Source organism: Camellia sinensis, chromosome 9 (assembly GCF_055761805.1).
Source record: "Camellia sinensis isolate YWXY chromosome 9, ASM5576180v1, whole genome shotgun sequence".
Classification (NCBI taxonomy): domain Eukaryota; kingdom Viridiplantae; phylum Streptophyta; class Magnoliopsida; order Ericales; family Theaceae; genus Camellia; species Camellia sinensis.
The window spans coordinates 127,394,633-127,466,721 of record NC_138969.1 but is presented as its reverse complement, the minus strand read 5'-3'; the positions used below and the strand labels follow the sequence as shown (position 1 = coordinate 127,466,721).

Here is a 72,089-nt window from a genome sequence, read left to right as displayed (position 1 = left end):
TATATAAGTGTGGGACTCATACCATATATATGAATTTCATGTGAGTCTTACACTTATGTCAAACATTTAGTAGAATTTTGGGATCTTTAACATTTTTTATAAAGAATATGTAATTTTTTCTTCCAAATAATATTAAATAAGATTTCAATTTCCAAAAAATATATATACATACACATGTCATTAAATGATCACTATTTCGTCTTATTTATTTATTTATTTATTTATTTATTTTATAATTTCTCTTGACTATTGTCTTTTAGGCCAAGTTTGGCATATCCAAAATAATTCATTTTTTTATCTTTTTATCTTTTTTTCATCACATCGTCTCTCTACTTTTCTATACATATTTTCGTAAAAAGACAAAAAGTACACTTATTTAGGTTATTCCAAACAACCCCTTAGTATATTTATTAATAAGCCCCTCCTATTGAGCTAAAAATAATAATAAATCTACACTATCTATACTATATATATAATTACATAATAGTGTGAGGTAATTGAAGTTAAAAGTTCCAATCCATTTTTCTCAAAGTTTAGGTTTGTTAAATTGTAAAATTACACGTAAAACATCAAAGTTCTTGGTTCCTGTTTTCAAAAAACACTTTTTAGAAAATTCTACTTTCTTATTTTCCGTATTTTTTTGTTTTTACTGAATTTTTTTAATATTTTAAGTAATTTTTTTTACTTTTTAGGCATACCTAACATAAATATACCTAAAAAGTAAAAAATTTGTGAAAAAAATATTTTAAAAATTCACTAAATACCAAAAATATAAAAAAAAAATACGAGAATTCAGTACATTTTTATATTTTTATGTATTTATTAATTTTTTAAAATATTTTTTCACAAATTTTTTACTTTTTAGATACATCTAAGTAAGGTGAATCTAAAAAAGTAAAAAAAAAATTAAAAATTTTAAAAATATTCACTAAAAACAAAAAAACACGAAAACCCAAAAACTCAATTTTCAAAAAACTTAATCCAAAAAACTCAAACCAAACACACTGATTAGTTCTTCCTTTTTTTTTCCTTTTATTTTAGTATTGACTAATATGAAAATATTTTTCAAATTTCTAAAAGAAAATATTTTTTAGGTTTCTCATTATAGTCCTACCAAATATCAAATATGATAAGCTTTTTAAAATCACATTTTTAAATTTAAAACAATTGCTATTTTTTTTTTATTTGGGGCAAAGCACCAATAAATCCCAAATTTTAACTTGTTGAACCATTTGGTCCTACTTTTTATTTTGTAGATTGATAAGTCATGTTTGAACGTTAATTATGTATATACCCATTTATTTAACACGTGATTTTTTTTGGGTGGAGAGCAAACGTAAGTTTTTACTGATGTTGTAATGACAAAAATGCCCAAAAGCTTACTATAGGTTTTTTTATTTATTTAAGATTTCCCTCCTTTCCGAACAAAACGGTAGAGATATTATGAAAGATTCTGGGTTTGTATCCCTACGTTAATGATTGGGATCCTATTTTGTGTGACTGAAAAATCACATTTGGCAATGTTAACCCTCCAATATTGATGATGTCACTGATGTCGCTGATGTTAGTGATGTGGATGATGTTGATGATGTATTTGATGTTGATGATGTTGCTGATGTAGTTGATGTTGTTGATGTTGATGATGTCACTGATGTTGATGTTTAATGATATCGTTGATGTCGCTGATGTTGCTGATATCGCTGATGTTGATGATGTTGCTAATATTGATGATGTCACTGATGTTGATGACGTCTCTGATGTTGTTGATGTTGATGATGTCGCTGATGTTGATGATGTAGGAGATTTAGTTGATGTTGCTGATGTAGTTGATGTTACTGATGTTGATGTTGATGTTGATGTTGATGTTGATGTTGAAGTTGATCAGCGACATCAGTAAAAACTTACATTTGATCTCCACTTGCTTTGCTAGATTTGATTTCCTCTCAAAAGATTGAAAGGTTGTAGGATCATAAGGTGGAGCCATGGTATAAGGGCTCGTATCTGCTAGACCGCTCACCATGGAACTCATCTTAAACGTCTTTTCTACCTTTGGTCCAGAACATGCCATTGTCTCTAAGCACACTTCAACTGATTCTTCTGGTACAGTTGGTTTGTATTTCAAAAGTTTTCTATATCTATATAGCAAATGAAACATAAACTCCATACATAATATATCAAAAACATATATCATATCAAAAATAAAAAAGACTAAAGGGTTTAAAAAAAAAAAAAAAAACTCAGGACTAACTAGAGCAACATTTACCAAAGTAGGATTTATGAGTAATTTTTCCTTTTATTTGTGGTTTTCTTTAACTGGTTATGCTTAATTCATGTACATGTTTCTTATTCCTTTATAGAAACATGTTCATAATTTTATGAGTACTTAATCTTTAGTCTTCATAAATAGTATCATATACATTTTATTCAATTTCATTGTAACATTAATCCAAATATGTTGTAGAAACTAAAAAATAGTTATAGATAACAAGCAATGGGCTGCACAAGCTTGACAAATGAAGAGGTTTATTATTGCACAAAAGACAAATAGATCTACAAGATTGACAAATTTCTTGACGTCTTTACAACATGAAACACATATGCTATATTGTACACAATCTTTAGGTAAACAACTATTCCATTATAATTCAATTATAATACTACCTAACATTCATTAAGAAAACTATTGAAGTTTGGATATAGAACGTAAACAGCAGGCTGCTCGAGCTCGACAAATCAGGAGGCTATTGTTGCACAAAAAAGAAATAGATCTACAAAATCATCAAATTTGTTGACATCCTTACAATATCAAACACATACAAACTATTCTACACAATCTTTAGGTAACAACTATTATATATGATTCGATTACAACCCAACTTAATGTTAACAAATTATTAAAAATACAAAAATGACTAATATGCTTTCTAATCGAATTGAAAATTGGAAAGGGAATGCAAGTACACCAAATTCAACCAATCCTATAGCAAATCAAATGTTATATGGAATCAAGATGGCTACCAATGATTCAAGAGGTGAGTTTATATTTGAATTTAGTTTACATAAACTAGAAATCCAAAATTTTATTGAATTCCAATAAAATATATATTTTTTTTATGTAGTTATATTGGAAGTGTCACGCCCAACTTTTCATTACCAGAATAACTTTACCATATCTATTAACATAAATCCATTTCTATTAAGAATATGCAGAAGTATCCATACATTACATCCATAATAAATTAAAGTTCTCTCAATTGTACATACATGGAATGTAATAGGAATTACATTTACACAAAATGGCCATAGGCTTACATCAATACAGTAAAGTAAGGGATTTAACCCTTTTACAACAATGGCGTTCTACCAACAAATATAGGCCTCGTTGCCAACAATTTAAGGAAGATCACCAATCTTGAATCATCTCTCATTTTGCACCTAAAAAAAAAAATAGCAACGTGGGATGGACATAAAGTTTAGTAGAGATCCCAACATGATCCTAAACAATAACAATATACAGATATTTAGGATTATGAATGCACCATAACGTACAATATAAATAATGTGACGGTTTAATATTCAAAACATACTTACATTTTCTCCAAAAACATCCATTTGAACACTACAAGGTGTAAAACCATTTGTTTTCTTTCCAATTGTCCAGTTTAGTTCCAAAATCATTTCTTCATAATACAATTTTGGTTATTTAAACTCCCACGTTAATATAAAAGAATTTCGTCTCCACATTTGTTTACAAGCACATTCACATATACAAGTCATAACCCAATCTCATATCTCAACCCACTGCGTACACTTAAATAACAACGCATCTACTATCTTCTCTAGCCATGGGCCTAAGGGTAAGAAACACCCATAACAGGTTACCAAGAAAATATATATTTCTAAATATAAATAACTGAACGTGATACAAACTTCCATTTGCACTGGCCTCTAGCACGGATGGCAAATAATACAACTCACACAACACATAACACTTTATCGGCCTTACCTGGAGGGAAACAACCCCAATGTCACACTTTGCCGGGTGCAAACAGGAAAGGAGAGGAACCTATCACAAGGTGTCACGCCTTACTGGCTCAATACGGAGAGAAACATACACAATTTCTCATTTCATTTCATAAAAGAGTTACACATGCCATTTTATTTCCAAGATCGAATCCTTATTTCAAAACCATCAACTACATCCACCATTAGCCAAAACTTCATCTTTTTCCTAAAACCAATCCAATTCATAGAATGCAACTACAATACAAAGTTAGTAAAAAATTACTACTAAACACACTTAAGTTTCATTTCATAAAACTAAACCACTATTCCAATTCTTTAACACATAACTCAGTTATTACACATCTTCACCTCTTTAGGATTAATTAAGTCCATAATAATAAATTAGGGATTTCCCTCACTCTTAACACGAACATGCCTTGCTACCTCTCAATTAACCAAAACACCCGCAACTCATCCAATTCCAACTCCCAAGATCCAAACCCAAACCCCTATCATGCTCTTTGTAAAATTTCTTATCAAACTTGTTTTTAACTACTACAAAAACTACCACATGTCACTGCAAGAAATTGCGTTTTTAGCGACAACTTTCGGCGATAAAGTATATTTTTTGTAGCCAAAATTGCACTTTCTGTGACACAAGAATCATTTTCGTTGGTAAAGGTAGACTTTTAGCAATGTAATTCTCAATCAGTCACTGTAGATTGAAAATATTAATGAGGCGCCAAGGGACAATGTCCCCTCCAAAAATGAAAAAGTTTTAGTGATGACCATGTTTTTTTGGCGACGAAATTTGTGTCGTTGTTAGTCACTTTGTTTTGGCAACAAAATCTTTTAGTTGGCCAAGATTTTTGTTTTTAGCGACAAACATATTTTCATCGTTGAAAGTTTGCAACTTGTTTCATTATACGATTTTTATAAGAAAACATCTAACATTTGTTTTTAATAAAAAAAAAAATGAACCAAAATCTCTCACACTTGTATCCTCTCATCTCTCTCTCTCTCTCGCTCTCTGTGTAAGCAAACAACCTATCTTCTCCACTGCTGGATTGCTCTGCTCTTTCCCTTTGACAATAAACTCAAATATGGGTGTAAAACTATAGTTACCTCTCTCTCTCTCTCTCTCTCTCTCTCTCACACACACACACACACACACACACACACACACATACACACACATACAAAATCGCAAACCCACCCAATTGCCTCTTCATCTCTCTTTCTTCCTCTCACCCAATCGCACAAGTGCACCATTGCAGATCGTGATTTCTATTGCGGACTAATTGCCATTGTCGCCTTCTGCCGATTGCCTTGTTCCGTTGTAAGTTCTCGATCTCATTCTTGCTCTGTTTTTGGTCTTTCTCTCTCTTAATTTCTAAACCCTATTATTGTTTTTTCGTAATTAGTTTAGGAGGTATCGTGAAGTATCTAAAAGCAAGGACCTTGTTCAGACGACAATGACGCTTACCTAGGTCAAATCAGATGTATGAACTGTTCAGTGAACTCGGTATTCATCTCTGAGTCAACTTGATGGGGTGAGTGACTCACTGTAGAATACACAATCTCCCCTTTGAAGTTTTGGTAAAAAGCTTGACTCTTTGTACATTGGATCAAAATTGGGATTTATCTCCGATTTAATTTGATCAGTTCGGATTTTAGATTTATAATATTTTTAAAAATAATAAATTTAGTCAAAGATAATTTAGAGTGTGGTGTATGAAATTAAGTTCTAGACCCTATAAGCCCTTCGCTATTTTAATATGTTGGCTGGCGGTTACTAGAAATAAATTTTGAACTTGGTTTTTATTTTGAGAAGAAACACAATCTTATTTTTATTTTATTTTTTAAAATTAGGTTTCTTTTGGTTGTGTGTTTATATATATATATATATATATATATTAAAATCTATGATACACAACCCTAAAATAGGAAAAATCCTAAGAAATTGATAAATATTTGTGAGATTTAGGTTGTTGTCTACGAATAAGTTTAAGGAGCATGGTGCCAATGATTGGTTTTTGGATTCATGGCAACTCCCTCCTTTTGTGTGAAGACTTCATGTTCCTTGATTTGTTTGTCATTTCTCTCAGATTTCTAATGCTTCCTACTATTTTTAACTTTCCTCTTGCAGGTCTCCTGGATTATCTTTGGAGCAACACCATATTTCCTCTCTATTTTACTTTGCAAGTTGAACTGGTACGAACTTAGGAATGTTGTCGGTTGGGTGTTATGAGCTAAAACAGTTAGGGTAGTGTGAGAGTGTCTTTGAGAGTGAAGTGTGGTGAGCATTGAGGGTTGAGTGCATGGTGAGCTTATATATGAGGGTTAAATGATGTGAGCTCATAAATCTTTTACATATCTTTGTGCTAATTTTTGTGCAGGTTGTCAAGTTGGTTTAATAGTATGAAGGAGGGTTGAGCTTGGTGGGGATCTATACATAGGTTCTCTTCTTTTGAGGGATGCGTGTTGTAAGCCAGATTTTTCTAACTATTTTTTATGCAGATTGTCAAGCTAGCACTTATGTGAGGGAAATCTTTGTTGAGGGTTAAGTGAATTTAGTCCATATACTGCTTGTAGGGTTGAGAGTTGTTTGAAAGTTGAGATTTTTTTGAATTGTTTGTCTATTGTTCTTTGTTTGTCTGCCTTATATTTGCTGTTGCTTTGTTCCTGTTGCTGTCTCTGTTTGACTGAGAAGTTTGTTCATGCTACACCTGTTTTGTTCAACCCCTCCATAGTCTTGGTATGTGGTGTTTGAACAGACCTTTGTTATGCAATGTGTTCATATTTATGGGTGAGAAGTGACTGGTTCATTTAGTCTGCTGGCTGTGTCGTTTGCTGTCCTGTTTGTTGTGTTGTTTACTATCCCCCCTATATTTCTGTCATGTTTGCTGTGATGCCTCTGTTCTGCTGTAATGGTCTTGCCTGCTGCTATATTAGTGCTGCTATGCTGGCCTGCTACAGAGCTGCTAGGTGCTAATTGTCACTGTGTTTGGCATGCTATGCTGTTGAAATCTCTTTTGTCATATTGGTAGCTCAGGATGTTGTTGGTTCATGATTTTGGTTTTTTTTTTATGTTTTCTTGTTTTTGTTGTTCTGTAGTGTAGTGTGTTGGCCGAGATGGTCATTTAGTTCTAGTTTTGTTGACATATGGCTGTTGTTGTTGTTTTTAGTTTGTTAGGTCTTCCTGAGGAATGCCTCTTGTATATCTATACATTCTTTCATCTTAATTTGTAACTTACTTACCCAAAAAAATAAAGTTTTCTATTATATCAATTTGAGTAGTTAGATTGAACATTGAGCTTTTTACTAGAGTTTATCTTTTGTGAACTAATCATTTCTTTTTTGGTAATGAGGTTATCTAGGGTATCCCCATGTCCTAACGCTCGTAACACAATACACTAGACCTTGGCAACACGTGATCTACAGACTGACCAGAGCAGTATATAGAAGCAACAATTATTAGCAATTCCAGATGACACTATCTTCCTCCTTACTAATAGATCGCAAGTAGTGATTATATTTATTTTTTTTCGCATTGTGAACCAACAAAAAAACTTGGAACTCATAACCAAATGATATAATCTACTCATGGAGGCTACAGAAAATAAATCATCATTTGCATAACTCCATGACATTCTATCATGAGTTTGATTGTTGCCCTTAATGCTGTGTTTGGTTGGAGTTTTTGAGGTGGGATTTGGAAAAAGAATGAGAAATGTAATCCTATTTATGTTTGGTTATAATAAAAAATATATGGGAAAAGAAAAGGGGTGAGAAATAAATAAAGAAATAGGATACCTTTTAGGACATCAATTCTATTTTATAACCAACACAACCAAACATAGTTGGGATTTGGAATTCTATTAATTCTTTCTCCTTTTCCTTTCATTTCCATTTCCCTTTCCATTTCCCTTCCCAAATCCCCCAACCAAACACAGCGTAAAGGCATCCGATAATCTTATAATTTCTCCTCTTCTTTTTCCCAGAGATAAAGTTCTCTATTATTACTTAACTTCTATCCAATGCTCTCTCTCTCTCCTTTAATGGCCACAATATTAGATATAACCTTTTTTTTTCTTTTTTCTTTTTTCTTTTTTGTAATGACTAGGCTAAGCTGCTCATAAAGACAAATTGCCTACCCATTTCAGAATGTGTCCCAGCACCAACTATTAATTTAAACCTCTGTTTTATCATATTACTAAGTATTGTCTCACCCCTTACCAATGATATAATATCATACCAATCCTTGATACCTTCTTTGAATTAAATGTCTTAGGCAGCCATGAATTTTGCTCCATATTGTATTTTTCACACACAACTTTTGTTTAGAGCACAGGCATAATTTATAATTTTTAAGTGATCCAATACCCATCTCACCAAAATCTCTTGATCTAGTCACATTGTCCCATTTAATCAACCTAAGATTTCTTTAATCCTCCTTGTCTCTCATATGTAAGAAGCTACACTGAAATTTCTCCAATTCATTAGCCACACATAAGGAATCTTACATACAGACATAAAGTAAACTGGTAAATTACCAAGTGTAGAAAGGATTAATATAATCCTAGTTAAACTCATAATGTAAGTTTAAATTTTCGTTACTGCTAATATTAATAATAAGAACTTGCTTTCCTTTTGCCTTCTTAAATGTAGGATGTTGAAGATGGATATTATGATTTTGCTCAAGTGCTGAGTGGATATGAGTAGAAGGCTTATTCACTTGCATATTCAATTGCATTAATCTTAGAATTGGTTATGCAACAATCGCAGCAGCATCTCTAGGATATTGTTCAAATTGGGATTGACTTAATTTTGTTTATTTTTAGTTTCACTTTTAATTATTGTTTTGTATAAACTTAAATTTTGAATTGTAAGAACATGTGTAGGTATAAATAGAAATATATATATTTGGATGTTAAAGAATTGATGTGTGTGAACTGTCGAATTGATGTGTATGAATATTATTTATTGCTTAAGCAATAATAATTTATTATTGAAAAGTAATTTGTTATCTATGATGGTAGTTTTTGCCATCCCAAATACCAAATTATTATTATTTTTTAAACAATTAGATGTTTTACCAACACAATTATTTGTCACTAAAAGTCTACTTTCGCCAATGGATATTGCATCGCCAAAGTCTCATGCAATTTGGGTTGGCAAACATAATCATCTTATTTGAGCCATTTTTGCCAACGTAGTCTAAAATGGCGACGATTGATGAAGACTTTTGTCGACTAAGATGCTTGTCGCTAAAGACATCACTGTTTTCGACGTAATCATATTTCGTTGGCAAAAGTTTTTCCCGACACACCTTTGTCGACGAGTTGACGAAGCAACTTTACGGGTCGGCAAAACTCTTTGCCGATGATATTTGCCTTTTTCCTAACACAATTTGTTGTGTGGGCAAAACTGCTTTTTGTTGTAGTGTGTATCTCTATAACGAGGTATTAAAAAGCAACAAAGAAATCCATATCTCAAGTAAGAAGAAAAGAAAGCCCGAAAATCCATCTTCGATGCTCAGGTTAAATGGAAGCCCTTACCAAGCTCTACGTTTTGGTATATAGAACTAGGGGTCAAAGATGTATAAAAATAGATTAAATCAAGGTTAAAGAGCTTGAAAACTCAAAAAAGGCGGAAAGAGAGAGAAGAGAGAGTGAAAATTGAAGAGATTTGACTAAAAAAGTTACTTTTAAAGTTATGATTCTGGACAGACTGCTTAAGAGGTCAAAAGGGTGATCAAGCAGTGAATCGAGGCTTCCAATATCTCAAAAAAAATTGAAAAATAGAGTTGGAAGGGTCTACAAACCGCTAGAGCAGTGAAAGTTGCACTTGAGCGAACTGTGTGCACAACATAAATTTGCAAACTTCAAACATGCATAACTCTATCGTCCGGACTCCGTTTAAGGTCATTTTTGTGTCCAAATTGAAGCCCCGAAAGTAAGATTTCCAATGATTCTAGCCTCTCATCAAGATTCAAAGTGTGAAGAAAGAAAATGATAAAAGAGTGAAGACTACTCAATAACAACTATTCGAATTTGAAGTTTTTTATCCAATCTCGCCCAACCACTATGGTAACACCTCAACTAAGGCCCAAATATCAACTAAGAAGGTTCTCAATCATGATAATCAAAGAGTCAAATATAATTCCATTATACCAAGAAATACAAAGTGCTACAACCTCTCCACCTTAGGAAATTTTGTCCCCAAAATTAAAAATACACCGAAACACAAGACAACCTAATTACAAAAGGAGACACAACCACCAACCCAAGCCTAGATCCATACTTTTCAAAAATAGTAGTGCATCTTACCCTACTTACACGCAAAGGACAACCATTTGAGTGGAATCATAAAAGAGAATCTGCCTTCTAAGAACTGAAAACGAGATTGACTACTGCACCAGTGTTGACATTACCCACAAGTACAGAAAACTTTGTGATTTAGGCCTCGTTTGGGAATAGACTAATTTAGTAACTTTTTGGCTATTTGGCTAAAAATGTAGGTAAAAAAAACTTGTATGTTTGGGATGACTTTTTGGCTAATTACGAAAAGATGTGCAAAAAGTAGAGAGAAAAGAGAATCTTTGACTTTTTGGTATGGGTTGTTAGCTTTTTGGCTAATTTAGTAACTCTTTGGCTAATTGACTAAAATAGCCTCTTGCCAAACAAGGCCTTATAGTAATGCATCTTATAAGGGTCTGGTCTGGGTTGTATATTAATGCAGGAATGAAGGGTAATTGTTTATGCCTCTCGATAATTGAGACCACATGAAAAGAACTACCCAACACACGACCTAGAATTGGCCGCTGTTGTGTTTGCTTTAAAAATTTGGCGGCATTACTTGTATGGGGCGAAATGTGAAGTTGATACAGATCACAAATGCTTAAAGTACTTCTTTACTCAAAAGGATTTGAACATGAGGCAGAGAAGATGGCATGAATTAATAAAAGATTATGATCTTTAGATTCAATATCACCCAGGAAAAGCCAATATAGTTGCTGATGCCTTGAGCAGAAAATCAATGGGGAACTTGACTTGCATACTCACTGAACAGAAGAAAATCTTGCAAGACTTTGAGAAGTCTAAGATTGAAGTGATATTACATAAACAAAATGAGTTGATAGCCGCCATTGCAGCCCAACTGGCAATTATTGATGAAATCCAGCAGAGGCAAAGAGAAGACGAATTCTTCAAGAAGATGATTGACGAATTTGAAGTGAATCCAAAACCGGGGTATAGTGTTGAAAATGAAGTGTTGAAATTTCAAGATAGAATACGTGTGTCGAACATTCCTGAGTTAAAGAAGAGAATTCTAGATGAAGCTCACAAGTCAATGTTTGCGATGCACCCCGGGCAACAACAAGATGTACTGAGATTTGAAACAAAGCTATTGGTGGCCTAATATGAAGCACAAAATTGCGGAGTATGTGTCTAAGTGCCTTCAATGTCAGCAAGTTAAGCCTAAGTATCAGAAACCGACAGGTCTACTTCAACCTCTCCCTATTCCAGAATGGAAATTGGAGCATATAACCATGGATTTTATTGTCGAACTACCTTGAGCCCCGAGAGGTTTGAATTCTATTTGGGTTATAGTTGATAGACTGACTAAATCTGCACACTTTCTTCCTGTAAAGACTACTTATGATGCTTATAGACTTGCCTCTTTATATGTTAATGAAATTGTCCATTTACATGGAGTGCCGATATCTATTGTGTCGAATAGAGATTCGAAATTTGTATCTAGATTCTGGAAAAACCTTCAAGCAGCAATGGGGACAGAACTCAGATTTAGTATTGTATTCCATCCACAAACTGATGGACAATCAAGGTGGACTATATAGACCCTAGAAGATATGGTACGAATATGCGTCTTAAATTTTCAAGGAAGTTGGGAAGATTATCTACCATTGGCAGAGTTTGCATATAATAATAGCTTCCACTCTAACATCGGCATGGCACTATATGAAGCCTTATATGGCAGGAAATGTAGGTCACCAGTGTGTTGGACAGAAGTCGGGAATAGAGTTTGCTTGGGCCCGAGATCGTACAAATTACCACAAAAAAAGATTAAAATTATCCAACAAAGACTCAAGACAGCACAAAGTCGACAAAAGAGTTATGCGGATGTTAGAAGAAAGCCTCTTGAATATGAGGTTGGTGATCATATGTTCGTCCATATAAATCCAACGAAAGGCCAGTTGAGGTTCGGTAAAAAGGGTAAATTGTCACCCCATTACATTGTGCCGTTTCAAATTCCGGAAAGACTTGGTCCAATGGCTTATAGAGTTGCTCTACCACCGGGAATATGGAACAAATACACAGCGTATTCCACGTATCAATGTTGATGGGCTATCTGTGAGATCCGTTCCACGTAATTGATTATTACCGAATAGCCCTTGACGAAAATATGGAGTACAAGGAATGACCAAAATGAATTATTGACTGACAAGTAAAGCAACTGAGAAACAAATCCATTCCAATGGTGAAAGTGGAATGGAAAGAACATTATGGAAGGGATGCCACATGGGAGAAAGAAGAAGAGATGCGACAGCAGTATCCTCATTTATTTTCGAAGGAAGGTAACATAAGTTTAGAGGACTAAACTTCCTAAAAAGGGAGAGAATCTGATAACCCTGTTCTGCGATATACTGTTAATCGTTAATTATACTTGTGATTATGTGCTTGATGTGAATTTAGATGTAAATATGTGATTATGTGTAGTTTTGAATTCACTTTTGTCCACCGTAGGAAAATATGTTCAGTATTCTAGTATAAACTAAAATTGAGGGTTGTAAGGGCATCAGAAACCAAAATTGGTTATGCCATTGTGATTAGCATAATTTTTAGAGCCTATCATGAAATTTAATTAAAAATTGATTCTGATCAAAATAATTAGAATAAATAATTAGAATCATTCAAAATTGAGTGGGATTAATTATTCATAAGTAAGCTTGATTAACTTAAGCTAATTACACCTATATATATTTGATACATGAGCTTTATTGAGCTCAAAGTTGTAATGAGCTGAGATTTTGAGAGAGAAGGAGAGTTAACGCAACACTTAGAGAGAGAGAGAGAGAGAGAAGAGAATTGTGAAGGAATTGAAAGAGATTTGAAGAATTGAACTAGCGTACACTTGAATTCAAGCCCTTCCGTAGGATCTTCAACCTTAATCCTTGTAAATAAAACATGTAGAAGTTAAATTCATCTAGTCCTTGAGTTCATTTGCATGTAATTGTACAATGAAGACATGTATTACCTTGAATTTGGAAGATAAGAGTTAATCATATACATGCATGCATAATTTGAGATGGAATTTTTGAAATTCTTTCATGCATGGTACTTTTACATCTCAACATGAAGAGTTCTTCATGCTTTCATACTTCTCATGTCATTTGATCATGTTTTGAAAGAAGAGAATTTAAGTTAAGACATACATGGCTCATAACTTAAGATTCGAGTTCAAATTTGAGAAAATGGACCATGATTGTGGGCAATTGGTTTCAATTGGAAGTGTTTTCATGTTATATAATGTTTTTCCATGTTTTTGGTATCAACTTGCAAGCTTTAAGCCTATGGAAACATGTTCTGAACTTGAAACACAGTTCTAGAAATTCCAGAATTCGATCAGTTCGCTTGAGCGTAGGAAGTGGTGCTTGAGCATAAAAGTTAAGCTCCTAAAACTTTTATAGACAATTGCACGGTGGCTTGAGCGGCAAAAGTTGCGCTTGAGCTAACCTTGTTTTGAATTGCTCTTGGTTTGAGCTACCAGTTCTTGTGCTCGAGCCTAAAATTCAAAAAACCAGTACTTTTGCAGAGCTTTACAGACCGCTCGAGCAAAAGAAGTTGCCCTCGAGCAGAGTGCCCTATTTTAGGAATTTTTGAAAAGTTGTTTTATGTTTCAATTTTTGTTCTCTTTCATTTCTGAGCATTCTTAGGCACACATTAAGCATCCTAAATGAATTAAAGGACACGAAGGAAGCCTAATAGAATTAAGCAAACTAAAGAACGGATTGAATTGTGTTATGATGCAATGTGTTGTGAATTTTGTAGCATCAAGTGCAAGGATGAATCAAGCACTAGAACATTATGAGTAATATCATAGTAAAGATATTTTTGGTGTATATGTTATTTTCTAAATGTTAACTATGTGGTGAGTTTCTAAACTTCCGAATTGGTACTATGAATGAGTATTCTGTCCGATTGATTCGTAATGGAACATGTAAAGTGATTAATGTATGAGTATGAAATGGGCCCAAGACCATTCGGTATATTTGACAAAGATATGGATTGGACCTAAGGCTGTTTTGTATGATTGTTAAATGCACCAAAAGTCGTTTTGAATAAGGAATTGATTGGACCAAAAGTCGTTTTGTATGCAAATACGATGCGAATATGAAATGTTGGACCCGTTTTAAATACGAATACGAATGTGAATATGAAATATTGGACCCAAGGTCATTTTGCATATGATGGACCAAAGGTCATTTTGAATACGAATGCAAATGTGAATATGAAATGTTAGACCCAAGGTTGTTTTGCATATAATAAACCAAAGGTTGTTTTGTATATGAATTGGACCCAAGGTCGTTTTGCATATAATGGACCCGAGGTTGTTCTACTTTGTTATGATTTATAAATCTGACAAGACGAGAAGAATATTTCAAATGTTTAATCACAAGTATGATTTACTTAATGAATCTCATTCATGAGCCCCTTTACTCTGATATTATTCACTAGGCGTTAGCTCACTTTTTATTTATATGTATGCAGGCAAACAGCGGGATGTCCAGCCCCAGCCCCAGTGACATATGAGGGAACCCAATTTTTGAGAGGTCAACCAACACCGCCTCATGCGAAAGGCCTTACTTTTGATTTGTTTTCCTTTTGTTTTGTTTTGTGGTCATATGTGACCAAGTATGTATATAACCTTGGTTTTCGTTAAGAATGACTTTGAAATGATCCTGGATATAAGTATATACATACTCTAGATGTTTGTATGGTGTGAGTTATTAAATTAATGAGAAATTTTTTTGTTAAGCCATGTATGTACAACTCATTGGACAATCTTTGCAAGTTTTGCTTCTGCAATCTAGCCCCTTGTTATTAACTATGACTTGATTTTTGTTTGAGGCCGTAGGTAATCTCACAATTACTGGCCAGTTATGATCCTAACCATAGGGGTGGGTTCGGGTCATGACATCAAGGTCCCAAAGACATCCAAACAATAAGAATAAAAGAAATAGGTCACGAATGATTCTTCGACCCACACAACTCATTAGGGTTTACTAGACGAGAAAACAAACAATAGACTTTACGTGTAACCCAAAGACATCAACCACGACTGAGCGCTAAATACTCGAGCACTTAGGAAAAGAAAACCACCCTCACAACAAAACTCTCAATCAACTCTCACAAAAGAAAATGACTCACTACGAAAACACGGCCCAAAAGACAACGCTCTGGCACAATAAGCCCCAACAACGCCAAAACCTCCTCAAAACAAAACACTTAAACACAAGACTAGCAATCCAAGCTAAGTCACTACACAAACCAACCACGAAATGTGACATAATTCATAACACATCCATGTTTAAAAAAAAAAAAAAAAAAAAAAAAATTCCTTATTTCTCTTTTCCTTTGAAAAAATCTCTCTTGTATATATATTTTTTTAAATGCTCAAATTTACACTACCCATAGCCAAAATAGTTTCGATTTCCACGTAGAAACTTTAAATTTTGCAACCATTCTCCAAAAACAAAATAAAGTGTTACTCAAAACACCTAATCATTCACATTATCATGATTTGTTAGATTCAACTTTTATTAACTCAAATAAACTATGCGTCGAAATCATTTATTACCACTTAGATTAAATCCACAACATTACAGTTCAACATTGCCATCCAAGGCCACAACATAAGAAAAATTTATTTTTCGAATTTGTTTCTCAATATAAAATAACTGGTGAACCCCAACCGTCACCCAATAACACCCATCACTCTTATAGTGATGCCACAACACCAAAAACAACATTTCTATAACAACAAATTAGTAGAAATAACAACCGTGCTAATAATACAGAGAAGTACAAACAAGTTTACATATTCTTAGAAGCCTCATTCCATCACTATCTATCAATCACACAATGGCACAAAAGCGCTCACAACATGAAGGTCTCAACATGTAACCCCAACCCGGTTACCACCAGCTCACACCAGCTTCACCTCGCCTACCCGAGACTCACGCTCGCAAGACCACCTCAAGGTCCCTTCCAACCTTACAACCACTACACTCTATTCCAAACCACCTCCAAGGTGGCTAAATGTCAATCAAATTCTGATACAAACCACCCGACTAACCAACTCATCGAAACTTCACATCTGGCACTAAATACCAACATGTCATCCAGTACCAATTACTCTTAGATGGAATTCACACACAAAGCAACTATCCCTTGAACCCACACCAGATTCTTCAAGTAAAGACACCACCACTATTGTTTTTAAAAAAACCACCACTCGTGAGTCCATATGGAAAACACACTTTTCTCATCACAACTCATGACTGATAAGGTCAATAGCCATCCACCAAATCCCAAATACATAAAACAACAACATACCACACTCCTAACACACCACCCAACACTTAAACATCACGAACCAACTTACAATTTCCTATATACCACCAATTTCCAGCACCCACAAACACAAGCACAACTCTCACCATTAAACACACAAGTCTTATATTCCCTCAACACACTTTTACCATCTACCAGGTTACTTGGACTTGTAATGACCCGGACATGCATTTGATTAATTAGTCATCTAATTACATCCTTATGTGCTAATTGATTATGTGTTTGTTATGAAATTGCATGTCTAATGGTGTGAATTATAAGGATTTGAATTTATATCTGTTGTTTGTAGGAAGACCTGTTGAAATTATAACTTTAAATTGAAAATTGAGGGCCTTAGAGGTGCCAAAAACCAAAACTGAGTAAATATTTAGGATCGGCTTAATTTTTAGTACCCTCTAGCAAGTTTAATTACAATTTGATTTGGAACCAAATAATTTGAATAAATTAATTAGAGTTAATGACAATTGCTTAGCCTAAGCTTATTGAGTCTATATAAGGCTAATGTTGTCTCTCCAACATTTTAGACACTTCATTATCTTCTTCTTGAAGACAAAAATGTGGAGAGAGAGAGAGAGAGAGAGAGAGACTCAAGAAGAAAGCAAAAAGAAGAAGAGGGAAAGAAAAGAGAGTGAAAAGTGAAAAAAATTGACCTAAAAAGTGACTTTTAAAGTTGTGATTCTGGACAAACCACTCGAGTGGTTAAAAGTGCGCTCGTACGATGAATCGAGGCTTCCAATATCTCAACAATTTTGAAAAATAGAGTTTGAAAGGTCTACAGACTGCTTGAGCGGTGAAAGTTGTGCTCAAGCGAACTACGCACACAACATATATTTGCAAACTTCAAATAGGCACAACTCTCTCATCCAAACTCTGTTTAGGGTCGTTCTTGTGTCCAAATTGAAGCCCTAAAAGTAATATTTTCAATCGTTCTAGCCTCACATCAAGTTTAACGTGTGGAGAGATAAAATGATAAACGATTGAAGACTACTCAATAATAACTATTCGAATTTGGAGTTTTTTAACCAATCTCGCCCAACCACTATGGCAACACCTCAACCAAGACCCAAATATTGACTAAGAAGGTTCTCAATCATGATAATCAAAGAGTCAAATATAATTCCATTATACCAAGAAGTACAGAGTGGTACAAGAAGTCAAACTTTACTTAGAACTATTTAAAAAGTTGGTTTTGTTTGTAACAACAGATGGAGTTCAATCTTTAGAGATTATAGCCGAAATGAATGAGAATAGACAACCAATGAGTATTAATAGCAATCCAAGAATTATGTATCCTGAATCGAAGTTTAGTTATTTGATAATATTTTATATTCAAAACAATTATTTTTGCATTAAACCCTATTTTATTTTTTAGAAAGAATCAAACAAAAATGAGACTTTGGAGGACCTAATCATATGTGATCCCATTGTGGTGCATTTTTTTGGTATGAGGAATGAACTATTTAATCTACACAACTAGCTATTCCAAAGTTTTCAATTTGTTGTCGAGAAGAAAAAGTGCAATTGCCAACTTTACAAAGTACCCCGAGCTTCTTAAAGATACTTTTGGATTATGTAGGTGAACAAAGATCTAGAGCATTTAAAGAAAATATAAGACTATACAAGTCTATATTTGCTTTCACCTCAATGTGTAGGAAAATTGATAACAGATTAATAATGGTAGTAAATCATATGTATTTCGACTTATCAATCAAAATCATCATAAGTGGTTCATTACTCCTGATTATTGAAAAATTCCCTAAGTTTGCACAACTATGCATTTATGATACTGAAAATGAAGTTAAGAATAGAGTAAATTCCCTACACAACAATGATGCCAGAACAAACATAGACCCAACAATTGTTGATGGACTACTACAGATGCTTAATGAACATAATGTATTGGCCAAGCCTTTCGAATGGCAAGGGATAGGTTTCAACTATTAGACTTTACTTCAATTCATTTAAAAATTATTGGGGTTCGTCAAAGAGACGGGAAACAATATAATCTCCCAATAGCCTCTGAGGTGGCAACTTTCATTGTGGGAGATTGTTTTGAATCTAATGGTCATTGAGATATCATCGTTGGACAAAGAGGTTTCGGTCTTAGAAGGATTAATTCAAGTTTTATGGCAATGCAATATCCTTTACTCTTTTCATTTACTAAAGATGGTTATAGAGTAGACATTGAGTAATAATAATATTCAAGGAAATTGCTCTACAAAGAGAAGTAAATTAACTATGCGAGAGTATTATGCTTTTCGAATACAGCAAAGAGCATTTGAAAAACAAACATTACTTCAAGAAGGTCGATTGTTTTAGCAATATACATGTATAGAGGAACATAGATTATCGTGGATAAGAAATAATCAACCAAAATTAAGAACATATTTGTATAATGGATTAAGAGATATCGTTGTTGCTGGAGATAGTACTTTTGCTTAAGTTGGAAGACGATTCATTTTGCCTTTATCATTTACTAGTGGACTAAGGTATATGGTACAAAAATATTAAAATGAAATGAGAACATATAGATGGGTAGGGCCATTAGACCTATTCTCACATTTACATGTAATCCAAAATGGTTTGAAATACAAAAATTTCTAAGTTTAATCTCTGGACAAAAAAGTTGAACATAGTCCTGATATTATTGTTCGTACATTCAAAATCAAATTGGACAAATTAATGAAAGACATATGTCAAGGTAGATGCTTTAGAAGGGTTATGGCACCTTATACAGACGGAGATGAGCGGAGGATTTAACCATTTTTTTCGTAATTAACCATTTTTTTAAAATTAAAATCACTAAAAATAAAAAATGGTTAATTACAAAATAATCCCCAAGGTTTCATGTGTTTTTGACTTTAAACCCCAGTGTTTTTTACTTTAAACCCCCTCCATTACCTTACACAGACGGAGATGGATGGAGGGGGCATATTGAAACACGTATAAAACTCTAGGGTTTAATTTATCAAAATTGAAACATTAGGATTTAAAGTGAAAAACATGTGAAACCTAGGGAATTTTTTTTTTTTTTGGGTGTAATTAACCCTATTTTTAATATCAAAATGAGTGTTTATTTACTATCTTATGATTTAATATATATATATATATATATCATATAAAATCATTATATGATAACTACAGTTTTATAGCATGATAGAACTAAAAATATCAAAATAAATAAATAATTTAACTAATTTATTATATATAAGTATTCAAATAACATTTTTATAGAACGATAAGGGTAAATATTATTAAAATAAATAATTAAAATTAAAATTTTATTTTAAATTAAAATTAGTATCATTCTTTTGTAACACATATCATAATATAATACACCATGAGTTATCACCAAGTCATAATTTGTATATTATAGAATTTTTCGTTGGTTTATTTTTTTCATAAAAAAATAGTTTGATATAAGCGGAGTTCATGATTTTTAGTAAATTTGATTAACACAAATGAGAATTGGATTTCAGGTTGAGAATACACATTTTTTTTTAATTTATTTATATATAACTTTGAAAAAATTATTTTTATGAACCTTTTATATAAAATCACTATAGCATTTCTAGTCTGGACCCAACCCATTTGATGTTTTAGATCTAGGTTTTATTGTCATACATAGTTATTCATGTTTTGTTTCCCCTTATATCTCTTTGAGTTTGGCTTTTGGAATGTGCTGATTGTGTTTGGAACAGGTTGGTAGCTTCTTCTTCAAACTCTTATGCCCAGATTTTTGTTCATTCGCTCGAGCGAAACTTCTTGGGCTCGAGTGGTCTTTGTGAACCTCCAGTACTTTTGCAGATCTGTAAAACTAATTGGAGTTTCTATTCTTCGATCGAGCGAAACTTCTTGCGCTCGAACAACGATCTTCTGTCTGCAAAACTACTGGGAGTTTGTATTCTGCACTCGAGTGACACTTCTTAGGCTCAAGCAGAACGACCTATTGTGTCTAGTCACTCAAGCGACACATCTTGCGCTCAAGCAAACTATGTGTATAATAGTTTCATAAAATCACTTTTCTGAGTCACTTTTTCACCTCTCTCTCTCTAAACATTTCAAAACCCTATTTTCTCACACTCTCTCTCTCTAAAACTCACATATTTCTCTCAAATACACCTAGATCTGTCGATCTTTTCACCCGTGTGCCTTTGTTATAGAGATAGAGCTCGACGTGGGCTTCATTCTAATGAAGAAAAGTTGATTTTTGGCATCTTTGGGTCTCTCTCTTTCTCTCTCTCTCTCTCTCTCTCTCTCTCTCTCTCTCTCTTTCATGTTCTAGCTTGAGGCAGTGATTTTCTACACTCTTTTATGATTTTTAACTTAGCTATTTGTTTTTATAAAACAATCTCATGGTTTTGGAGAATTTTGGATAAACCTAGGGTTATGGGTAAAAATCAAAAGAGGGGTTTTTCAAATGGATCATTGAGAATGATTTTTATATGGAAAATAATGTTGAGTTGGGAATAAATTGTTGATTTTAAATGTTGGGATTGATTTCGGGAGAAAAATAGATTTTGCCATAATTGCCTCAAATATTGATTTTGTATTAATTTTGAGATTGATATTGGAATTATGAAATTTGGATGATGTTGATGAGTATGGTGGAGTTAGATATGTATTATCACTCATCTTTTGAAAAATTGGAAAGCTTGTCTTTATTGATATTATTTATTTGTTTAGAAATATCTGTTTTAGGCCATCAGTAGAGGATAGCTACAAGTATTGCAGAAACTGCATGTGAATTAGAAGAATTGAAATTATTTTCTCATTCATTGCGTTGAGTATTGTCTCACACTTATACATTGAAAATGTTACTGTTTTGAGAAAATTGGTGAATCTGGAAATGGAATTATTGTTACATCAATTAAGTTGCATGTGTGTCCTGAGTGGAAGTCTCAAAAACCCACGGATGAAATTTTCTTGAAATGGCAATAGTAGTGTTTGTATAGCCTATGTTTACATGTTTACGGTTTCCTACGGACAAAATTTTCGGGAAAGGTTGTATTGTTTTGAAATTTTCAGAGTGTGATTCACTGCCCTAGTTTCTATTGTAAAAGAAATGATTTATGAACCATGATATTAAATTGCCATTGCATGGTTCTGAAAAAAGATATAAATATGCTTTGGCATAAAGCATTGCATATGCATTCACCTTATAACTTTGTTAAGATTCATATACTGTGATGGATTATTTCTACTAGACTTTGGCTCACCCTATGTGGGAAAAACATTTCATGTGCTGATGATATCTCTCCGCCAAGGCAATAGCTGGGAAGGACTTGGAGCAACAGTTTCTTTTTGTGTATTTATTGTATTTATTTTGTACAAGCTAAGGGCTTAAACTGTATTGGACTTAAATCCACTTTTGTTGCAACCAAGAACTATCTTGGAAAGTTATAAGCTTTTAGGGCATTTATTTATCTGTTTTACTTTCACATCTTATCTCTTGTTGTACATATGCTATAGATTCAGGGTAGACTTATGAATTTATATCTACATATGTCACCACTTGTACAACTAATTGAGATAAATGAAAGATAATTATTTCATCACGTGTTTTTAATATTGTGGATGGTTTATAGTATTTATTTCAGGCGTTACGATCACACACAGTGACAAAAAAATTTATCAACCATTCACAAATCTGTTTGTATTTGTTTTTTTATTGTTAAAATTTTCTACATAAAAAGTATTAAGACTTAAAATCAAGTTTTCATTTTAAAAATAAATTTACGTAAATTGCACAGGTCACCTAGTAGTTTTATTTATTTATTGTTTGAAATACATATGTTCAAATTATTAATAGCTTTTAAAAGTGTTTTTACAAAAACAAAAAATAATAATAATATTAATTAATTAATTAATTAATTTTTGTCTTTTATATTTTTTTTTAGATCCTTCTAAACTAGAAGGACTTCAACAGTAAAAACTTTAATACATATTATTATTATTTTTACTAAAGAAAAATGTTAGAAAAATATGACTTTTTTAGTAATTGCCAAATATGGTGGAGCCTGTTAATTTTTATTTTTATTTTTTTTTTCAGTTGTCAATTAAACAAATTACGTTAGAAAGCAAAAAAATGTTTTTAGCTTAAATAGCTAAAAAGTGACTTGCTAAAATCAAATAGAAAAAAAAACGTTACTTTTTTTTTATATTAAAAGTGATGGTTTATAAAAATTATTTTTTATTAAAAAAAAGTGATGGTTACATAATAATTTATATTTAATATTTTTATATATTTATCTATACAATTTGAGTTTCGGATTGTTCATTATTTAGTGTCTCCACCCAAGCCCACTCGAATTATATTCAAATTTCTACTGAAGCCTTCACCAAAATGAAAAAATATGTTGCTCAATCCTTAAAAAATTTCAGGCTTGGATTGAGTTACTTGGGTTGAGGCTTGCCCAAGTTTGCAGTTCTAGCAAAGGTGTTGGACATTGCATGATTGAATTTGTAAAAAAAAAAAATTGACTCACAAATTTCATATGAGTCATCTTTTTTGTTTTTAAAATTTCCATACAAAAGTCTATTTATCTATATTTTGTTTTATATATAAATACGCTACTAATTTTTTCACATTCGGTGCATAGAATAAGTTTATTGTTAATATAATACAATTTAATTTAATTTTCTAACTTATAGGTAATTTGTTTTTTTAATTTTACAAAATCCCTATTGTAAAAGGAATCAATCCATCAATCTATAATCAAGGGCTCCTTTGCGGAAGATTAAGAACCAAAACAGAGAACAACTTTTCATTGTCTTATCTTATGTGTTAACATCTGAAGATAGAGATGGTACCTATACGAAAATGTTGGAACCCCACAAAGAGAACCTCCAATACTTTTGCAAGTCTGTAAAACTACTGGAAGTTTGTATTCTTTGCTCAAGCGAAACTTCTTGCGCTCGAACAACGGTCTTTTGTCTGTAAAACTACTGGGAGTTTGTATTCTGCGCTCGAGTGGCACTTCTTACACTTGAGCGGAACAACTTATTGTGTCTAGTCGCTCAAGCGACACATCTTGCGCTCGAGCAAACTGTGCGTATATCAGTTTCGTAAAATCACTTTTCTAAGTCACTTTTTTACCTCTCTCTCTTTCTCTCTAAACAATTCAAAACCCAATTTTCTCCCACTCTCTCTCTGAAACTCACATATTTCTCTCAAATACACCTAGATTTGTCGATCTTTTCGCCCATGTGCCTTTGTTATAGAGATAGAGCTCGACGTAAGCTTCATTCTAACTGGAGCAAAGTTGGTTTTTGGAATCTTTGGGTTTCCCCTCTCTCTCTCTCTCTCTCTCTCTCTCTCTCTCTCTCTCTCTCTCTCTCTCGTGTTCTAGCTTGAGATAGTGATTTTCTACACTCTTTTATGATTTTTAACTTAGCTATTTATTTTTATAACAATCTCATGGTTTTGGAGGATTTTGGATAAACCTAGGGTTGTGGGTAAAAATCAAAAGAGGAATTTTTCAAATGGATCATTGAGAATGATTTTTATATGGAAGATAATGTTGAGTTAGGAATAAATTGTTGATTTTGAATGTTGGGATTGATTTCAGGAGAAAAATGGATTTTGCCCTAAATGACTCAAATATTGATTTTGTATAAATTTTGAGATTGATATTGGAATTATGAAATTGGGATGATGTTGATGAGTATAATGGAGTTAGATATGTATTATCACTCACCTTTTGAAAAATTAGAAAGTTTATCTTTATTGATATTATTTATTTGTTTAGAAATATCTGTTTTGGACTATCAGTAGAGGATAGTTATGAGTGTTACAGAAATTGCATGTAAATTAAGAGAATTGAAATTATTTTCTCATTCATTGCATTGAGCATTATCTCACACTTATACATTGAAAATGTTACTATTTTGAGAAAATTGGTGAATCTGGGAATGGAATTATTGTTACATCAATTAAGTTGCATGTGTGTCCTGGGTGAAAGTCTCGAAAATCCGCAGATGAAATTTTCGTGAAATGACAATAGTAGTGCTTGTATAGCCTATGTTTACATGAAGCCTAGTTTACGGTTTCCTCCTGACAAAATTTCCGGGAAAGGTTGTATTGTTTTGAAATTTTCAGAGTGTGATTCACTGCCCTAGTTTCTATTATAAAAGAAATGATTTATGAACCATGATATTAGATTGTCATTGCATGGTTTTGAAAAAAGATATAAAGATACTTTGGCACAAACATTGCATATGCATTCACCTTATAATTTTGTTAAGATTCATATACTGTAATGGATTATTTCTACTAGGGTTTGGCTCGCCCTACGTGAGAAAAACATTTCAGGTGATGATGATATGCCTCCGCCAAGGCAATAGCTGGGGAGGACTTGAAGCAATAGTTTCTTTTTGTGTATTTATTGTATTTATTTTGTACAAGCCAATGGCTTAAACTGTATTAGACTTAAGTCCACTTTTGTTGTAACTAAGAACAATATTGGAAAGTTATAAGCCTTTAGGGCATTTATTTATCTGTTTTACTTTCACATCTTATCTTTTGTTGTACATATGCTATAGATTCAGGGTTAGACTTATGAATTTATATCTGCATATGTCACCTCTTGTACAACTAATTGAGATAAATGAAAGATAATTATTTCATCACGTGTTTTTATGTAATTGATATTGTGGATGGTTTATAGTATTTGTTTCAGGGCGTTACAGTCGCACACAGTGACAAAAATTTTCATCAGCCATTCACAAATCTGTTTGTATTTGTTTTTAATTGTTAAAATTATCTACATATAAAGTATTAAGACTTAAAATCAAGTTTTCATTTTAAAAATAAATTCACGTAAATCGCACAGGGCACCTACTAGTTTTATTTATTTATTCTTTTAAATACATATGTTCAAATTATTAATAGCTATTAAAAGTGTTTTTACCACAAAAAAAAAAAAAGTATTTTTTTAATTTTTATCGTCTATATTTTTTTTAGATCCTTCTAAAAGGACTTCAGCAGTAAAAACTTTAATACATATTATTATTTTTACTAAAGAAAAATGTTAGAAAAATATATGAATTTTTTAGTAATTGCCAAATATGGTAGAGCTTGTTAATTTTATTTTTTTATTTTTCAGTTGTCAATTAAACAAATTACAATTGAAAGCAAAAAAATGTTTTTAGCTTAAATAGCTAAAAAGTGACTTGCTAAAATCAAATAGAAAAAAAACGTTACTTGTTTTTATTAAAAGTGATGGTTTATAAAACTTATTTTTTATTAAAAAAAAAAAGTGATGGTTACATAATAATTTATGTTTAATATTTTTATATATTTATATATACAATTTGAGTTTTGGATTGTTCGAATTATTTAGTGTCTCCACCCAAACCCACTCAAATTATATTCAAATTTCTGCTGAAGCCTTCACCAAAATAAAAAAATATGTTGCTCAATCCTTAAAAAATTTCAGGCTTGGATTGAGTTACTTGGGTTGAGGCCTGTCCAAGTTTGCAGTTCTGGCAAAGGTGTTGGACATTACATGATTGAATTTGTAAAACATAAAAAAATTGACACACAAATTTCATATGAGTCATCTTTTTTGTTTTTAAAATTTCCATACAAAAGTCTATTTATCTATATTTTGTTTTATATATAAATATGCCATTAATTTTTTCACATTCGGTGCATAGGATAAGTTTATTGTTAGTATAAAACAATTTAATTTAATTTTCTAACTTATAGGTAATTTGTTTTTTTAATTTCACAAAATCCCTATCGTAAAAAGAATCAATCCATCGATGTATAATCAAGGGCTCCTTTGCGGAAGATTAAGAGCCAAAACACACGACAACTTTTCATTGCCTTATCTTATCTCATGTGTTAACATCTGAAGATAGAGATGGTACCTATAAGAAAATGTTGGAATCCACAAAGAGAATTTTCACGATCCTCATTGATATATTAACCATTAATGTATTTAAATTTTTTTTAGAAATTATATTTGACAGTGACATAAATGATTCAAATTATTTTAAAAGTTACGAGGATTATGTTTTGTGAGTCTCTATCATTACTGGTACCAATATTCTCTCCAATTTGAGTCCGATAGATATTGCCAATTATGGCTTCATTTGGGAAGTGAGTTGACTTTTTGACTTTTGGAAAGGGCTTTTGACTTTTTTTAATTTTTTATGAGAGAAAAATGTAATGATTATAGATTAGATGTGATATTTTATCTTATTATGCTAAAATAGTCTATTTTATCTTGTATAACTATTTTAGCCCCAATCCATCTTCCCAAACAAGCCCTATAAGTCCGACATATGTGGTTGCTGTGTCCCTATTCTAACGTGGTTGCCATCTCAATCTCCTTTGAACAAAGTAAAATAATTGCAAATATTCCCAAAAGAGTAGGGGTGTGCATAATACCGCCGAAACCGCCAAAACCGCACCGAACCGCACCGCCAAGGAAAATTCGTTATTATTTGCCAATCGAACCGCCGGTTTTTGATAAGAAAAATGGCAAATTCTAGTGACACTTTTATCAATCCGCCGGTTTCTATTTTTCTTCCAAACCGCACCAACCCGCACCGCTATTAAATCATATTTTATAAGATTCTAAAAATTCTTTTTTACTTAAGTTTGCTTGTTGTTCTATACCTTAGAATATAATATTACATTACTGCTCGCGGGGAATTCAAGATGTCAGTAATCCAAAATAAAGTTGGATTCCAATTCATTTTTCAATCTTTTTTTTTTCTGGCCATGTTGCAAACTTGCATCAGCTCACTTTTCAATCTAAATACTTTTCAACAATAAACATTTTCAATATATTGTAAACCCTGAATGATATTAATTTTATGTATTGTATTTGATCATTGTAGCTTACACAGATGCTTGTAATGAACTGATGGCATAGTCGTTGATATTATCATGTTGTTACTACACTTGCTGCATCAGAAGAAAGTTTCGCAAGATGCTTAACATCACGGTATCTCTCGTCTTTTTTTTACTCTTTGATTTAAGTTTTGTAATTTGAATTATATTTTTTATAAACCGCCAATCCGCCCGAACCGCCAAGGCAAATCCGCCATTATTTGCCAACCGAACCGCCAGTTTTTGATAAGGAAAATAGCAAATTCTAGTAACACTTTTATCAATCCGCCACCCGCTATACGGTTTCTATTTTTCTCTCAAACCGCACCGACCCGCACCGCGCACACCCCTACAAAAGAGAATGGGTTCTCTACGAAAATATTGTTCGGACTCTAGGCTATGTTTGTTTGACCTCTTAAAAGAAGGGATTGAATTAATAATGTGTGAGACTCATTAAAAACATATTTAGTTGAACTAAAATGTTATAGAATTATTAGTCCAATTGAACTATCAATTCCACCAAAGGGTGGAATTAGCACCCATTGAAGAGTTGGAATTGGTAATCCAATCCCATTGGAATAAAATGTTTTGATTTTATTTTTTAAAAAATAATTTATTTGTGAAATAAATATATAAAAAAAATTTATTACCGAAGACTAAGTATATGATTTTTTTTACTAACAAAATATGATCTTTTTATTTTTATTTTTATTTTTATTTTTATATTTAATGAATTTTTAAATGATTTTTGAACAAAAATTTTATGTTTTAGGTGTATCCAAATTAACTGTATTTAAAAAGTATTAAAAAAATAATTATAATCTTAAAAAATATTAATTTTATATATTAATACTATTTATAATATTACTAATCCGGCTGCGTATAAACAAGATTAATGCTTCCTACCCCCACTGGGGGTCGACCCCCAGTGAAGTGTCGGCCCCGGATTGGTCCAAAAAATTTTTTTTTTTTTTTTTTTTTAAGTTTTCAGCCAGTGGGGGCGCACCACGTCACTGGGGGCGTGACCCCCACTGGGGGTATGCAGCGCGGTTGTATAAACAAACACTTTTTATCCTATATCTCCAATCCAATTTCACCACACTAATAATCTCCTCACTCAATCTCACCGTACTCTTAATCCTCTTTATCCTATGGAGCCAAACAAACGTGATCCTAGAATTTATAAAGATTTTTATTTGATGATTTAAATTATTTTATATAAATTATAAAAAAAAATTAAATCAATTTAATATTTGTAATTATATAATTTTATCACATTTATCTTCTTTTGTTTTAAATGTACGATCGTGGTCAATGATGGATTCAGAAAAGCGGACAATTTCAAAAACACTTTTATATACTAATATTAATTGTTGATTATTTTTAAATTATATAAATTCATTCCCTTTAAATGATTGCACCACCTACCCATCGAGCACAGATCCCCTCCTTGAGCCCCTCCTTCATTCCCTCCTTGCAGGGGCCTTCGGGTCCACTTTGAGGCCCAGTTTTGATAATCCGAACCGTTCATATTTTTAGATTTATTCAGTATATTATACCTGTAAAAAATCAAGTTGATCGGATATCAAAAAGTATGCGTTCAGAAAATTGGGACTACAAACTATTTTTTAATAAACAGTTTTCCGAACACATACTTTATGATATTCGATCAACTTGATTTTTTACAGGTATGATATACTGAATAAATCTAAAAATATGAACGGTTCGAATTATCAAAATTGGGCCTCAAAGTGGACCCGAAGGCTCCTACAAGGAGGGAATGAAGGAGGGGCCTCCAGGGGAGGATCCCAATTCACCTACCCATCTATATCCCCCTTTAACTTTTAAATAAAAAATTAAATGATTGCACCACCTGCCCATCTATATCCCCCTTTAACTTTTAAATAAAAAATTAAATGATTGCACAATCTACATATCTATATGGAGCGGTGAAATTAGAAAATTAAATTAGGTGGCACTTATTAATTATAATAATTTTTATAAACATATTTTATGTAATTTTTTATGATTGATTTTAAGAAATATAAAGAAAATAATAATAATAATAATAACAAATTTAATTTTTTAAAAATTGAGTTTTTTTATTTTTTGTTTTTTTTTGTTTTTAGTGAATATTTTTTGAATTTTAAGTAATTTTTTTACTTTTTTAGATGTACCTTATTTAGATATATCTAAATAGTAAAATATTTTAAAAAATTAATAAATACACAAAAAATACAAAAAAAAAATATTGAATTTTCGTATATATATATTTTTTATATTTTTTGGAATTTAATGTATTTTTTAAATATTTTTTCACAAATATTATACTTTTTAAGTGTATTTATGTTAGGTGTGTCTAAAAATTAAAAAAAAAAATTACTTAAAATATTAAAAAAATTCATTCAAAACATTAAAATACGAAAAACAAAAAAGTAGAATTTTCTGAAAACTAGAAACGAACAAGCTGAATGTTATTTGTAACTAGTGTATCATGGACAATATAAAAAAATATACGGATATAAGCCGTAAAATAAATTATATAATGATAAATTATTTTTTGATACAAAATTTGACTAAAATTCAATATAATGGTAACACCACATCATCATTGATATGTGATATCACTCACTAATGGTAAATATACACATAGAGAGTGAACCTCACATATCAAATGTAACTAGTAATTCAATAAATTTTATATATTTATAGTGGGTTTATTTATACTTGCATATCACTAATAATGACATCGCCGTTACATTAAAAAAAATTCATAGGTAATATGGCTTATTTATAGTAATCTCTTCATTTTCAATCAAAATAACTATTATTATTCTCATAATTTTTAAAATTTCATTGACATTTCACTCTAATAATATTTTTTTATTTTTTTATTTAAAATAATTTCTCTACGTTTGGGAAAAAAAAATCCAAGGATCACGTGACCCGTGGTTCCATCTCCCTCCGCCACTGTCTATATCTACAAAAACTAAACCAGAACCAAACAATCAAATATTATACTTTTATATATATATATATATATATATATATAATTTAATAATTTGGGCAAAATATAAGGGAGGTTTTTTGATAAATCCATTTTCTAAGAGTTTTATTCCATCCAACCCATATTCTTTTTGGCTATTCCATTAGATCCAATTTGAGATAAGAAGACTAAAATACCCTTTTCATCTACTTATGTTCCATTTAGTTCACATTATTTTCTTATGTTTCAATAAGTCCTATGGGTGACATAATTACCAAAATACCCTTAATGTGAATGTTCACACCGTCAATATAAATGTTTATATCGTCAATGTGTAGGGGCCCGGCTCATGTCGATCCTCGTGGGTGTTCGGAAAAATTTGAGTCGGGCCGGGCCGGCCCACAAGCCAAAAAAATAGGCCCGACCCGGCCCGTTGATAATATGAATATTCACATTGACAAGTTAACATTCACATTGATAGAAGTGTAAAATTGGCCTGCGGCTCGTGGGCGGCACGAAACCAGCCCGTCGCCCGGGGAGGGCCCGGACCGGCAAGTTCACAATATGAATATTCACATTGACATATTAACATTAACATTAACATTAACATTGACAAGAGTGTAAAATTGGCCCATGACCCGTGGGCAGCCCGAAGCCCGGGCCCGGCCCGTTGACAATGTGAATATTCACATTGACATGTTAACATTCACATTGATGGGAGTGTAAAATTAACCCGCGGCCTGTGGCTGGCCTGAAACCCGCCTGCGGCTCGTGGGCTGCCCTGGGCGGGCCCGGCCCGACCCGTTGATAATGCAAATATTCACATTGACATGCTAACATTCACATTGATAAGAGTATAAAATTAGCCTGCGCCCCGTGGCTGCCCGAAACTAGCCCACGGCCCGTGGGCGGCCCGGGGCGGGCCCGACCCGGCCTGTTGACAATGTGAATATTCACATTGACATATTAACATTCACATTGATAAGAGTGTAAAATTGACTCGCATCCCATGGGCGGCCCGGGGCGAGCCCGGTCCGGCCCGTTGACAATGTGAATATTCACATTGACATATTAACATTCACATTGATAGAAGTGTAAAATTGGCCCGTGGCCCGTGGGCGGCCCGAAGCCCACCCGCTGCCCAGGGCGGGCCCGACCCGACTCGTTGACAATGTGAATATTCACATTGACATATTAACATTAACATTGATAAGAGTGTAAAATTAGCCCGTGACCCGTGGACAGCCCGAAGTTCGGTCCCGGGCCGACGCGAGCTCGGCCCGTTGACAACGTGAATATTCACATTGACATGTTGACATTCACATTGATAAGAGTGTAACATTAGCCCGTGCCTCGTGGCTGCCCGAAACACGCCCACGGCCTGTTGACAATGTGAATATTCACATTGACATGTTAACATTCACATTGATAAGAGTGTAAAATTGACTCGCGTCCCTTGGGCGGCCCGGGATGGCTCGGGTTTGGGTCCGGGCCTACCCCGGGCCGCGGGCTAGCTTCGGGCAGCGGACAAGTTTTACACTCCTATCAATGTTAATGTTAACATGTCAATGTGAATATTTACATTGTCACGGGTCGGGCCAAGCCCGCCTCGGGCTGCGATCGGGCTTCGGGTCGCCCACGGGTTACGGCCCAATTGTACACTCTTATCAATGTGAATGTTAACATGTCAATGTGAATATTCACATTGTCAACAGGCCGGGCTGGGCCCGCCCCGGGCCGCCCACGGGCCATGGATGGGTTTCGGGCAGCCACGGGGCGCGGTCTAATTTTACACTCTTATCAATGTGCATGTTAACATGTCAATGTGAATATTCACATTGTCACGGGTCGGGCCAAGCCGGCCTCGGGCTGCGGTCGGGCTTCGGGCCGCCCACGGGCTGCGGGCCAATTTTACATTTTTATCAATGTGAATGTTAATATGTCAATATGAATATTCACATTGTCAATGGGCCGGGCCGGGCCCACCCCTGGCCGCGGGCGGGCTTTTGGCCGTCCGTGGGCCGTGGGCCAATTTTATAATCTTATCAATGTGAATGTTAACATGTCAATGTGAATATTCACATTGTCAACGGGCCGGATCGGGCCCGCTCGGGCCGCTCATGGACCGCGGGCGGGTTTCGTGCCGCCACGGGACGGGGGCCAATTTTACACTCCTATTAATGTGAATGTTAACATGTCAATGTGAATATTCACATTGTCAACGGGCCAGGTCGAGTCGGGCCCGCTCTGGGCTGCTGTCTAGTTTTATACTCTTATCAATGTGAATGTTAACATGTCAATGTGAACATTCACATTGTCAACAGGCCGGGCCGGGCCTGCCCACGGGCCGTGGGCGGGTTTCGGGCAGCTACGAGGTGCAGGCTAATTTTACACTCCTATCAATGTGAATGTTAACATGTCAATGTGAATATTCACATTGTCAACGGGCCGGACCAGGCCCGCCTCGGGCCGCCCATGGGCAGCGGGCGGGTTTCGCGTCGGCACGGGACGGGGGCCAATTTTACACTCCTATTAATGTGAATTTTAACATGTCAATGTGAATATTCACATTGTCAACGGGCCGGGCTCGCCCTGGCTCGCGGGCGGGTTTCGGGCCGCCCACGGGCCAATTTACATTCCTACAAATGTGAATTTTAAAATATGAATGTTCACATCATTAAATTGCTAATCGTTGAAAAAATATTTATAAGGGTATCAAAATTAAATATAAGGGCATAAGTGTCCAAGAAAATAGTGTAAATCAAGAAAATGGACTTTATGGAATAAAACTATACATACATGGGACTAAATGGGTTAAAAAATTCCTTCATGGACTTCTTGGGTTAAAACACTTCTAAATTGAACTTATCAACAAAAATCCCAAAATATAACCACACAAAATAAATAAATAAATAAGTTGATTTCTCACAACTAAGGATTCATGGATTATTTTACAATTTCTGTTTTTTTGTAACTCAACATAAATATAAAAAAATCTTTTACTTATATATATTTTTCACATTTATATCGAAAAAAATTGATGTTTTAGTTTAGGAGAAATAACATCACAACGTGTTGTAGGGGAGAATTTTTTTTTATAAATTACTGTTAAAATTTATACATTTTAATAACTAAAATATTATATTTTTCTATGATTCAGTATTTTTTTTTTCTAGCCACACTATAATATTATTTCTCCTTTAATCTATACGTTCCGTTTAAAATTTTGGATAAATTACGAATAAACCTCCTGAGATTTAATTAAAATATGAATCGCTCTTATAGTTTTGAAAATTACATTTCATTCCCTGAGGTTTCTAATTTCATAACAAATCGTTCATTTTATTAATAAATTATCAAATCAATTAATAATTTCTAATAATGTTAGAAACATGTTTCAATTAATAATTTATGTAATTTTATTATTATATAGGAGAGTAATTATAAATTTTATTTTTTTAATTAATTTTACTAAATAAAAAATTCTAACAATAAAATATTTATAATTTTTCAAACCATAAAAGATAATATTTACTTTAACCAAACTTAAGAGAATATTTGTAATTTATTCTAAAATTTTAGTTGTACATGTGTTTTCCCTCCTATGTTAGAATTATCACTCGGTGCAGTGATGGGATGTGATTTACATTTACAGTGATGGTGGTGTACAGAGTATTTTTTTATTTTTTTATTTTTTTTTGGTAAATTACAAATACACTTTTTGATATTTGATTAAAATATAAATTGCCTCTATAGTTTGGAAAATTAAAAATACTTCATTGTCAGAATTTTTTATTTAACATAATTAATTGAAAAAGTAAAATTTCTAACTGTTCAACTATACAATAATAAAATTATCTGAATTATTAATTGAAATAAAATTTTAACATTATTAAAAAATGTTAATTAACTTTATGATTTATTAATAAAATGACCTATTTGTTATGATATTAGAAACCTTAAGGGGCATAATATAATTTCTAGAATCATAGGGGGTAATTTGTAATTTAACTAAATCTCAGGATTGTGTTTGCAATTTCCCCTCTCTTTTTTTAATTCATAATTAAGAGTGAAAATTTGACACATAACCCGTTAACACAACTCAAATCGTGCACGTAATTAGAAGATTAGAGTTAATTATTTTTTAACTCGTACTCGAATATGACACAATTTAAAATTATAAATATTAAATTAGTCGTGTTTAGGTTGATCATATGAAACCTGAAATAGACACGTTTAACCCGCATAAAAATTCATGTCAACATGTTGACACGAATACACTATTGACTTGCATGTAATTTGAATACAACCTGAATTTACTAACCATAAGATCTTGAGTAATTCATTTTCACCCATTATATTAAAGCTTAAATCTCTATATAATATATATCTAAAATGAAGTATAACCCTAATTTAATGATATATCAACAGAAGTTAAGATTGGTAAATATGAGAGCTTTTAAATATATGGCAGCAGTGTTTTTGTGACATAAATCAATGTAAAATAATCACAACAATGTTACTTTGAATGTGACATAATTGCAACATTATTATTATTATTATTAGGGCCATTTACATACAAGTCCCATTTTGTGAACTTATAATCCATTAAGTCCTAGATAAAATTATTTGCTCATTCAAGTCTCATTAATTTTTAATAGACCAATTTACCCTTCCAAGACCTCCTCCATAGCTGCCAAACATCCATTGCTGTCTTCGTTCTCTCTCTCCACAGTTGCAATTCGCAGTTCTTCGCAACTTCAGTTCGACGGACATGGGTGATTCGAGTTCACAAAGGTAATCTGGGTCTTGATTCATCATTGATTGAAGCTCGACTTGGTCGAGTACTGTTCTCGTTTGTTCGTCACCGGCACTTCCTTTGCTCTCTTTGTCGGCCTCCCTGTGTCCTGGTTCGTCACCAACTTACTCTCGCTGTTGTTAGGATGTATCTGGGTTGGGCTTATGTGGGCAATCAATTGCTCAATGCCACTTTGAATGTGCTCTCTCTCTCTTTCTCTCTGAGTTGGTTTTTGTTTGATTATTTTGTTTTTGAGTTTTGGGTTTTTGATTGATTGGGTGTATTCTCTCTGTGTTTCTGTTCTTGCAGATGAAGAGATTAGGTGGTATGATGGTCAGGTAATTCCATCTTTCAGGAAGCTTCAATGGATTCACATTGGTTTTTTTATTTTTTATGTCTCATACTTTGTTGATTGTTATAGTTGTCTTGCTTATTTTGGTTTAATTTGTGACTAGTACGGTTGTGTTTGAATTCCAAATTTAATAAGGGAAAGGTAAATAGAATTACTTTTCATCTCTGTTTCCAAATTTCCCTACCCTATTCCCTATACCTGTGCATCTCCAACCATTGGAGCAGTAGATAAGGTAAATGTAAGAGAGAGAGTAGATTGATAATATTCTCAATTTTAATTATGAAAAAAAATTGAGAAATTTCTCAAAACTGATAATATTCTCAATTAATATTAGAAAAAAAATTGAGAAATTTCTTAGTTTTGATAATTATAAATTGAAATCATTCTTTGTTTTGAAATTGAGAATGTTCTCAGTTTATAATATTCTCAATTTTTATTATGAAAAAAATTGAGAACATTCTCCGTTTTGAAATTGAGAACATTCTCAGTTTTGAGATTAAAGGGCAAAACGTCTTTTTACATATAAATGAGACTTATTGGCTAAAAATTTTTTGACAGGACCTACATTACCACCAAACATGTAGACATGACTTTTTGATAATTAATCCTTATTATTATTATTAGATGAAAACTTATTTTGTTTTTAAAATTTTATTAGATATTTAAATATTAATGAGTGATAATAGTTTAGATTGGATGTGTGATGGATTATTTTAATTATTTTCATACATATTTGTATATATTTTATCATTGTGTGTCAATATTTACAAGTTATTCTTATGCATATGATGTGAAATATTTTAAAAAAAATAAAAAAATAGGTGTACGATTTACTTATAATCTGAAATATGAACCTTTGTTAATCGTATTAAGTATATCGTGTTACTTTTAACACGATTTCAAATAAGTTATGTTAATGTCAATATAATTAATATATTTAATTAAATGGGTCATGTTAATATTAAATTATTTTAAACACAAGCTCAATATTACATAACACAAAAATGATATGACACGGCGCAATTCCCACCACTATTCATAATACTGTTGAAAAATTAATTATGCACAAACTCTGCATGGCGAAATTAATCTTTTTTAACGTACGAACCCTATATGGCGGTTTGGGTCGTTAGAGTCGAAATTCAATTGACTACTGATAATTACTAAACAGCCAATTTAATTTTAATATATTACATTTATTATAACTAACAACAAAAGATAAAATTGTTAAAAAATCTAATCTAAAGAGGGTATAAAGCATTAATTCCACGTATATTTTTTCTTGGAGAAAAGTACATTCTTTGTAAAATCTTATAGTGAGAAATATATTTTATTATTTTAGAGGGCATTTTCTTTTTAATTTTATCCCTTAATCTATTTGTTGACCTTTTTTTTTTGACTATTTATTTAAATATTTTCTTATCTTTTAAATTTGTATTTTTTTTTTCTTATTTGTTGAAACTGTTACACTCAGATTTGAAGGCCCATTTTCCCTATTTGTTGAAATTTACAAACTTGTTTTTTTACTATTTGTTGGAATTCTCCACCACTGCCACCAACACCCAATACTCTCTCTATCTCTTTCTACAAAGCCATTATCTGTTCAAATATATTCATCATTTTGAAGAGATTTGAGCCATTTTGAACAGATCTAAATAGATCTATGTTGAGGCACTTCAAATCCAACACAATTCCTAATATTCAATCTTGATCAACATTTTTCAATCAAACAAATGGCATTACATCTGGATCTTACTATGAGGGTGTTTGGGAAGCAAAAATTGAGGCTAAAATAGCTTCAAATACAAAAAAAAAAAAAAAAAAAAAAAAAAACCAAAAAGCCACACAAACCCATTGATTTTTTTTTTTTTAAAATAAAAAATAAAAATAAATATAGCTCTAACATAGCATCACAGTGTAGGGACAGCCCCATCATTTTCTGAAATAAATGACAATTTTACCCCTTTAAACCTATTTTGAAAAAAGTGAAGTTATGGATAAATTTATCATTTCAATTTTAAACATCATTTCAAACACATTTTTCAATACACAACTCAAATAAAAATCTATCATATCTTCTCAAGTACAAAAACTAAAATAACATACCAAAATAGTCAAAAAATCAAAAAACCTCTAAAATAGTCACTTTCCAACCACCCAACAATAACAAAACAACTAAAATAAAATAAAATGAAATGAAAACTAATGAAGAACACACACATGACCACCACCACTGCCACCTGTTGTATCTATCAGACACAAAACACAATATATATATATATATATATATATATATATATTCAGAAAGAGATCGAGATGAATATAGGGGCAATTCTGAGGGAAGGGGGCGGTGTGAAACCCTAACCCTAGGTAGTCTATGACGGTGGTAGTAGCTGAAAAGTTGGTTCTGGGGGCAGCTCAAGCGATCTGAACTTGGTGAGGAAGGTTTGGCTGTCCTAGATGTTATTTGAACTCATCTGACCAGATGTAGAAGTAATGCGACTTTAAATCGACTTTGATTTGACCATCGACAATAGGAGACTTGGAGGAGAGAGACGACATATGAGACAGTTGGAAAGAGGTTGCAAGGGTCGAAGATCTGGAGGCAGTGAAAGGAGTGACTAAGGCCGATGATGAAGCCGAGGAACTGTTTGTTCGAGTCGGAGTCATGGAAGTGGCGAAGGTCGATGACAATTGAGCAACTGGAGGGATTTTGTCGCTGGATTAGGGTTTTGATGTGAGAGACAATGGAGGGGCAAGAAATGGAGACCTTGTGGCGGTGAAAGGAGTGGCTGAAGGCGACAATGAAGCCAAAGTTGTGGAAATGACAGAGCTTGACGGCGATTAGGCACCGGCAGTGGGTGTGTTGGTGGTGGTGAGGTCAGGGAGAGAGAGAGAGAGAGAGAGAGAAATAATGTTGAGAGGTGAGAGAGGCATGTATATGTAATGTAAGTATTTTGATAATTTTGCGAAAACTTGTTCTTATAGGCATAATTTTTCAAAATATGGACCTTTGACCAAAGGATTTATGGACCAGAGACCGTAACATGTTCGGAGAGTGCCCGTTCGCATTAAACAGTTTGAATTCTTAGAACATCTCCAACCATGTTCTCTAAAATGTCTCTTCAAAGTATACAAAAAAATATATTTTTTATTTTGCCTAATTAGTTTAGCTAATGCACACTCCAATCATACTCTTTATTTTAGCTAACCAATCAAACTAACTTAACTAATTTTTAAAAGAAAACTATAATAAACATTAATAAATAAATAAATAAATAATCTTTTTATAACATGCTGCATATATTGATGTGGCATTTGCAAATATTTATTTATTTAATATATATAATTAAATTATTTATAAAAAAAATATTTTCAAACGGTAATATTCTCTCAACGGTCATATTTTCAAACGGTAATATTCTGTAACGGTAATATTCTGTAACGGCCATATTCCTAACGGTCATATATTTTTGTTTATAAAAAAGATTTGCTCTTTCATTTTTACCAATTTGAACTATATTTCTCAACTTCATTCATTTTTTAATTATCATGGCTCGCAATACCATGAAAATGATTCTTAACGACTTTGACGGTGATGATGAATTGCAGTTAATAACGATAGCTGCAATGGAAGAAGAGCGACTCAATAGAGAAAGATGTTCGAGAAGACGTAGTGGTTCCATTGAAGGCCATGCAGTTATTTATCGCGATCGAGTTCAAGGCCATGAGAGACTTTATCGAGACTTCTCAGAAACAGCTATATATCCTACCCATTTATTCAGGAGGAGATTTCGGATGAATCGATCTCTCTTTCTTCATATTCTATCTACAGTGGAAGCATACGATCCATATTTTGTCCAGAAAACAGATGCTGTTGGAATCATTGGTTTGTCTTTCCTTCAAAAAATGACAGCTGCTATGAGGATGCTCGCTTATGGAGTAGTAGCAGATTCGGTGGATGATTATGTGAGAATTGGTGAAAGCACCGCCATAGAGAGTCTAAAACACTTTGTTAAGGCGGTGGTTGCAATGTTTTCTGAGACGTACTTGAGGAGCCCTAACAACGATGATATTTCAAGATTATTAGCGATGGGAAGCAATCGCGGGTTTCCTAGTATGTTAGGGAGCATTGATTGTATGCATTGGAAGTGGAAAAATTGTCCTACTGCACAGAAAGGTATGTATTCTGGTCACATCCATGAACCAACTATTATTTTAGAGGCCGTGGCTTCTCAAGATTTATGGATATGGCATGCCTTTTTTGGGATGCCCGGATCTCATAACGACATCAATGTATTAGATCGTTCTTCTGTATTTTCACTCCTTACTCATGGTCGTGCTCCTCCAGTCAATTACTCAATCAATGGAAATGATTATACAATGGGATACTATCTTGCCGATGGTATATATCCGCAATGGGCAACATTTGTCAAAACAATCTCATCTCCACAAGGGAATAAGCAAATATATTTTGCAAAAGCTCAAGAATCGGCAAGAAAGGATGTTGAGCGAGCATTTGGTGTGCTCCAAGCACGTTTCGCAATTGTGCGAGGACCTGCACGTTTTTGGAAAACGGAAATAATGGAAGATATTATGATGGCATGCATAATAATGCATAACATGATTGTTGAAGATGAGAGGGATGCCAATGGATTAGACTTTAATTATGATACAATTAGTGAAAGTCTTCCACCAATGTCTCATGAGCGTACACCAGAACTTTTTGAATTCATTCAAAATCATCATCGCATCAGAGATAGAGGAACTCACTCCAAACTCAAACAGGACTTGGTTGAACACTTGTGGGCACTACATGGAGACTCTTTGTGAGAAATACTAGTTGGTTCTTATTGATTTATGTACTAGCTTATATGCTTTAATGAGTGTGTTTTCAAAAATATTTGTACTACTTTATGTGCTTTCAATAATATATCACTAGTGATTTGTTTTTAATCTATGATCTTTAGTGATACTTAGAATAAATTTTTTCTATCAATAAATCCCTAATATGGAGAATATGGAGAATTCTTAATCTTTCTTTACATCTCCCATTAATTTTGAAACCAGCAAAATTCAAAGCACTGAGTGGTTTAAAGAGCAAAAATATAAATACCACTAAATGTAAACCGGCAGAATTCAAACCAAGACTTGAATGGACAAGAATTCAAACCAGCAGAATTCATTCTAGGATTTAGTGAGTGGTTTAAAGAGCAAAATATAAATAGCACTAAATGTAAATAGCACTAAATCCAAGTCAAAGCACTAAAATCCAACAAGAATTCAAACTAGCAAAATTCAAAGCACTGTCTCCATTTCATATTTCAAAGCACTGTCTCCATTTCAAAGCACTGTCTCCATTTCATATTTCAACCAACAAAATTTGAAACAAACCCAACTCTAAATCCAAGTCAAAGCACTAAAATTCTGAATATCAAAAACATATGTGCCGGCAAACGCAAAAATAAAATCCAGTCAAACTTAAATTAAATAAAAACATAGCTTCAAAGCTAAATAAAAACAATTAATTCCCTTTTTCAAGGATTTGCATCTGACGTTGGCGAATATATTGTGCTTGCAATGGAGGCATAATGCTCGTATCCATTGACATGATTCTCTCTTCCTCTCTCATTTCCTCCAATGCAAGCCTTCGTTCCTCTCTCTTTTCCTCATTTTCAATCCTCCGTTCCTCTTGAAGATAAGATTTCTCAAATATCTCTATTTTCTTTTCATTTGTTATGTCATTCTTTACCTTTATCTCTTCTAAGAGCTTCACAAAAGATGACTCTGTAACATTATTTCCAAGATCTTTAGCTTTGTTTTTCTTTGCGGCCTTCCTTCCTATTGGTCTTTCCACAACATCGTAGTTATCATTGTTCTCTAAGTTTACTGAATCTGGTGTACAAGGGGTTGACGTTGCCGGAGATGCATTTTCTGTGCTTTTTTGCTTCTTTGTTGTTGTATCTTCCATCCACTTTGGTTGGGATCTCAATTCATTCCAACAATGCTCAAAGGGAAAGTTCGAGTGATACAAGTCTTTGTACAATTTTTTTGCATCCTAAATCTGAAAAATAGATTGAAGAATAATCACTATCACGCAATGAATAATATATATTCATTATAGGTACAAAATTAAATTGTAGTAATACCTTGTCTTTTTCAGTCGAACCACTTCGATTTAACCGTTCAACTTGAGCAAAACATCCACAAAATTTATTTGTGGCAAGTTGAATCGTCGACCACTGATTTATTAGAGAAGTTTGAGTTCTTTCAGAATCGAAGGTTTTGTACTTGTTGTAGTTCTCCCACACTCTTAACCAATATGCCTTTGACTTTTGCTCATTTCCTCTAATTGGATCTAAGCTAATATTAAGCCATGAAGATATGAGCATCATGTCTTCCTCTTCGGTGAAATTCCCTTTGCGTTGTGATATCTTTGTAGTTTGAGTAATAATTTCAGGAGAGAATGATAAAGATTGACTCTTTTGTTGAGGAGATTCAGTGGTAAAATCATGGTCAACGTCAAACTCGTTCATTAGGTTGCTAAAATACGCATTTCCTTGATATTCCATCTAAATCACAATTGTTCATACCACACAAAAAGAAAAGAAAAAAAAAAGTATCAATTCATGGCCTAATTCCAAAAATAATGAATTAGGGAATGATGGACATAATTGGAACAAAGTAATTTAAAATTGGAACAAATCTAATTCATAATGGACATAAACATCTTTGAAAGTAATTTAAAATTGGAACAAATTTGATTCATAATGGACATAATTGAACATCTTTGAAAGTAATTTAAAATTGGACATAATTGGACATTAATGGACAAATCTGATTCATAATGGAACAAAGTAATTTATAATTGGACATCTTTGAAAGTAATTTAAAAGTTTCCTGATTCACGGATGGAACAAATCTGATTCATAATGCATAGAAAGTAATTTGATCGCATCTAAAATTTCCCTAATGCATGGGAACTAATCTGATTCACAATTATAAAACATAGACAAACTATAATTTCTTCAAACATGCTATCCTATGAAGCACACCAATGTATTTGCATCTATACTGATATATATATATATATATATAAACATCTATACTGATACACTTTGAAATCTCTGGAATCTGTTTTGAACAGTTTTAACATTTTTGACATAATACACTTTAAGTAATACTTCCACATAATATATGAGATCCCATACATAAGAATGAAGTGATTTTGTATTTGAAATACTAATTGATGATTATTGGAGGTTTAAGGTCTGTATTAATAGGTATATATTTCTACTTGCAAGTTGTGCTGAAATTTTTTAATGACAGATTCTGAGTTTGTGAACTCTGTTCAAGAATAGAACAAGGTGGTTTCAATCGGGATTTTGGAGAAAGCTAAGAGCATCGGTGCCAGTCATGGAGTATGACCATGTTTCAATTGTGATTTGACACAGATATTTGCTTTGTTTGATTTTATTGTTCATGTGAAAGGTAAATAAAGTGAAATCCTAAGTTGGTTTGTTTTTAGGTTCTGTTTGGATAATGAATTTGAGGATGAATTTGTGGAGAGGAAAAAAAAAACAAAAAAAAAAACAAGGAACCGCAGAGAGAAATATAAGAGCATCTTTGTCCAAAATTTTGTATCTAAGTTGGCAAACATAACAAACATAATTGGCTCCTGGTGCTTTAATCTAACATGGAATTGACAGAGACTTTAACCATGTCAAATTTGGCATGGGTGAGAGAGATATCAATTTTGATTCGTTTTTTAATTTTAATGGTCCATGTTAATTTTGGCGTATCGGGTAGAGTTTTTTTTACTGATGTCAATTTGTCACATAAAGTCTTCAAATGACTTACCAAATTTTGAATATGAGCTTCCTTTTTTTTCTTTTTCTTTTTTTTCACCTTTTACATATCACTCCTCAAATCCAAATCCAAATCCAAATAATCTTATTTTTTTGGGTAATTGGATACCATGTGGAAAGAAAGAACAAATAATGTCATGTGATAATGGATGGGTTAGATATGCTTGTAGCTTTGTTTAGATAATCCTTTGTGTATCTTAGTTTCACAATTATGATTCACAGTTCTAATCTGATTCACAGTTCTAAAATGAAAATGTGATGCACTAACAAATGTGATGCACTAACAAATTGTGATGCATTAACAAATTAAAATGTTCTAATTGTTCATTAATTTATAATTCCAAATTTTACAATCTACTAAAACTAATTTCTTACCTTCATATGCAGAAAAGTGTTTAATTTTTTCAAGAAATAATTTCATTCACAATTCAACTCATGCATCACATGGGTTCACAATTCAACTCATGCATCCCAAATTCTAGTCTGTCTTTTCTTCGAACACCTTGAGTGCATTTCGAAAATCTACCTCATCCACCTAACCAAACGAAGATCAAGGAAGCATAAAACAAAAAATTTGCCAAGGAAAGACAATAGAAGTGAAAAACAAAAAAACACATAAAAAAGTCCTACAAAAGAATAAAATCAAGTTTCCATGAAAAAAGATAAATTTTAATATGATAATATTTTGAGAACCTAATTTATGATTGGTCTTTTCTACCTCTGTAACTTTAACCAAACAAAGATTGAGGAAGCATAAAACAAAAAAAATTAAACAGAACAAAAAAAAAAAAAAAACTAAATTTCCATGAACAAGGGCACCAATTTCAGTACACAAACCCAATTTTTGCAAATGGATTGCCCTAAATCATGTATTCCTTTGCAGATAGATGATGGGGAAGAACAGGGAAGTGGAGAAAGAGAAAGAGAAAGAGAGCCATACCTGCGATCATCCATGGGCTGGAACAGAGATGGAACAAGTAGCGATGGAGGCCAACACAATGGCGGGAAGAGTGCTTTGCCTAGCAATGGATGCTGGCTACCTGTGGAGAGCCAAAATGAGAATTGGCAAAATGCCTCCTCAGATGCAGAGCGCGTTGGAGCTTCGAAATGGGACTTCAATAGGCAAAACGCCTAATTCTCCCCTTTTAGCTCTTGCGTTGGAGATGCTCTTAGTCTCTTTGATCTAGTCTTACTAGTATAATGTGAAACTATATGAGAGTTCAGATTTGACAACTTTTAAAAAATTCATTTTATTGCAAAACCTTTTGCCAGAAATGAATTGCGTTATCAGATGAAATTTCAGATTTGGCGACTCTGAGATCTGATGATACTGTCCATTTCTGACAAAAGGCAGTACAATAAATGGGTTTAAGTGTCCAAAACAAAATACATTAAAAAAAAAATAAGAAATATGTAAGATAAGATCACACTTTAAAAATAAGAATTTGCAGTGTATATCTTTTGTCGATTTGCTTTGTCTTCTTCTAAGATTTAAATCTATTAAATTAGAAGTGTCATGGAAGCCTGTTTCAAATGGGACATATGAAAGAGTTGTCCTTCCAACCCTGTTACATAAATCATGAAGCAAGTTAAAGCAACCCCTAAGAACAATGTATTATATTGAAGCAAAATTCAATTTGAACTTTTTCTCTATTATAAGGATGAAAGCAAATTGTAAAATCTCACCATAAAATGGGAGTCTAGCAAAGTGTTTGAAACTTGAATTAATCTAGAGATTTGTCGAGGAACAACAAAAATAAACATAGAAACTATTTAATTTGTATTTCATTTACTTTTTCTTGAAAAATTTAAAATCTAAACACAATTAAAATTGTTGGTTTTGTAGATATAGAACTATGTTTTGACAATTTGTCTAGGGATATTTAGAGCTTGTTTGGGATACACTAAAATAGTATACTTTTTATTTTTTTGAATCATATCATCTCTTTACTTTTCTGCACATATTTTTGTAAAATGACAAAAAATATACTGTCCAAGAATTATAAAAGTTTAACAACTAACCTAAAAAAAGGGGACCATAATCAGAAGGACATGATTAATGAAATTATTCGGTGAGAAGAACAAAATTATTATTTTCAAGAATTATTTTCTACATTTTTACTTCATTGCAACTAGATCACTGCTATTGTTGAAAAAGTCATTGGTGGTGACAGGTGGTGTTGGTGATATACACAAATAGACAAATTGGATAGACAAATAGGTGACATATGAATAAATAAAGATGAGAGGTGAACAAATAGATGATGGTTAGACAAAAAGGTGACATTGACATATAAGTGGACAGTAAATAGATAGATAAGAATAATACGGTCGTTTCAAATTGATTTGTTCTTTTGATATCAAAAGAATAGACCTTGGGCCTGTTGCCCAAAATTTTACTAATGATGCTCGTAAAGAAATTTAAAAAATTAATTAATTAATTAATTAAATTGAATTTTATCTAGTTTTTAATTGGGATAAACCCCTTGAGTTACCTTTTTTTCCCATAAGATAACGATTAAATGACATAGTCATGAAATATAAATAATAATAAAAAAAAAGTATGTATGTATATAGACAGATATATAAACAGATAAACATGATACATAAATACAAGACAATCCACATTGGAACAAATATATAAACTGATACGGATGATATCAACACGTGTCACTTGGTTTCGTTTTTATTATTTTTTTAAGAATCAACTGAACCAAATTACTCGTTTTTATTACTTAATCATGTCACATAGTATTTAAGTAATATTTATTCCAATCATTTTTGTAGTTTTAAATATCAGGTCAAAAAGTTACTCAAATTGGCCTACTGTTTTTACAATAATCCTTCCTTTCACGAAAAACGTGGCAGCCCAAATTGTTCGTACACAAGTGGAAGGCAAACCTCACCCACTTCACATCGTCTAATTCAATCATCACCAAGGTTTTGTTTAGAATGTGAATTGATTTTTTTAATTTTTGATTATTTGATTTTGGTGTTAAAAAAAGTTTTGTTTTGGATGAATTTTTATTTTTTTGACTTTTATGAAAGGAAAAATATAATTATTATAGTTTAGATATGATATTTTGTTTTATTAATTTTTTTTTTTTTTTTGCTGGCTAAAATAGCCAAAATACCTTCCAACTTTTTATGCCAAACGAGTGCCAAGTTTCAATAATTATAAATAGACCTCTATAAAATTGAAAAATTACAAAAAACATAAAAGATATTAGGAAAGATTATATTTGTATAAAATCTTAAAAGTAATAATTATATGTATTTAATTACAATGCTTAGAGCTGAAATAAAAAATAATTTAGATTACATCTCCAACCTAATACTACCACACTAATAATCTCCTTACTTAATTTTACCGTATCCCTAATCTCCTCCATCCTATGGAGCCAAACAAACATGACCCTAGAAGTTATCAAGATTTTTATTTGATGATTTAAATTGGTTATATTTTAAATTATTTTATATAAATCAAAAAAAAATTAAGTGGATTCAATATTTATAATTATATAATTTTATCACATTTATCTTTAAAAAAATGTATGATCCTGATCCATGTTGGTGCCAGAAGAGAGGACGATCGCCCTAATGATTTCAAAAACACTTTTATATACTAATATTAATTGTTGATTATTTTTTAAGTATACAAATTCACCCCTTTAACTATTTTAAATAAAAAATTAAATGATTGCACGACCTACACATGTATATCTATGAAAACATTGAGTTTTTTTTGTTATTTTTTATATTTTTTATATAAAATTTAATAATTTAAACAAAATATAACCACACACAAAAATAAAAAATAAAAATTCATAGATTGTTTTACAATTTCTGTTTTTTTTTTAACTCAGCATAAATATATAAAAAAAATCTTTTATTTATATATATATTTCACATTTTATATCGGTAAAAATTGATGTTTTAGTTTAGGAGAAATAACATCACAATGCGTTTTAGAAATTTTTTTTTTTACAAATTACCGTTAAAGTTAATACATATTAATAACTAAAATATTATATTTTTCTATGAGTCAATAATATATATATATTTTTTTTGACCACACTATAATATTATTCGACAATGCTACGTAGCTCAAATTTTGTGGCTCAAATGGTCAAAACGACGTCGTTTTGAGTACAGAACAACATAAAAAATGGCCAAAACGACGTCGTTTTGGCCATTTGAGCCACTTTTGAGCCACAAAATTTGAGCTACGAGACATTTTCCAATATTATTTCCCCTTTAATTTACACGTTCCTTTTAAAATTTTAGTTGTATATGTGTTTTCCGAGTTTTTTTTTTTTTTTTAATATTCTAAAAAAAAAAATTAGAGAATCGACCAACTTTTTAAATTATTCGGAAAATTAACTTACTTTTTGAAATCGCATTTTAAAAATGTGATTTTGAAATTGAAATTGCATTTTCAACATGCAATTTCACTTTGAAATCGCATGTTGAAAATGCAATATATCTTAATGAAGTCCATATCATCATAAATTGCATTTTTATGCTATTTCAAGGTGAAATCGCATGTTGAAAATTGAATTTTAATTTAACGTTGCATTTTCAAAATGCGATTTTAAAAAGTAGGTTAGTTTTCCAAATAGTTTAAAAAGTGAGTCAATTTTCTAATTATTTTTTTAGAATATTTAAAAAACAAAATCTGTGTTTTCCCTCCTATATTGGAATTAGGGAAGGGAATGGCTTCCCTCCAGTCCAATCACAGACTGGAGGGTACTATTAGGCCCATGAGAGCCCACCACAGGTTCTGTTTTGATAATCCAAACAGTTCAATGTGTAGAACTCGTCGAGTACTATATGTTTGTAGAAAATTACGTTAATCGGATGTCGATAGCTATGTGATCAAATCTATTTTGTATGGAAAAAAAAATGGATGGTGAAAAATAAACGGTTTACAAAAATCTGATTTGATCACATAGCTATTGATATCTGATCAACGTGTTTTTTTTTACAAGTATATAATACTCGACGAGTTCTACACATTGAACATTTCGGATTATTAAAACGAGACCCGTGACGGACCCCTACGGACCCAACAATACCCTCAAATTCGATCACGGACTGAAAATAAGCCATTTCCAAGAATTATCATTCAGTGCAATGATGAGATGTGATTTACACTTACAGTGATGGCGGTGTACAAAGCATTTTTTCAATACCTTTTTTTTTTTTAAAATTCATAATTAAGGGTGGAAATTTGACATATAATCAGTCAACACGACTCAAATCGTGCACGTAATTAGAAGGTTAGAGTTAATTATTTTTTAGCTCGAACCTGAATATGAAACAACTTAAAAATATGAATATTAAATTAATCGTGTTTAGGTTGATCATGTGAAACCTGAAATAGACACGTTTAACTCGCATAAAAATTCGTGTCAACATGTTGGCACGAATCCACTATTGACTCGTATGTAATCTGAATACAACCTGAATTTACTAACTATAAGATCTTGTGTAATTCATTTTCACCCGTTATATTAAAGCTTAATTCTCTATATAATATATATCTAAAATGAAATGCAATCCTAATTTAATGATAAATCAGTAGAAGTTAAGATTGGTAAATATGAGAGTTTTTAAAGATGTGGCAGTAGTGTTTTTGTGGCATGAGTCAATGTAAAATATTCACAACAATGTTACTTTGGATGTGACATAATTGCAACATTATTAATATTATTATTATTAGATGCAAACTTATTTTGTTTTTTAAATTTGGGTAAATTACATTATCTCCCTTGAGGTTTCTAAAAAATACAGAGACCTCCCATATAGTTTGAACAATTACAGTAACCCCCTTTACTTTACCTGACAATGTCAAGATTTCCCCATTCCGTCTATTTTGCACAAACGACGTTAGTATCCAATAGAAAATAACCATGTTATCCTTGCTCTTGCTTGCGAAAAGACCAAAAAGCCCTTTGTTCACAAAATCCCTAATCAAGCTACATTCACAATACAAATCGAATTCTTCAGAGAAAGAAGAGAGAGAGGGAGAAGACAGTAAGAACGTGAAGCAAGGTTGATTTGTGTGAGGAAGACAAAGAAGCTATTCGATTTTGGACCGATCGTCGTTGACAGTGCACAATGTAAAAGAGTTTTATCGGTGAGAAGTTGCTATTACGGCTTCCAGGTAAGATTTCGGACTCTGTAAGCTTCGAATATGATTAATATGAGTTGATGATTTTCGATTTTTTTCCCCCATCTTTTTTTCTTACAAATTTGTTTCTATTTTGTGTTTGATTTGATGAAATGTATGTGAAAAGGGTTTTTTTCGAAAAATATATATTGAGGGTTTATATTTTATTTGCAAAATTTCTGACTGGAAAAAAGGAATTTGTTGAATATTACTATAATAATAGTGTAATGTAGGGATTTAATATAAATTTATGATTTTTTGGATTTTATTTATGAAATGTATGTTTGGGGCTTTTATTTCATTTGCAAAATTTTTGATGGGAAAAAAAGGAATTTGTTGAAAATTTATGAATTTCTGATTTCCTGGGTGCTATTCATGAGATGTATGTTTAAGATGAATTTATGATTTTTTGGGTTTTACTTATGATTGTTTAATATTGGTATAATTATAGTGTAATTTAGCGATTTCTTCATGTTTTCATATTTTCTTCATTTAATTGTTGAGTATAGTACATCTTAGGAGTTAATTTTTATATCATTTTTCTCCTTTTTTTTGTGAATTTGTCATTGTATGGGCTTACTTATTTTATTAGGGTTTTTCTTCATTTTTTCTTCTTTTCGTCAGTTAATTGTTGAGTATAGTACATGTTAGGAACTAATTGGTACGCCATTATGATCACAGTATGGCTGCATTTCCTTATTTTGATTTAATGATCAACTACAAAGGGAAAGTGGGAAGAGTGTATGATGTGGACCCAAATATGTATTGCTACATTGATGCCTTGAAGGATGTAACTGCAACAGTCCTCTCTCACATTTCTTGTAGTAAAGCAATAGCAATCACATTACATTGTGATATGCCTGGTACTGGCACAAGGAGATTAATAGAAAATGATCTTGATGTGCTAGACATGTTTTATGTACAAGGTAGGAGTAAAACAATTAACTTGTATGTAGACATAGCATATTCTATTGGAATGAGTGATGGTGGACAAAAAAATGATGTTGGAAATGAAAATGGTGGAGGTGGAAATCATGGAGTAGATGTAGATGAAGAGTACCATGAGGACAATGTTTATGGGTTTAGTGATGAGGATAGGGATTGGAATGCAACTGTTGAGGATGAAAACCAATCAGATGGCAATGAGATTTTGAGTGATGATAATAATGAGTGCTTAAGTGAAGATGATGATGCTGAACTTAGTGATTATCAATCTGGTGATGATGAAGTGGCATATTCTTGTAGACGTCCCCGAACGTCCCGGGAGGGAATCTCCCGTTTTGTTCATTTCGGGGCTCACTACAGTTCAGGACTCAATGTCACGGTCCTGTATCTAATCTTGCAGAGTGCAATGCAAGACCGATGAATCATCAAAGAGTCCAAATCCGGCAAATCATTTTTTGAAAAACTGATTTTTGGAAAGAAGTGCCAAACATGGACTGCTTTGCCAGATACAGAGTCGCCACCTAAATATTTATTTTGGTGGAATTTAGGAAACCCTGACTCGTTGCTAAGGCCGCGTGTCCGTCATCACCAAAGTTGCCTCAGCTCGGGAACTTGGGTACGATTGTGGAAGGTCGCTATAAGCACCCCCGCTCGCCCGATCAAAGATCGGTCTCTACAAAACATGATATTTAGTTTTGAAAACATTATGCATTCTTAATCCGATTAATTAGCTAATCTTACTATGTGATGCGCACAACACAAAAGTATAGACTAAATCGCCTAATTTGGAACAAAGCATCGCATATCCGTTGTTTGGAAATGATTTGAGGTTTGCTACTCGCAAGTAGGCTAAAATACGGATTTCAATGAATTATTCCAATTCAAACAATCCAACGTTCACCCACAGGCATTCAGGCAGTAAATCAACTAAGCGGTTAGCCTCATGGCAAGCATGCTTTCATGTTAATGTTCACATACATGTGAGATGCTAAAGCATAAAACACTCACAGTGTACTCCAAGCCAAAACAAAGAACATGTTAGTAATCAAATGTATGATCTAAGTCCATGTTAAGATGGCTAATGCATCGCAGGCAAAATGCAGCTAGAATAGGCTCGGCTAATCTATGGATGGCATGTGAAATGCAACAGATAACATGTATTCAAGTTAGATTTGAAATACTATGCGATTAGTATGATGTGCCGAGTCGGGTGCATGCAATACAAATGAATGAATGCACACATGCATAGCATAAGGATGCTAATTGAAATATGCCCTAATACTAACCATCAAAAGCAGGTAAGTAAAAATGAGAAAGAAGTGGGGGTTGGAAGACATGCATCACACACACGCACACTTATTACACAATTTGCCCTCTCTCGGAGGGACCAAATGAATAATATAAATTTAACTAACTAACAAGCTAATTAAATAGTTACAGACCACTTAACTAGTTAAGCAAATTAACTGAGCTAATAAAGCGGTAAAACAGCCTCTGGAAAAGGGTCCAATGCATGCGTGCTCGGCTTCGCTCGGAAATCCATCACCATGCGCAAGCTGCCTCTGTTTACCCTGCTCTGCTCCTCTGAAAATTGTACAAGTCTCAATGATGCTCCAGAATCACTTCCTGATCACTATGGAAGGTCATCGACCAAGAGGAAACACCACTGGCCAGGGGAAACTGGTCATCGACCATTGGTATGGCTCTCGGCCAAAGATATTTAGTCGGCCGGCATTGAGAATGGTCGGTCGACCATATCTTCCTGCAGAATCCTGTTTTGACAGCAGCAGAGGGCAAACAAGGCATGGCAATGCATTTCAAAGCAAATGTTTGCACCACCACACTCCTTATCATATTCATGACTCAAAGGAGGATGACCCTCGACCCTCGGGCCACCAATCACGCATTCCGATGCATGATGGCCCAAGAAATCAAGTTGTGCATTTTGGTGTCAAATGAAATGCAAACCAAAACAAACAATAGGCCTAACCTCTATCACAATCAATTCAAGGGGCAAGGCATGCATGCAAAATGCAACATAAGCATGCAAGCTAAGTATGCAATATGAGCGTGCAAGCAAGTAATGAGCACTAGTCACACAACCTAAGCAAACAAGCATGCTAGACATGTAACAATAATGCTAATGACCAACATGCAACAACATGTGAAGGGGACTTAGCATAGGAACATGTAAAGCAACTTAACACAAGATGCATGCCAAATGCAACACCACTTGAACATGCAACAACGTGCCAATAGACCGAGTATGTGACAACATGCAAGGCAAATATACACACAAGCATTCATGCACACATGGTCCAAAACTTGAGCATGAAGGAGTAACTTTTAAGCCTAAAACAGTGGCTAATATGCTAAGCACATGAAAGCAAATGTACATACAAACATGTATGCAAACATGGTCCAATACTTAAGCATAGAAATGGGACTTTTAAGCACACTTAAAAGGGGACAAACATGGACAAATGACAAGCATGATAAAATCTGAAAATCATGTTGAGGATGGTGCCAAACCAACTAAACAAAACAATCAAAGCATGCAAGCAAGGTTCAAGGCTCAAAGCTATCAAAGGGGCTTAAACCATGGCCGTACAAGGCAAGCCTCAAAGGGACAAAAGGACTCAAAACAGTCCTAAAGCAGACCAAAATAAGGTCAAAGGCACACCTAGATGGCATCTAAATGGCCTAAGTCTAAAGGCATGCATGATAACCCAAACACGGAGCATAAAACACAAACCTCTTGAAACATCAAAGGAGTCACAAATGCAAGTATACAAGCATACTATATGGACTGAAATGGCATAACTAATGGTGCCAAACCACTAAAATGATGCAAGTAGAGCATGCTAGAGGATCCAACACCCAAGGCCTACAAAGGGGGATTGCATGGTAGCTATACAAAGCAAGTCATGGATGACCTAAATGACCAAAATTAGACCTCAAGAACATCAAAATATGCATAAAAGCTTCACAAAGCTAAGCCAAAATCATGCTAAAAACAGGGCTCAAAGCACAAAGTGTGTTAAGGCAATTTCATGGCATTACAAGACAAGTATGCAAAGCATGCATGGTGTGTCTAAACCAACTAAAAATAGTGCTATATCATGGAAAAATAAGCATAAATACTACTTAAGACATGGCCAACATGAACTCAAGAAAGGTGCTCACATATGAGGCTAAAATGGCAAGTATTGAAGACAACAATGAGAGGGGATGACCCTCTCCTTCTTAGGACCTCAAAACACCATCCCCACCACTGAAATCCCTCTGGATTTGGTGAGGAGGCCAACACAAGGTGGTCCCGGAGGTCACCAAAAGTGCACAAAAAATGAGGCCAAACAAGGCCTAAGAGAGGTCAAACAACCCCAAACCTCAAAGAGACCTTAAACAACTATCAAAAGAAAGTAAAAACAAAACTTTTACTAGTTATACACTAAGCTTAAAAACAGATGCAAGGATGGCTAAAAGCCTATGCAAAAATGGGGAATAAAGGGGTAAAGTTCTCACCCTTGAAGACCTCTTTCAAGAACAATGCTCCAGCAGCCTCTCCAAGCTTAGATCAACTCAAGAACTCTGAAAATAACTCCTTAGTACCTCAGTAGCTAAAGGAAAGTGTAGCACTAGGTGTTTGTATGTAAAACTATGAACAAAAACACCTTAAACACACACAAAATGGAAGGAGAATGAGATATAGAGATAGAATAGATACACAATCCTCTAACCCTAATCTCAAAGCTCTGGAACTTCTTGAAACTCTTGAGGAGGGAGGAGAAGCCCTCCCTTTATAGAGGTTCACTCTTGCAAAGCTTACAAAACAAGCTAAGCAAAAGTGAAATCCCCCCATACATGTGTATGGAGTGGGTGAAAAGTGGATGCCAGCTATCACAGCTGGTATAAAATATCTGCCAAAAGCAGATGAACAGTGATCGGCCAGCCAAAAATGACAAATTGACCAAAACAATGGTCAGTCGACGAAAAGGAGTGCCGACCGGCCAAACATTTGGCCGATGGCAAAAAAACATGGCCGGTGGCCTCAAGCCATGGCCGGTGAGGTGTGGGGATGGCCAACAAGCCATTCCTTACCCTCAGGAGCAAAACAACAAGTGTTTGGTGCAAAACCAAACACAAAACAGGCAAGTCGAGAGGTCTTGAGGCAAGGCGCATGTAACAACCCCCATACTGTTTACTGATTAATGACGGATTGATTACCGATAATCACCGATTACTGTTAAACGGAACTGATAATGACTGATAACTGACTGATAATTGAACTGATTAAAGTACTGAACTGACTGATTGAAATTGGAAACTGAATTGACTGAGTATATGTTAGTTAATTGCATTCTATCTGTTTGATTGTCTGATTATCTGTTCATGTTTATATGTTTAAACCGCTAATTGAAGGCCTTATCGGCGGCCGAATTAGAAACCGATTGATGTTCCGTGACCCTCATAATTAATGTGATTTTATGGTATAATTTTCTGAAAACTGATTAGGTATGATTAATTAGATTAAAGTAAGCTAATTGAAGAGTTGGACTTAATTACCGTTTTGCCATTGTTAGTGGGCCCTTATTATAACATGTTAGAGCCTTGGTATGCTTGAATCAAACATTTTGCTCAGCTCATTTCTTGCTTTTGCCGACCTAGAGAGGAGGGTTAGAGAGAGAGAGAATTGTTCTTGTTGTTTGTGCTTGTAAATTGCTTGGTAATCGAAGAAATTGTTGAAGTGATTGCATATTTGAGCTCCCTTCTTGAAATACAAGACTAAAGGTAGCTCCATTGTCTTCTTATTCATGTTTTAAGTTGAATCTTGCATGATTTATGTCATATTGAAGGAGTGTAGAGCCAAACATGGTTTAGATGGCGAATTGTAACTTAATTGTTGCATGCATGTACATATATTGAAGTTTTGAGGTTGTAGTTCATAATGCCTCACATGCATGTCCATCTTTTGGTCATACTCCATGAGTTCATCCTATCTTTGAAGGTTTGAGCTCTTTTGAAACAGCATTGAAGCTTTGAAAAGGATTTAAGATCATGCACGTCATGTTTGAGGATTGTTCTTGAAAAATGGTTTGAAATTGGGTTTGAATAAAACACCCTTGGGCTTTGATTTCTCAAATTGAGCCTTGATTCATGTTATTCTATGCGTTTATAAATGTTTTCCAGAAAATGGGCCCAAGAGGATTGGTTTTGATGCTTTTGAGCTTGGTTTTGGACCTGGAGCTCGAATCTGGGATTTCCAGATTTCAGTCGTCCGCTCGAGCGGGGGAAGTGCCGCTCGAGCGGGAAAATCGAGCTTCCAACATCTTGCACTGTTTTACAGTCCGCTCGAGCGGAAGATTGGGCGCTCGAGCGGAGTCATGTCTCAAGCTCGAGCGGGCGTCGAGCGGGGATTTCACCCATCCAGTACTTTACAGTACGCTCGAGCGGGAAAATTTACGCTCGAGCGTGTACCTTTGTTGCATGACCGCTCGAGCGGGGAAACCTGAGCTCGAGCGGGACTCTGTTTTACTGAAAATTCTGTAACTGTTTTCTGATCGCATTTTTGCATCCTCATCCCATCCTAGGCATTTTTAGGCCTAGTTTAAGACATCTTGATGAGGATATCGTTGTAGAACACACCAAGGCAAATTAGGGATTAAGTTATGCTATTTCCCAACTGTGTAGCTTAGTGTGTGTTCAACCTGTGAACTGTGTAGGGTTGGCGACTGGGGGGACACGCTCTAGCATACCGTAGCCCAGAACTCTGTGAGTAACAATTGTGTAAAGATATGTTCAACTGATCATCTTTTGAATACTGAACTGAACTGTTTACTGAACTGGTATTATTTACTGAATGAATGTATGTCCTTTATTTCTGAACTGTACTGTGGCATCCTTAGTACCTACTGTTTACTGTTACTGTTACTGCGACAGAATTCTCTGTCGGTTCCCTCGTGGAACCACTACTGTTTACTGACTGATGGCCATCATTACTGTTCGGTCTTTCAAGACCTACTGTTACTGTTATGCTAATGGATGTACCACATATGACTGTTTACTGTACTGAACGACTGAAATACTGATTGAATTGAACTGTTTTCATTACTGTAAGGACATTCATTCTAAACCCCTTTACGCTTTATGTTATTCACTGGGCTTTAGCTCACTGCTCATATATATATGTAGGTGTACAGGCACCAGACCGCAGCTAGAGGCGTAAGGGTAACTCCAGTTTTGTCAAGCCAGCCTTTGTGCCTCACTGCGAGGTTCCGAGTTGCCATGCTATGGCTTGGGGGTGTTTTGTCTGTTTTTCCCCCTTCTGTACCGTTTTACTGTTTTGTATAGACCGTACTGTTTGTACAGACGGAATGTTTTCTGTACTGTTCTGTAGGGTTGAGTCCCTAGTTGAATGGATGTGAATATTGTACATACTGTTCTGTACTGTTTATGTGTGAATGTATGAAAAGCCTTTTTGCATACAGACTGTCACAGCTCAATGGACACTATTTATTTACTGTATTGGCTTCCGCCAGGCCCTGTACTCTGTTTTACTGTATTACTGTTCTGCAGGCCTTCGGTAATCTCGGATTACTGGCCGGTTACGGTGCTAAACCCATAGGGCCGGGTTTGGGTCGTGACAGAGTGGTATCAGAGCGATACTTACCACGAGTTATACCGCACACACGTGTCCAAATGAGCTATAGAGTGTCCTAGAAAAGTGATTAGGGCGTCTCATGAGCATGATAAGTGTGTGGTTATGTTATGACTGAATATCTGCTAATGTGTTAAACTGGTAAACAAATGACTGCTTATGTTTAAAACTGTTATAACTGCTTATAGTGAAATGGACAATGCAAATGAACCTGAGTCCTCATCTACTGAGGCAAGAATGGAAAGAATGGAAAGAATGATAGAACTGATAACTGCTAGACTGGAACAACAACAGAACCAACAGCCCCCACCTCCTCCTCCCCCTCCTCCGGTTCAACCGGAACCTAATGTGAATGATGGGGATATTATTGCTCTTACCCAGAAGTTCAGTAAAATGAAACCGCCATCCTTTCAGGGAGGCCTTGAACCGTTAAAAGCTGAAGCTTGGGTTCTGGAAACAGAGAAACTATTTGAAGTGTTTCCGTGTTCAGAAGCGAATAAAGTACTGTTAGCTACCTTCACCTTACAAGAAGAAGCTAGAAGGTGGTGGATGTTGATCCGCGATGCAAGCACTGTTATGACTTGGGCTCAGTTCAAGGAGTCCTTCTTTGAAAAGTACTTCCCTCAGTGTGTCAGGGATAGAAAAGTGACTGAATTTGAACAGCTGAAGCAGGGCACAATGTCCGTTGCAGAGTATGAAACCAAATTTACTGAGCTTGCCCGTTATACACCGCATATGGTGGATACTGAGTATAAGAAGGCCAGAAAAATTGAAGGCGGCCTTAATGTTGCAATCCTTGACCGAATAAATGTTTTGAAACTACCGACTTTTGTGGGTGTTCTCGACCGGGCATTGATGGCCGAGTCGAACATTGCAGCAGTGAAACAATCTGAAACACCAACAACTGAATGGCATGGTAAAAGGCAGGGTTTCAAATTCAAGAAAGGCAAGCACAACCCAGCCAACAAGAAACAGAATACGGGGTTGACAACTAGCCCCAGCCAAGGGAGTGGATTCATACCACCCTGTCCTGAGTGTGGCAAGAAGCACAAGGGAGTCTGTTACAGAATATCTGGAGCCTGTTACAGGTGTGGCAAGGTGGGCCACATGGTTAAAGACTGCCCCTCTGCTCCACAAGCCAGTGGTAAAGCTGCACCAAGCGCAGCAGCATCAAATGCTCCACCAAAGCCTAACCCTAAAGCTACCGGGAAAGAGCCTGTGAGGCAAGGCCGAGTGTTCGCACTAGTACCGGGAGATGTGCAGAATACCGAGACCGTTGTGTCAGGTATCCTCTCTATCTGTATGCAAAATGCATATGTATTGATTGATTCGGGGTCTACGCATTCTTATGTATCGCATGCTTTTTCACGGAAATTGAATAGACCCTTAGAACCTATGAACTATCTGCTAGCCGTATCATCACCCGTAGGGGGATCCATGACATGTGCTTATATGTACCCCGCATGTGAAATTATTGTTGGGGATATGCATCTGTTTATTGATTTACTGCCATTGAACATTGATCATTTTGACGTAATATTGGGGATGGATTGGTTACAAAAATATCATGCCACTATTGACTGTGTGACCAAGCAAGTTGTTTTCCGTCCACCTGGTTTGCCTGAATTTGTGTTTAATGGGAGTGGAGTAGTACCTCCTCCGTATCTAATTTCGTCTGTGAAAACTGTTAAACTGATTAGAAAGGGATGTAAAGGGTATCTGTGTTCTGTCCTGACTGTGTCTACTGATGATAGTGTTAAAACTGATGTGAATTGTATTCCTATAGTCAGAGAATTTCCAGATGTATTTCCAGATAATCTTCCAGGAGATTTGACTGACAGGGAGATTGAATTTACCGTTGATGTGATTCCCGGAACACAACCAGTTTCTAAGGCTCCTTACCGAATGGCTCCAACTGAACTGAAAGAACTGAAAGTGCAATTGCAAGAACTGTTAGACAAAAAGTTCATCAGACCTAGCACTTCGCCATGGGGTGCTCCAGTTTTGTTTGTCAAGAAGAAAGATGGCTCACTGAGACTGTGCATTGACTACCGTGAACTGAATAAGGTAACTGTAAAGAACAAATACCCATTACCGTGTATTGATGATTTATTTGATCAGTTACAGGGGGCACAAGTGTTTTCCAAGATTGATCTTAGATCGGGGTATCATCAACTGAAGGTTAAACCAGATGACATTGATAAAACTGCTTTTAGAACGAGGTATGGACACTACGAATTTTTGGTTATGCCTTTCGGAGTCACGAATGCCCCTGCTGCTTTTATGGACCTCATGAACAGAATTTTTAAACCATACCTTGATGACTTTATTGTTGTATTTATCGATGACATATTGATTTACTCCAAAAGTATAGAACAGCATGAACATCATCTGAGACTTGCCCTACAAACCTTAAGAGAACAGAAACTGTATGCTAAACTGTCTAAATGTGAATTTTGGCTTGACCATGTTATGTTTCTGGGGCATGTTGTTAGCAAAAATGGAATTTCTGTTGATCCGCAGAAAATTGAAGCTGTAGTGAACTGGCCTAGACCGACAAATGTGACTGAAGTCCGAAGCTTTTTAGGATTGGCTGGATATTACAGAAGATTCGTCAAAGATTTCTCCAAAATTGCCCTACCATTGACTCAGTTAACTCAGAAGGGGACATCATTTGACTGGACTGACCAAAGAGAATCTGCTTTTCAGGAGTTGAAAACTCGATTAGTGACTGCACCGGTTCTTACCTTACCTTCAGGTACGGATGGTTATACTGTATTTAGTGATACTTCTCATAAGGGTTTGGGATGTGTTTTAATGCAGAATGGGAAAGTTATTGCTTATGCTTCCCGACAGTTGAGACCACATGAAAAGAACTACCCGACCCATGACCTGGAACTTACTGCAGTAGTATTTGCACTGAAAATCTGGCGTCACTATCTGTACGGGGTGACATGTGAAGTATACACCGACCACAAGAGTTTAAAGTATTTCTTCACACAGAAAGAACTGAATATGAGACAGCGGAGATGGCTGGAACTGATTAAAGACTATGACCTACAGATACTGTACCATCCGGGAAAAGCCAATACCGTTGCCGATGCATTGAGCCGGAAGTCGATTGGAAACTTAGCCTGTTTGCTTACAGGGCAGAAAGAGTTGCTTTGCGACCTTGAAAAATCTGAAATTGAAATTGTTTTGAGAGAACAAGGTGGAATCTTAGCTGCTATTTCTGCTCAACCGGCTCTGATTGAAGAAATTAAAGAGAAACAGCAACTGGATGACTTCTTGAAAAAGATCATCGAAGAAGAGGAATCTAAACCGAGACCGGGATTCAAATTTGAGAACAATGTACTGAAATTTCATGAAAGACTGTGTGTACCGAATGATACTGAACTGAAAAGAAGAGTTCTGCAAGAGGGCCACAACTCAAGATTTTCTATTCACCCGGGAAATACGAAAATGTACCAAGATCTGAAACAGAATTTCTGGTGGCCGGGAATGAAGAAAGAAATTGCTGATTTTGTATCCAAATGTCTTCATTGCCAACAGGTCAAAGCTGAACATCAACGACCTGCCGGACTATTGCAACCCCTACCCACACCAGAGTGGAAATGGGAGCATATCACGATGGATTTTATCGTTGGATTGCCTCGCTCCAGAAAAGGTATGGATTCAATTTGGGTTATTGTTGATAGACTAACCAAATCTGCTCACTTCTTACCTGTCAAGACAATCTATAATGCGGACAAATTGGCTGTTATCTATATTGATGAAATTGTAAGACTGCATGGATTGCCTGTGTCTATTGTTTCTGACAGGGATTCGAAGTTTACATCGAGGTTTTGGCAAAGCCTACAAACTGCACTGGGTACTGAACTGAGACTGAGTAGTGCCTATCATCCTCAGACAGATGGCCAATCAGAAAGGACCATCCAAACTCTGGAGGATTTACTGAGAATGTGTGTCCTTGATTTTCAGGGAGACTGGGAAAGTCATCTGCCATTAGTTGAATTCGCCTACAACAATAGCTACCATTCGAGTATTGGTATGGCGCCTTTCGAGGCATTGTATGGCAGAAAATGTAGATCTCCGATTTGCTGGGCAGAAGTCGGAGATGGGCCTTTGCTTGGGCCCGAGATTGTGTATGAAACAACTGAAAAAGTGAAACTGATACAACAGAGACTGAAAACTGCACAGAGTAGACAGAAAAACTATGCAGATGTTAGAAGACGAGACAGAGAGTATGAAGTGGGTGATCACGTTTTTGTGAAAGTGACACCAATGAAAGGCCAGACTCGTTTTGGAGTCAAAGGCAAGTTAGCACCGAGATACGTCGGACCATATGAGATCATTGAGAAAATCAATCCGGTGGCGTATCAAGTTGCGCTTCCTCCCGAAATGGAGCACATGCATAACGTCTTCCACATCTCTATGTTGAGAGACTACCTTCGGGATCCGTTCCATGTAATAGAGCCTACCCACGTAGTGTTGAGTGATGACTACACTTACGAGGAACGGCCTATACAGATCGTAAACCGACGGATCAAGAAACTGAGGAACAAAGAGATCCCGTTAGTGAAAGTTGACTGGCAAAACCATGGTGGCGTGTATGCCACTTGGGAAAGGGAAGATGACATGGCCAAACGATATCCTGAACTGTTTCCACTGAATCCTGTTTTCTTCCAGAATGAAGGTAACTCGAGTTTAGAGGACTAAACTCTTTATAAGGAGGGGAGACTGTAACAACCCCATTACTGTTTACTGATTAATGACGGATTGATTACCGATAATCACCGATTACTGTTAAACGGAACTGATAATGACTGATAACTGACTGATAATTGAACTGATTAAAGTACTGAACTGACTGATTGAAATTGGAAACTGAATTGACTGAGTATATGTTAGTTAATTGCATTCTATCTGTTTGATTGTCTGATTATCTGTTCATGTTTATATGTTTAAACCGCTAATTGAAGGCCTTATCGGCGGCCGAATTAGAAACCGATTGATGTTCCGTGACCCTCATAATTAATGTGATTTTATGGTATAATTTTCTGAAAACTGATTAGGTATGATTAATTAGATTAAAGTAAGCTAATTGAAGAGTTGGACTTAATTACCGTTTTGCCATTGTTAGTGGGCCCTTATTATAACATGTTAGAGCCTTGGTATGCTTGAATCAAACATTTTGCTCAGCTCATTTCTTGCTTTTGCCGACCTAGAGAGGAGGGTTAGAGAGAGAGAGAATTGTTCTTGTTGTTTGTGCTTGTAAATTGCTTGGTAATCGAAGAAATTGTTGAAGTGATTGCATATTTGAGCTCCCTTCTTGAAATACAAGACTAAAGGTAGCTCCATTGTCTTCTTATTCATGTTTTAAGTTGAATCTTGCATGATTTATGTCATATTGAAGGAGTGTAGAGCCAAACATGGTTTAGATGGCGAATTGTAACTTAATTGTTGCATGCATGTACATATATTGAAGTTTTGAGGTTGTAGTTCATAATGCCTCACATGCATGTCCATCTTTTGGTCATACTCCATGAGTTCATCCTATCTTTGAAGGTTTGAGCTCTTTTGAAACAGCATTGAAGCTTTGAAAAGGATTTAAGATCATGCATGTCATGTTTGAGGATTGTTCTTGAAAAATGGTTTGAAATTGGGTTTGAATAAAACACCCTTGGGCTTTGATTTCTCAAATTGAGCCTTGATTCATGTTATTCTATGCGTTTATAAATGTTTTCCAGAAAATGGGCCCAAGAGGATTGGTTTTGATGCTTTTGAGCTTGGTTTTGGACCTGGAGCTCGAATCTGGGATTTCCAGATTTCAGTCGTCCGCTCGAGCGGGGGAAGTGCCGCTCGAGCGGGAAAATCGAGCTTCCAACATCTTGCACTGTTTTACAGTCCGCTCGAGCGGAAGATTGGGCGATCGAGCGGAGTCATGTCTCAAGCTCGAGCGGGCGTCGAGCGGGGATTTCACCCATCCAGTACTTTACAGTACGCTCGAGCGGGAAAATTTACGCTCGAGCGTGTACCTTTGTTGCATGACCGCTCGAGCGGGGAAACCTGAGCTCGAGCGGGACTCTGTTTTACTGAAAATTCTGTAACTGTTTTCTGATCGCATTTTTGCATCCTCATCCCATCCTAGGCATTTTTAGGCCTAGTTTAAGACATCTTGATGAGGATATCGTTGTAGAACACACCAAGGCAAATTAGGGATTAAGTTATGCTATTTCCCAACTGTGTAGCTTAGTGTGTGTTCAACCTGTGAACTGTGTAGGGTTGGCGACTGGGGGGACACGCTCTAGCATACCGTAGCCCAGAACTCTGTGAGTAACAATTGTGTAAAGATATGTTCAACTGATCATCTTTTGAATACTGAACTGAACTGTTTACTGAACTGGTATTATTTACTGAATGAATGTATGTCCTTTATTTCTGAACTGTACTGTGGCATCCTTAGTACCTACTGTTTACTGTTACTGTTACTGCGACAGAATTCTCTGTCGGTTCCCTCGTGGAACCACTACTGTTTACTGACTGATGGCCATCATTACTGTTCGGTCTTTCAAGACCTACTGTTACTGTTATGCTAATGGATGTACCACATATGACTGTTTACTGTACTGAACGACTGAAATACTGATTGAATTGAACTGTTTTCATTACTGTAAGGACATTCATTCTAAACCCCTTTACGCTTTATGTTATTCACTGGGCTTTAGCTCACTGCTCATATATATATATAGGTGTACAGGCACCAGACCGCAGCTAGAGGCGTAAGGGTAACTCCAGTTTTGTCAAGCCAGCCTTTGTGCCTCACTGCGAGGTTCCGAGTTGCCATGCTATGGCTTGGGGGTGTTTTGTCTGTTTTTCCCCCTTCTGTACCGTTTTACTGTTTTGTATAGACCGTACTGTTTGTACAGACGGAATGTTTTCTGTACTGTTCTGTAGGGTTGAGTCCCTAGTTGAATGGATGTGAATATTGTACATACTGTTCTGTACTGTTTATGTGTGAATGTATGAAAAGCCTTTTTGCATACAGACTGTCACAGCTCAATGGACACTATTTATTTACTGTATTGGCTTCCGCCAGGCCCTGTACTCTGTTTTACTGTATTACTGTTCTGCAGGCCTTCGGTAATCTCGGATTACTGGCCGGTTACGGTGCTAAACCCATAGGGCCGGGTTTGGGTCGTGACAGCGCACAATCGAGACCTCCGAGAACTCAGGATGAACACAAACATGGATGATCACTGAGTGTTCAAACGGTGACGTCCAAGTCTTGAGGACGGTCAAAAATGGGGTGTCTACAATTCTACTACTGATGATGATTATGATGATAAAGTAGATTGTCTAGATGATGAAGAGATGAGGTTTCCAGGCATGAAGTATAATGGAACCTATAATGGGAAAGAGCCATATATGAATCAAGATGGAGAAGTTGTATTGGAAGAAGGGATGATTTTTCCAGAAGTGAATACTTTCAGGGCTACATTGAGGGACTATACAGTGCAAACTGGTTTCAAGATAGTAAGAGACAAAAATGAGAAGTCTAGAGTAACAGCCCATTGTGCTGCTGAGGGCTACCTTTGGAGAATTCATGCATCTCCACTTCTAGATAGGATCACCTACAAGATTAAAACCTTAGTACCTACTCACACATGTAGTAGGATGAACACAAACATTGAAGCTACATCAGCTTGGATCGCTAAAACAGTGGTTAAAGTTTTAAGGACAATCCACAAATGGGCTTAGATACTATGCAAGTGAAACTAAATAAAATATTTGGGATTAAGGCTTTAAGAATGCAACTGTATAGAGCTAGAAGGAGGTGCAAGGAGCTGGAGGGTGATCATGGGAGCCAATATGTATTGTTGCCAACATATGCCAAGGAAATCAACAAAACAAACCTTGGTAGCTTGGTAGTCATAAATTATGACCTACCCTAGTCTCAGAAGATGGAGAAGAACCAGACCCTACCATTATTCAGTATCCATTGTTCCAAAGAATTTTCATATCATTTGATGCAATGAAAGCAGGGTTCATTAATGGATGTAGGCCATTCATAGGGGTAGATGATTGTCACTTGAAGGGTCCCTATGGTAGTGTTTTAATTTCAACAGTTGCCTTAGATGGAAATAATGGCTTGTTTCCATTGGCATTGGCAGTAGTAGAGAGTGAATGCACGGACAGTTGGTCTTTTTTCTTGCACAACTTGAGAATAATCATAGAAGATGCACTACCTTCTAGACCATGGACCATCATGTCTGATCAACAAAAGGTACTTTACTAACATATTCAACAACTACTTTACTTACATAATTATGCTTGATTCTCTAATTTTAAACTTCTAATGGTTACTAATGTTTCATTGTTTTTGTATACAGGGCCTTGACAAGATTGTGGGTGACATTATACTAGAGGCAACTCATAGAAGATGTTGTATGCACTTATATAATAATTTTCAGAGCCAAATTTCCTGGTTTAATTTTGAGGAAGCAATTTTGGAGGGCAGCAAGGGCTTACAATCAGATGGAGTATGATCAGGCTATACAAGCCATTTAGGAGCTGAACAATGATGCTTTTATTTGGTTGTAGAAGGTTCCAGTTGAAGGAAGGTCTAGGCATGTATTTGATGGTAGGATTAGGAGTGATCACATCACAAATAACATGATAGAGTCCTTCAACAATTGGTTAGGAAATTTGAGAAGTCAGCCAATTTTAATTATGTTAGAGGGCATAAGGTGCAAGTTGATGGGTAAGTTTTAGATGAGGTACCAAAAGGCAACGCAATGGAAATCTAATGTGACATTGAATGTGAAGAAACAGGTTGGTCACACTGAAATGGTCAAGGACTTGCACAGTGGAGTATGCATGAGGCAATGAGTATGTAGTGAAGGATAATGAGGGGGTTAGTCATATTGTCCATATTGGGGCTATGACTTGTGTATGTAGACAGTGGGAAATATCTGGTCTTTTATGCAAGCATGCTGTGGCTGCAATTTCTCACAGTAGGTTAAACACAGAAGATTTTGTCCACCCTTAATATTCTAAGACAACTTACTTGAGAGCCAATGGTGGAATGATACATCCCATCTTAGACCATAGCATGTGGATACTTATACCTGGGGACCTTTTACAACCCCTACATCTGAAAAGATTGCCAAGAAGGCTAAGGACTTCAAGAAAGAGGGCTACTCATGAGCCACTAGTTGGAACAAGTCCGAGAAAAAGGTCTAGTACCTTGAGATGCAAATGGTGCATGCAATTTGGACACAACAAGAGAACTTGCCAAAGAGGTCCAGTTAGGGGTGGAGCATCTACTGCTGGTAGGGGCAGTGGCACACCCAGTGATAGAAACAGTGCCAAAACTGCTGGTAGGGGCAGTGGCAGATCTGTGAGTAGGGGCAGAGGTAGAGGCAATTCAAGTGGAGAGGTAGTTCAGCTGAGAGGGGAAATGCAAGTGGTAGAGGCAATTCAAGTGGGAGGGGTAGTTCAGCTGGGAGGGGAAATACAACTACAAGAGGAAGTTCAACTGGGAAGGGAAGTTCAAGTAAGAGAGGCAAGGGCAAGGCCAAGCATGCACAAGTAAGTTTTTTCTATTTGTTTTGCCTTTTCATTTGTGATTTTTATTTGTTTTGTCTATCCGTTTATGATATTGATATGCATATTTTTTTTTTTTTTTGGGGTTTTTTGTGTGTTTGTGTAGATGATTTAGCTAAGCTATTGATATTTTGGGTACAAGAATTAACATAGGTTGAAGGTATAAAGTATATGTTGCTTGATTGTATAGTTAGTAAGGATCATATTCCACTTTTTTGTATTTTTATAGTGGACATGCAATGCTAAGAATAGCAATCTGATGATGTGGCCACTTTTTTTTTTTTTTTTTTTTTTTGTAGTGGCCATTAAGTATTTTATAAATACTCATTTTGGGAATGTAGATGATGTAATTGCATAGACTTGACAAATATGGTCCATGAAATGATGTAACTGAACATATTTGATAGGAATGCTGTAAGTAAACTAAATGAACATATTTGAGAACAATCATGATGTAATTAAACAGTCCCACTTGATGTTTAGATGATGTAATGGAATGGACTTTATGTTTACAGGTCATTATGTTAGTCAAATTAGATGTGTATATTTACATAATGCTAAAATAACTTCATCATATTTATATATGGTCCATTACAAAACATACTGCATTACAAAACATAAGGTCTATTACAAAATATTACAAAACCTTACATAAGGTCCATTACAAAACATTAGGTAAATCATTACCATTACATTTTGAGAGCAAGCATTAGGGAAATCAAACATAAAACAACATTCATGATCATTATTATCTTTAAACCCCATGTTTGCTTCAAGTACTTGCATCCTTGTTTGCATAGCCCCCATTTGGTTCATTAAATTCATTGCATGACGTTCTTCTTCATAAGATGAAGTGTGCCTGTTAACAGTTGCTTGAGTGTCTTCCATTATCATTTCTCCTCCAACAGATGAGTTTACTAGTTTGCACCAGTCCCAGAATGCGCATTTCCCATTTGGGCATAAATAATACAATTTGCCTCTATTTTTTTTTTTCCAGATTCAGTGACTTTAATTGTTACTTTGCTCCCACAGTAGCAGAGCTTGCTTCTATATTTCATCACCCCTCCTCCATTACTTGATGATGACATATCCATCCAATGAACCTACATTCATGAAATGTGAGAATATAATGCATTTTCAGAACATATTGCATTTTGTTGTTATTGTGTTTTATTTTTGAATAATGGGACATACCTGTGTTGGATGTTTGTTGTTTATGCTTTATTTGTCAAGAATGGTTCATGCTGTTTGTGCTTTGTGCTTTGAAATTATTATTATTATTATTATTATTATTATTATTATTATTATTATTATTATTATTTTGGACTGGTTAGTTGTTATTTACATGCAATTTTTTTTTTTAAATAGTTAATGTGAGTGGAAACATACCTGTGTTGTGCTTGGACCTCTGTTATCTCCTTTTTGTTGTTCTTCAATTTTGGTTGCCTCTATAATTTTCCTTTTTTCACTTGGATTTGCTGAAGCTGAAGAACTCTAGCAATATAGATGGGTTGAGGGCATTATGGGCATTTTCTTGTTTACATTTGAAGACATTAGTAGGGTCTGTTAGGTGTATAAACGACTGCCAAATTTTGGAAAAATCTTGACATTGTCAGGTAAAGTAGGGGAGTTACTGTAATTATTCAAACCACGGGAGAGGTCCCTGTATTTGTCAGAAACTTTAAGGGAGGTAAATGCAATTTACCCTTAAAATTTTATTAGATATTTAAATATTAATAAGTAACAATAGTGTAGATTGAATGTGTGATGGATTATTTTAATTATTTTCATAGATATTTATATATATTTTATCATTGTGTGTCAATATTTACAAGTTAGGTGTACAATTTTATTGCATATTATGTGAAACAATTATTTTATTTTATTTTAAAAATAGGTGTACAATTTGCTTATAATCTGAAATATAAACTTTTGCCAATCGTATTAAGCATATTGTGTTAGTGTTAACACGATTATAAATAAGTCAGGTTAGTGTCAATATTAAATTATTTTGAATATAAACTCAATATGACACAATACGAAAACCATATGACACAACACAATTCTCACCACCATTCATAATATTGTTGAAAAATTAATCTTTTTTTTTATGTACAAACCCTTCATGGCCAAATTAATCTTTTTTAATGTACATACCCGACATGACGGGTTAGTTCATTAAAGTTAGAATTCAATTGACTACTGATAATTAGAGATTGTTTGGAGTGTCCTAAATAAGTGTGTTTTTTGTTTTTCTAGACTAAAAAGTTGAGGAACAAAATATGGATGTTTAGGTTAACATTTTAACTTTTTATGAAAAAATGTGTATTAAAAAATTGTGTAAAGAAGCGTGTAGGAGAAGATATGTAGTACGCCGTACGGATGGGAACATTACAATCGGTTTGGTGAATACATGGGAAAAGATTGCCTCCTTTTCGGGCTTTGATTGGACGGTGTTGTTCGGCCCGTGGAGGCTTACCACGAATCCCGTTTTTCTAATTAGAATCATGCATTATGTACAACTCGTCGAGTACTATATTCTTATAAAAATTTACGTTGATTGGATATCGATAGCTATCTGATCGTGTTAGTTTTTTTGTCAACTGTTAACTATAATACCATCTAATTTTTATACAAAACTGATTTGATTATGTAGTTAGCGATATCAGATAAACGTGATTTTTTACAAGCATATAGCATTAGACGAGTTCTATATATTGAACGGTTCAGATTATCAAAACGAGACCTATGGTGGGCCCTCATAGGCCCAACTTTACCATTCAATTTATTGAATTTACACATGATATATATATATTTTTTTCTTTCATTGCAGGTGGCTGACGTTAGTACGTTGATGGGTGAGAAAAATTGAATTTTTATATTAATTTACCGTTCAAATTAATATTTGTATATTAATTTTTTTATATTTTTTTTGGTGAATAGTGATAACTTTTTAACTTTTTTGATAACTTTTTGACTTTTTTGCTTTTTTTTTTTAAACTTGCCAAACTAGATATAATTACTAAGACAGCCAATTTAATTTTAATATATTAAATTTATTACCACTAACAACAAAAGAGAAAATTGTTAAAAAATCAAATTTAAGAAGGGTATAAAACATTAGTCGCACGAGTATTTTTTCTTAGAGAAAAGTACACTCTTTTGTAAAATATTATAGGGAGAAATATATTTTATTATTTTAGAGGAAATTTTGTTTTTAATTTTTAATTTTATCCCTTAATCTATCTGTTGACTTTTTTTTATCTGTTTAATTTTTTTTTGACTATCTGTTCAAATATTTTCTTATCTTTCAAATTTGCATTGTTGTTCTGATCTTTTGAAACTGTTACACTCAGATTTGAAGGCCTATTTTCTTCCTATTTGTTGAAATTTACAAACTTATTTTTCCTATTTGTTGAAATTCTCCACCACCAACACCCAACACTCTCTCTATCTCCCTCCACAAACCCACTATCTATTCAAATATCTATATCATTTTGAACTAATCTGAGCCATTTTGAACAGATTTGAATAGATCTATGTTGAGGCATTCAAATCCAACACAATTCCTAATATTCAATCTTGATCAACACTTTTCAATCAAACAAATGGCATTACATCTAGATCTTACTATAAGAACAATAACAAAACAACTAAAAAAATAAAAATAAAAACTAATGAACAACACACCCATGACCACCACAACCACCGCTGCCGCCACCTACTGTATCTATCAAACACAAAACACAATAGATACATATATTTAGAAAGAGATGGAGATTAATGAGGGGGCAAATCTGAAGGAAGGGGACGGTGTGAAACCCTAACCCTAGGTAGTCTATGACGGTGGTAGTAGTAGAGAAGTTGGTTCTGGGGACAGCTCATGCGATCTGAACATCTGACCAGATTAGAAGTAGTGCGACTCTAGATCGACTTCGATTTGACCATCGACAGCAGCAGACTTGGAGGAGAGAGACGACAGAGGAGATAGTGGAAAAGAGGTGGCAAGGGTCGAAGATCTTGCGTTAGTGGAAGGAGTAACTAAGGCCGATGATGAAGCCGAGGAACTTTTTGTTGGAGTCGGAGTCATGGAAGTGGCGAAGGTCGACGACAATTGAGCAACTGGGGGGGATTTTGTCACTGGATTAGGATTTTGATGAGAGAGACGATGGAGGGGCAAGAAACGGAGATCTTGTGGCAGCGAAAGGAGTGGCTGAGGGCGACAATGAAGTCGAAGTTGTCGAAATGACGGAGGTTGACGACGATTGGGCGCCGGCAATGGGTGTGTTGGTGGTGGTGAGGTCAGAGAGAAAGAGAGAGATAAGGTTGAAAGGGGAGAGAGACATGTATACGTAATGTAAGTATTTTGATCATTGTATAGAAACTTGTCCTTAGACATAATTTTTCAAAATATGAACCTTTGACCAATGTGTAAGAGTTGATGTATAAAGAGAGAATAAAGAGAGAAATACGGAGAGAATAAATTGTATGTATTATTATTGATTGATATGTGTATATTTAGTGATTTACAACACTCTCATTTATAGAGAGTAAATAGGATACATTGGATGCTAACCCACCGAAAGCATAAAGATACAACAACAACATGAGTGGGACAGCTAGATAGTGCAGCTGTATTACATTAATATTTACAATAATAATACTAACAGCCCCCCTCAAACTCAAGGAGGATAGGCACTAGCCAACTTGAGTTTGGAGAGAGTCACAAAACAGAAAAATAAACTGAAAAATAAAACAGGATAGGAGACACGGTATGGTCGTGTCAGACCGATGTAGCAGACAGTTTATGGGGTCATGTCGGACCGTTGTAGCAGACAGTTTACGGGGTCATGTCGGACCGTTGTAACAGACACTGTGTGGTCGTGTCAAACCGATGTAGAAGACAGTTTACGGGGTCATGTCGGACCGATGTAGAAGACAGTTTACGGGGTCATGTTGGACCGTTGTAGCAGGACAGTTTACGAGGTCATGCCGGACCGGTGTAGAAGACAGTTTACGGGGTCATGTCGGACCGTTGTAGAAGCTGACCGGAATCAATGTCGGGACAGTTTACGGGGTCATGTCGGACCGTTGTAGAAGCTGACCGGAATCAATGTCGGGACAGTTTACGGGGTCATGTCGGACCGTTGTAGAAGTTGTGGTGGTGCACCGAGGAGGCGACTTAGGG

The 72,089-nt window shown here is 34.6% G+C and overlaps 1 protein-coding gene and 1 long non-coding RNA gene across 2 annotated transcripts; both read left to right on the top strand.

Moving 5' to 3' along the window:
- The first annotated feature begins 5,203 nt into the window (after nt 1–5,203).
- Nucleotides 5,204–6,370, top strand: LOC114275768 (uncharacterized). The gene is made up of 3 exons (XR_003633813.2): nt 5,204–5,344; nt 5,430–5,558; nt 6,155–6,370. It is a non-coding gene; the product is annotated as an uncharacterized LOC114275768 (long non-coding RNA).
- Nucleotides 6,371–39,198: 32,828 nt separating this feature from the next.
- LOC145799741 (uncharacterized) lies at nt 39,199–40,479 on the top strand. Its single transcript, XM_082889372.1, has one exon. It carries the CDS (start codon nt 39,199–39,201, stop codon nt 40,477–40,479), a length of 1,281 nt encoding a protein of 426 aa, XP_082745498.1.
- Nucleotides 40,480–72,089: the final 31,610 nt, after the last annotated feature.

Coding starts and splice junctions, on each gene's coding strand:
- LOC145799741 (XM_082889372.1), top strand. CDS start 39,199: ATGGCTCGCAATACCATGAAAATGATTCTTAACGACTTTGACGGTGAT.